Source organism: Nannobrachium achirus (genome assembly GCF_963921795.1).
Source record: "Nannobrachium achirus genome assembly, chromosome: 21".
Lineage (NCBI taxonomy): Eukaryota > Metazoa > Chordata > Actinopteri > Myctophiformes > Myctophidae > Nannobrachium > Nannobrachium achirus.
In genome coordinates, this window is record NC_137828.1 from 16,681,804 (window position 1) to 16,753,892 (window position 72,089).

At 44.1% G+C, this 72,089-nt stretch overlaps 1 protein-coding gene across 1 annotated transcript; it reads right to left on the bottom strand.

Moving 5' to 3' along the window:
• Positions 1-517: 517 nt before the first annotated feature.
• Positions 518-24,893, bottom strand: LOC308307071 (phospholipid scramblase 1-like). Its single transcript, XM_080752186.1, has 7 exons — positions 24,773-24,893; positions 6,391-6,602; positions 6,242-6,284; positions 4,553-4,773; positions 1,925-2,086; positions 1,549-1,710; positions 518-595 (listed from the first exon to the last, which is right to left on the bottom strand). Exons 1-7 carry the CDS (start codon positions 24,783-24,785, stop codon positions 536-538), a joined length of 873 nt encoding a protein of 290 aa, XP_080608312.1. The 5' UTR covers positions 24,786-24,893; the 3' UTR covers positions 518-535.
• Between the last annotated feature and the right edge of the window lie 47,196 nt (positions 24,894-72,089).

The following is a 72,089-nucleotide window of genomic DNA, read 5'->3' on the forward strand; positions in this document are numbered from 1 at the left end:
ATGCACCCTACAAATCCAAATGCATTGTGGGATACTTCAGTACACTATATTAGGGTGCAAAAATGCTCACTATTACATTCGGACACTAGTTCTGAGAAGGCAGACTGTCCAAATGAGTTACTGCAGGTGGGAACAATACAGTCCATTTGTTGAACCATTTGTTGAAGCTTGTGTTGCTCTTCCAGAGCTTCTGTGATGTCTCTGTATCAGTCCAGAGAACAGAGGTGAGACATGATTATGTAGACATTTAAAAAACAGTTTGGTTGTTCAAAAACTCTATTTTCAAACGTAAAATGCTGTGTCTTCTTATAATGCCACAGTGGTGATATCTCATTGGTTTCTGATCCATGATTTGTATAGCTTTAGAAAGGTGTGTATGGTCTGTGGACGATGTAGAGTTTGGCAACATCCAACAGACATTAGACTAAGGAAGTGATCCAGGCAGAAGGACTGATCATTGGACGGAATGGAAATACAGAGTGCATGAACAGAGAAAGTGAGGTAGCAGGATGGGAGACGCTTCCCGGTTTCTTCATTATGAAAAGACGGTGCTGCGCTGGTTTTTGTTCCCGACCTGTTCGAAAAACATGAAGTCCTGCAGGGTGAAGATGAGGAAGAAATAGAAGAACAGGCATCAGAACATTTTGTGCATTTTATTTCACAGATTGTATCCACAAGTTTCCGCGGGAGTTTACTGGAGACTATCAGGACCAAACTTCCGGGTTTAACAGCAGACATACAAGCTCACGTCGCGTCGCAGATGCAACCCGTTGTGAGCTTGTAAATCGGCGGCGGAAGATCGATGCATACGTTTGCGCAATGCACTATGGGGCGTAGGAAACTCGTGGATAGTTCTTGGATAAACAGGTCCAAACGGCAAGATCCCAATATTACAAATATCATTCAAGAGATATTGTTTTACCACTTAAATCTAATAACATGTGTTGACTGGGGTCCCCCAAGGTTCTCTAGTCTACTTGGTACCCTCTTTTTTCACTCCACAACAAATGTCTTTGACAAAAATAGCAAATGTCCACCTATTATAACATTCCCAGAAGTCGTTAAGGTTCATGTGGTTAACACTTGGGATGCCAAAAACGTCCAGGAACGTGATAAGGATTACCGCGGTTCAGCGCCACGGCCCCGTTATCACGCCCAGGGACGTGTTAACTGGTTACCATGGTAAAAAGGTGCTGTGGCGGCAGCTGGTGAGCGAAAAAAACAAAAACAAAAAAACGTTATGATGCATCTTGAAAGCCGTGCCCTGCCGGTTCCACTTCCTCATTCACATCCATTTTATCTGGTTTCGGTAAAATGGCTTTTTCTCCCTTCCCAAATCGCTCGTTTGGTCAAGACGGCACCATGTTCTATGGACTATATCTGAGTCATGGATCGCCGCGGTTGTATTTTTTCTTCTCAAGACGTTGAACGGCCGTGAACGGGGACCGCCGCGTGCAAATCAAGTAAAAACAATAGGAAAGATACATGGCCGTTAATCTACATGAGTTATGGCAAAGCCCAAGTGTTAAAAACAACACACAGACTTACAATGAGGAAGCAGGCTCCCATGAGCACGGCCTTCATTTTGACGTCCATGTCCAGAGGGAACTGGATACCAAAGTTGTCAGTGTCTGTGAAGACCTCTTTCAGAAGGCCGCTCCACTGCTTGCTAATGCGACCAATGGGCTCGCCTCCATCTTTCCCCTTTAGCTGCAGAGGAAGCACAAAGACAATCTCTTCCACAACAAAGTTTGTCACCCACTATCGTAACACTGCAGTGTTATGCAAGTATGAAGACACAGACAATAGGTCTTTTTGTTAGGGTCCAGAGGGAACAAGATTAGTTTAGTTTTATGTCATCTATTCAGACTGAGCAAGTTTGCAAAAGACAGTACATCATACAAAAAAGAGCTATAATCCTCACCTCAAAATTGACATCCCCGCAGCAGCTGCAGGCGAAGCAGGGTCCTTCAAGCTTCATCAGGGTTTTCTTTTCGGCATCCTGGATGGAGAAGTGCGGCTTAAAGGGGTGCCAGTCCTGTTTCACATAGCCTACGGTTGTGCCCGGTGGTGCTTGCACCTCCATCTACAATACACACACACACACACACACACACACACACACACACACACACACACACAGACACAGACACAGACACAGACACAGACACAGACACACACACACACACACACACACACACACACACACACACACACACACAGACATACCGGTACATGCTGAGATCAAACACGAACACATAATACAAAGGGTGCATAATATGTCTGTCAATTGTGGTAACAATGAACTTAGACCCAAAGACCCAAATAAAGGCATTACAAAACATTAACTAACGGTGCTCAAATTTGGATGCCGCAGGGGTTAGGTAGATTCCGTTCATTGTCTTTCCAACAAACACAGTTCCAACGAACACAACTGGCCGTGTATGCAGGTGGGAAGCATGTCAGGGAGTCCAATCTCTGTCGTTGCAAGGGATAGTGGGGGAGCCTAGACTACACGTATACAGATATTTTCGTTCTCCATTTAAAGAAAATCTCTGTCCACACAAGCGTATATCTGAACACACGTACGGGCAGTCTGTGTTAAATTCATGTAAAAAAAAATACAATGTTCAGAAATGGGCAAAAGTAGACCATGTCGTCCAGCCTTCCATTTTGGATGGCAATGATGTCTGTGTAACCCCGGAGCTACAGTGAAAGTAAAACAACCCTATAAATACACATGAATTTACACACGTGTCACATGGAGCAGCTTGGATGAGTGACCAGTGAACCAATGTCCTCTTACTGTCTTCTAGTAAGAGGACTGTGAACTATTGCCACGTTGTCTTTGAACCTCATCTCAGCACCATAACAATCAAGTCAAATATTTGTACTCTGATATCAAGAAGTGTTTGTCAAGGCCTAATGCAGGGGTTCCCAAACTTTTTTGTCTCAGGGCACCCCATAAATATTTTTTTAATCCGAGGCACCCCTACATTATAATTTTCACTCCCAGCACTTATAGCATATCGTCGTTGTCGGGTGGAAACCTTGTATGTCCAAAACCATTCGTTTTGTATTTATCACCTATTTTCAATCATGCACAACTAGCACATATGACCCGCACACCATCTTACACTTAGCCAAAGCACTCCTTTTTATTTAATAATAATGCAACGTTTCGGTCAACGACCTTCTTCAGGCATATCTCAGAGATATGCCTGAAGAAGGTCGTTGACCGAACCCAGGGGTGCCCCGTCACCCACTTTGAAAACCCCTGGCCTAATGAATAGTCAGGGCAGGGTTGGTGCTGAATAAACAATTGAATTATGTATCTCTAGGCATGCTTAATAGATCTATAACTCTCTTAACTCACTTCTCTCTCACACGCTACACTACACACACATATGGGGTGAAACAATTCAATGATCAATGATGACTGGTCAATTCAATGATTACTGGTAAAAAACTAACCTAGCCCAACCCTACCCTCCCCTGCCCCTTCTTTGTATATACTGTTTGTTTAGACTTACTGTTTTCTTTTTTGTTTTTCTTTACATATCTACTGCATAGTACTGTGTTCTATTTGTCTGTCATTCAATGTTATATGAGATACTTCAATGGTTTCCAGTGGAAATAAGCTTAGTCTTTTCATGGATCTCCTTTTAGTAGACCTTTTACCAGTGAACTGTACCGTCATGAAACTGTACCTTTTCCTATGCAAACTTCTAATAAAGTCTTCAATCAATCAATCAATCAAAAGACAGCTAATCAAACAAATCAAATAATTGACGATAAAGGACCCGAGGGTGTATTGTTCCATGTGGGAATTTGGTCCTTATGTCTTTCTGCCTGTGTCTCTTTTATGGCCATATATGGAGAGCCCTGGTGACATCATAGTATTGACGTTATAGACTGGCCACCAAGTACTCTGACAACAGGTATTGTATTGAATAACTGGAGGGGCATGCATTCCCCACAGGCATTGTGCCCAATGAGAATTGTTTCCAACGGGCATCAGCCTAGTTATTAGGGATGGTTATCTTTCACCTTTGAATCGATACGATACCTTTTTCGATACCTGGGAATCGATACGATACCCTTTTCGATACCATTTTCGATACTTTTTATTTAAATTTAACTTCAACACGGAAAGAGTGGTGACTCGCTGGCTGCTGCGGTAGAGCAGAGGTGATGATGATGATGATCACACAGTGTGGCGGAGTGGAGAGTATATGTTGGATAATCATCATAATAATAAACATTATAGGCTATTGTCGGCCATTTTCCACAGTAACGAGTGTAGCCTACTAAAGCAGTCATTAAACTCTCAGTAGCCCAACTGTTACAGATGCGACCAGCCAGGGGTGCGTTCCAGAGTATCGAAACGAGGTATCGTTCGTTTTTACGTGAACCGATACACGATAGTATCAACGTCATGCGATCGATACCATTAAAAGTATCGCAGACGATACCCATCCCTACTTGTTATTGCCTTATTTGACCTTTTATGGCCTAAATTAGTCACAGCACACACCCGCACCTACAGTACCTCTTGCAGGCAGCAGGGGCAGCAGCAGGAGGCGCAGCGGAAGGGTCTTATGAGGCGGATGACCTCTCTGTCCATGTTATCCTTGATCTTCATGTCAAAGCTCCGCAGCGCGCCGCAGCAGTTCCTGGTGCAGCAGTCGTTCTGCTCCTTCGCCTTGTAGATCTTCTGGCCCAAGCTGTTCTTGATCTCATACTTATTGTTCGTCTCAAAGCCGATGAACGCTGAAGACGAGGGAGACAAGAATCAAGCCATTTACCATGAGAGGGAGTGGGTTGTTGGCTGATTTACCACTGTTTCAGGGTTGTACCACGAGCCGCAGCACAGTTTCGGCCGCAAATAGAGGCTGGTCGCTTCCAGAAAAGCATATAGGTTCAGAGAAAGGGGGCTTTAAAGTTGGCGGATTGCATTGGATCCAATGGAATAAATCGGCGAAAAATGACGATAGTACGTTCGCTAGTAAACATAGGACGCCCACGACCATGGACCACCTACGTTTTCAGCTCATGCCTGTTCAGGAAAAAAGCACTCTTTCTCCCCGATTTCTACATGTCTTAGTTTAACTACATTGCGTTCTTCATCTTCTTCTAAACATGAAGTCTGTCATTGTTTTAGTTGGGGAAAGGTGTTCCGACTCTCAAAGTCCCCGGATGCGTTGTGAGGCGCATTGATCTCGGAAACGTGCCTCATTTGCATCACAATGCATCCGGGGATTCCATAGAGTAGAGTTGTCTCATTTACCACTCTTTTAAGCCAATCACAATCCAGTATTTGAACACGTGACTAGAAAAAGTGGTAGAAGGCGTTCTTTATGATGAACTGGCCACTGCTTTCACTGTGTTTTCCCGATCGATGCCAGGTTTTTGGGTCCGATAAGACCAGATCTGCTATCTTGTGCTACATTTTTTAAACCTTATAATGACATGCTATGTTGGTGTGGCAGGGATTGTACCTCTAGGTGTGTCTTTAGCAGGCCAAATCTAACAAAGTTCTAGGAGGACAACATTATTTTATTCTCCTATACTCCCACTAGGTGAGCTACTGAAGCACTGTGTATAGCGCTGGAGTGTTTTACCACCAGGATCTCTGTCTGTCGCCTTTTCTGGCGACAGACACAGTGGACAGTGTGTGCCATCTTTCTCCAATCCATGACTGAATTGCCCTGGGCGTGTTTGTAGCCGCTCAGAGAGAGATTATCCTCAGCCAACCTTTCTTCAAAACTGTCCATAGTTTGTTTCTGACAGACAGTGCTGGGTTAAGAAGGCCTGACTTCAAAGAGGTAGAGCCTGCACACCAAAAACGGTAAACGATACTTCTTTATTACACAATTGACTGATTGTTTTTGATCTGTGTGGATTCTGTGGAATCTGTGGCTGTGGATCTTCTTTTCTTTGTTTTTATTGACCTGCAGAAGCACAAGAACGTTTCTGTTCTGGAGTATGAGTAGGAAGTGGAAGGGAAAAAGGAGACAGCAGAAGGAAATGAAATTGGAACAGATAAGTGGGAGTGGTGGAGAAACCAAAAGGAAGGAAATGTATAAATATCTTAGGATTAGGATGTGTGGTGGCAGCGTCACTTTATCACTCTGATTCATTAACAAGAGGGTTAAAGTTGGGTGCTGTGACCACTGCTATGGAGGAGAGCTGTACGAGACCAAGAGAAAGCCAGAGAGGATGGGCTAACAAGCTTTACCTTCTAGGAGCTCCACTTTTTGGTGGATCAGTATCTGGTCGATCTAGAACACGAGAGAAAGGCAATAAACAAACGAACCACATCACATCCGTCACCCAAAAACACAAGCCAGTTAAATCGAGATACAAGACCTTGTACTTCCAGCCTACCTGTGTGAGGTACTCCAGCCCTGGCGGTACGCCAACAGCGATTGCTGCTGCAGCTGGTGCAGGAGCCGGGGAGATTCCACCCGGGGGCCATCCGTATTCGGACCCTGGCACGGGACTTTGGCCTGGGCCTACAGGGCCTGGCTGATACATTACTGGTTGCTGAAAGCCCACACTTCCAGACGGGGGCATATTCGGGTAGGTGCCTGGGTAGACTGAAGTAAAGACAAGAAATTACTTCAAAACATTATCCACATACCCGCTAAAGATGAACATCAACAACCCTCAGTGGGAACATCGGGAACATCTTTCACTGGAGTTAAGTTGAATATTTTCATAAAACTATTTCATGCACACTGCTCAACCCAATGAATGCAAAGCCATTATTAAGACAAACAATTTATCAAATAGTGTCACACTAGTTGGTTGATGGGCATAGTGTCGTAACTTGACCATTGTTGAAGATACATATTTTACATTACTATTGTTGTGTAATATATTAAAAAAATGTGTGTGTGTGTGTGTGTGTGTGTGTGTGTGTGTGTGTGTGTGTGTGTGTGTGTGTGTGTGTGTGCATGTTCCTGTATCCATGCTTATTTGCAAGGAAACATCTGAAACATTTGCTTGGAAGCACCTCTGAAACTACTTGTTATTCATACCATGTCTGAACTGGCTAGCGAACATTACAGTGCAGAATGTTCCTGCCTACAGTGAGGTACAATAGAAAGGTATCATAAAAGTTATACAAATAACAACATACACTACAGTGCACATGGCTATCAATTCCAACAGCAAGAAGAAAACAACACAAGTCATGAAATCTGATACAGTATATGAATGCATAAATATTAACCGAGCTGACAACAAACAAATAAACACTTCTACGGGGGGAAATATTTTACTTCCTAGATATACTTATCTTTTCACAACATACCACAGTAGTCAGCAATGGGTTTATTTGATAATTTTGACATGAGCTTTAGCTTGAAACATACTGGATATGTATTCTTATTTGCAGCAAAAGCAGTTTGACAGCAAAGAAATGTCATAGTAGTCATGTTGTCAATGACTTGCTCATTTCAGATGCTAAATTGACAGCATCCGCCTTGAGGTTTGACTTGTTCTGTGTTCCTTTCCTCTACAGTAGCCTATATTCTCATTCCAACTCTTCCTGTAACTGTTGAGCTTCCACAAAAAAATATTCCACCCACTACTTACTTACTCCCTGTAATCAAGTGAACCTAAAACTAGGCTGCTGGTTACCATGCAGGGACGTGCTGGCCATTGGGAAAAGCGGGACAACTCCCGAACGGACGGTTCATTCCCGGCCAGTCCAGGCCGGCCATTAGGAAAAAAATAAAATGTCGGCCTTTGTTCCATTTTGGGGGCTGGGCGGCCAACAAAGTAAATCGTCACTGTCGGACAGAAACCTTGTATCTTCAAGTTTCAAATGTATACATTTTTTTGCAAAGCAAAGCCCTGCTTCATTATACAAGGCTGTTTCACAAAAGTAGTGAAAACAGCGGATCTACAAGCACACAACGCCTCGCGGTGCGAGGCGTTGTGTGCTTGTAGATCGGCTGTTTTCACTAGTTTAAATATTTTTTAAAATGATAAATACAAAACAGACGGTTTTGGACATACAAGGTTTCCACCCGACAATGACGAAATATAACTCATGTACAATAATTGTCCCACTGGCTTGTCACTTGTCATGATCTGAAATGGCAAATTTTTGAGTAGCAGCAGCGCTATAGAGAGAGATCTCTCTCTATAGCGCGTAATGAGGGCCTCTCCAACTCTTTTTCCCGGGCTGAATCAGGGGCCCAGCATGTCCCATGCTTGTATCTTGACTATGTATGTGTATCTTCACCCTCCACAGACCAAATATTTGTTTGTCACATGTGGATCGGACAGAACAACAATGGTCTCTAACATCTATCTGCTAACCTACTTTGGAGGTCATTTGACCATTTAGTAATGACAGAATGCAGCCAATAAAATCTCACTGGCGCTTCCTCGCCAGGACTATGAGCACTCGGGGGTGGTTAGCCTAGCCTACAGTTTGAAAGCTCAATGAACAGAATGAAAATGTTGCTAAATGAAACCAAAATCTTCAAATGAAGACTATGTGAGTCTCTCAAGTAATAATAATAATTGAAAAACAAACTGATAACAATAGTTAAGCCGTACACGATAGGGAGTTCCAATAGAAAAATATAAGCCTCGTGTACAATATAGGCTCGAAGTACTTGCGAGCGTACACGCCCCCATAGTTATAATGGGGCGTGTACGCTTGCAACTGGGTGTCGTGTACGGCACCTGTGCCGACTACAATTTCCCAATGGAGGGCAGCAGAGAGCCATATGTACACAGGCCCTAGATGGTGTACACGACCAGTAGTTTTACATGGACCCTCAGAGGGACACTGTGGGCTTATCAAGTGGTCCGTGGTGGTTCTCAAAGTGAGGTCGGGGGACCCTCAGAGGGACACTGTGGGCTTATCAAGTGTTCCGTGGTGGTTCTCAAAGTGAGGTCGGGGGACCCTCAGAGGGACACTTTGGGCTTATCAAGTGGTCCATGGTCGGTTCTCAAAGTGAGGTCGGGGGACCCTCAGAGGGACACTGTGGGCTTATCAAGTGGTCCATGGTCGGTTCTCAAAGTGAGGTCGGGGGACCCTCAGAGGGACACTGTGGGCTTATCAAGTGGTCCGTGGTCGGTTCTCAAAGTGAGGTCGGGGGACCCTCAGAGGGACACTGTGGGCTTATCATGTGGTCCGTGGTGGTTCTCAAAGTGAGGTCGGGGGACCCTCAGAGGGACACTGTGGGCTTATCAAGTGGTCCATGGTCGGTTCTCAAAGTGAGGTCGGGGGACCCTCAGAGGGACACTGTGGGCTTATCAAGTGGTCCATGGTCGGTTCTCAAAGTGAGGTCGGGGGACCCTCAGAGGGACACTGTGGGCTTATCAAGTGGTCCGTGGTGGTTCTCAAAGTGAGGTCGGGGGACCCTCAGAGGGACACTGTGGGTTTATCAAGTGGTCCATGGTCGGTTCTCAAAGTGAGGTCGGGGGACCCTCAGAGGGACACTGTGGGCTTATCAAGTGTTCCGTGGTGGTTCTCAAAGTGAGGTCGGGGGACCCTCAGAGGGACACTGTGGGCTTATCAAGTGGTCCATGGTCGGTTCTCAAAGTGAGGTCGGGGGGCCCACAGTGTTCCTCTGAGGGGACACGGCACAGACCGTGTACACGAAGGGCAGGAGCAAGTGTTCAAGTCCCATAGAATCTATGGGAAATGTACACAGGCGTGTACAAAGTCACCAGTAGTTTTACATGAACCCTCAGAGGGAGACTGTGGGCTTATCAAGTGGTCCATGGTCGGTTCTCAAAGTGAGGTCGGGGGACCCTCAGAGGGACACTGTGGGCTTATCAAGTGGTCCATGGTCGGTTCTCAAAGTGAGGTACATCCTCAAAGTCCCTCCTTCCCAAACAAAGACGAACCAACCAAGGGTGCACAAGGCAGCGGTGTGCGATGGACTAGAAATATCCATTTAAAACTATTGGTCATGTACACACAAACTAAAGGTGCCTCCACACCGAAAATACTACAGGAGACTTGTTCAAACTGTTCATAGACTGCAAAGAACTGCAAAGAACTGCAAAAAACTAAGCACATTGAATTTTCCAGCCGACTGTACGCAGACTGTAATTACTGTACTGTTTTGCGCATGCGCACTGTGTTGCCATATCGGCTCGTTACAAGCGACTTTGATCCTGTTTTCCTATAATGTTGCTAGTTGTGGGTTACTTTTGTTTGGGCATGTTTCTGAATTGTAGTTGCTTATTTGGCCTTGCTTTCAACATTCTTTTAGAAAACAGCTAATGTAATAGAGCTCAATAGGTGAAACTGGACGCTCCTTTAGGCTTTGTTTTCATAGACCTGGTCGCTTGTTTAACTCACAGAATCTGGCAACCGAGGAGCAGAAGCGGAGATGCTTCCTGTCCGGTGATTTTTTCTCCTCACACCAAAACAACACACATCACTATTACTAGCGTTGCCTTGGAGTTGATTAGTATAGGAAATTGAGAGTTGAGATTGTGAATATGCTATTTAGTTAAAATATGCAACGGGAAAATGTATCTGGCTTATTTAGGCTTGGTTTTGCTGCAGCAGTAGCAAACTAATGGTCCATTACAACTCGCTAGAATTCACCGACGTCCAGGGGCGACTCTACAAAACTGAGCAAGTCCAGTTTTCCAGTTCTCCGTCGATAACGCTCCCGACCCGCTGCCGAAAACCTACCGATGAGCTCCCGTTCGGCAACAGACGCTTTCCGCGGCCTTCCGCCGCCGAATCGTCGCCGAATCTGTGCGGTTAAAAGTGGCCTTAAGGCTCCTGTACACAGTGTTTGGTCTCAATTGTGTGAGCAGCTAAAGGGCAGACAATGGCCTAGAACAACCTAATGGTGCCTATTAAGACTCTAGTACACCCTTTGGCCTCGACAAGCCTGATCATCCTACTATAGCTAGTACCCCCCTCACCAACTTTGTGCTCCCACTTGATAAGCCCAGTGTCCCTCTGAGGGTCCCCCGACCTCACTTTGAGAACCGACCATGGACCACTTGATAAGCCCACGGTGTCCCTCTGAGGGTCCCTTGACCTCACTTTGAGAACCGACCATGGACCACTTGATAAGCCCACAGTGTCCCTCTGAGGGTCCCCTGACCTCACTTTGAGAACTGACCATGGACCACTTGATAAGCCCACAGTGTCCCTCTGAGGGTCCCCCGACCTCACTTTGAGAACCGACCATGGACCACTTGATAAGCCCACAGTGTCCCTCTGAGGGTCCCCGACCTCACTTTGAGAACCGACCATGGACCACTTGATAAGCCCACAGTGTCCCTCTGAGGGTTCCTGTAAAACTACTGGTGACTTTGTACACGCCTGTGTACATTTCCCATAGATTCTATGGGACTTGAACACTTGCTCCTGCCCTTCGTGTACAAGGTCTGTGCCGTGTCCCCTCAGAGGGACACTGTGGGCCCCCCGACCTCACTTTGAGAACCGGCCATGGACCACTTGATAAGCCCAAAGTGTCCCTCTGAGGGTCCCCGACCTCACTTTGAGAACCGACCATGGACCACTTGATAAGCCCAAAGTGTCCCTCTGAGGGTCCCCGACCTCACTTTGAGAACCGACCATGGACCACTTGATAAGCCCACAGTGTCCCTCTGAGGGTCCCCCGACCTCACTTTGAGAACTGACCATGGACCACTTGATAAGCCCACAGTGTCCCTCTGAGGGTCCCCCGACCTCACTTTGAGAACCGACCATGGACTACTTGATAAGCCCACAGTGTCCCTCTGAGGGTCCCCGACCTCACTTTGAGAACCGACCATGGACCACTTGATAAGCCCACAGTGTCCCTCTGAGGGTTCATGTAAAACTACTGGTGACTTTGTACACGCCTGTGTACATTTCCCATAGATTCTATGGGACTTGAACACTTGCTCCTGCCTTTCGTGTACACGGTCTGTGCCGTGTCCCCTCAGAGGGACACTGTGGGCCCCCCGACCTCACTTTGAGAACCGGCCATGGACCACTTGATAAGCCCACAGTGTCCCTCTGAGGGTCCCCCGACCTCACTTTGAGAACCGACCATGGACCACTTGATAAGCCCACAGTGTCCCTCTGAGGGTTCATGTAAAACTACTGGTGACTTTGTACACGCCTGTGTACATTTCCCATAGATTCTATGGGACTTGCACACTTGCTCCTGCCCTTCGTGTACACGGTCTGTGCCGTGTCCCCTCAGAGGGACACTGTGGGCCCCCCGACCTCACTTTGAGAATCGGCCATGGACCACTTGATAAGCCCAAAGTGTCCCTCTGAGGGTCCCCGACCTCACTTTGAGAACCGACCATGGACCACTTGATAAGCCCAAAGTGTCCCTCTGAGGGTCCCCGACCTCACTTTGAGAACCGACCATGGACCACTTGATAAGCCCACAGTGTCCCTCTGAGGGTCCCCCGACCTCACTTTGAGAACCGACCATGGACCACTTGATAAGCCCAAAGTGTCCCCCTGAGGGTCCCCGACCTCACTTTGAGAACCGACCGTGGACCACTTGATAAGCCCAAAGTGTCCCTCTGAGGGTCCCCGACCTCACTTTGAGAACCGACCATGGACCACTTGATAAGCCCACAGTGTCCCTCTGAGGGTCCCCCGACCTCACTTTGAGAACCGACCATGGACCACTTGATAAGCCCACAGTGTCCCTCTGAGGGTTCATGTAAAACTTAAAACTATTGCCCGTGTACACAGTGGTTAATCGCATGTGCAAGGATCTACAGAGCTGGCTGGAGCATGGAGCAGCCTGGTGGAGTCTGGTGCAGTCTACCCTGGTCTGGCCTATTCAAGCCAGATCTGGACAGTAATGGCCTGGTGGAGTCATCTAACTACCCCCTTTCCCCGGTCTATACTCCTACTCGGCAGGACTGGGCTGGACTTAGGTTTGCTGGACTCTATTGGGCTCTGGGGGGCTGTATTGGGCTCTGGTGGGCTGTGCTGTTCTGTGCTGGGCTCTGTTGGGCTATACGAGGCAGTACAGTACTAAAGCCTAGACATGTTCATGTAAAACTATTGGCCGTGTACACAAAGTCATGTAAAACTTGCCCGTGTACACAGTGGCTTTTTCCTTGACCTTGCGAGTTAGGAGTGTCGTAGAGACACGAGACCGGGTTTGTTGGATTCAGCGTCAAAAAGTAAGTCAGAATATGTGTCTTTTATCCGAAAGAATCCCACTGAGCATTTTGAGGTATATTAGTTGCCTAATAGTGGTGTTTTTATCTTCAACACCACGTGTTGAAAATCAGTGTTGTAAAGGTCTAGATTTGATATTTTTTGCTAGTTGTTTAGTCGGCTATATTTACACGGGTTGCTACACTAGACCACTATTAGTCGGTTACAAAAAGTCTACATTTCGCCGTTAGCGGCCGTCGAAAGTAGTGAAAAGAAGGGCGACGGTGGGATTCGATCCAGCGATCTCTGACACTCAAGTCGGCGACGCTATCCACTCAGCCATCAATGCTGATATGATAGTGAAGACTTTCTGGCCGAATTAAAAGGTGACATTGCCCACCTGTGTTCATTTTAGGGTAGTGCGCATTGTTGAGGAAACTACATGTATTGGGCGCCTAATAATTATTTTGTTTAATCAATACGTATTGAATGATTTGGCGGAGGCGGCGCCGCGGCTGTGTTTGACTGTGTGTGTTGCTGTCAGAAATGTAATTCAGAGTAGCACGCTGTCTGGACGTTTCCACTTTACAGTGAGTGACCACACACAATCACGGTAATTAATTAACACTCTACCGGCTTACCGCGCCTTACCAAGGATAACTTTTACATGGTCTAAAGATAGTCGTTGAAAAGCTGTATTTACAGGGGGCACGGTGACGCCTGCTGTGACTTCTCTGTCGAGGTTGGGCCGCCAATCCCTGTCCCCGTTTCCCTGAGATGTCTTAGAAAAAGGACCAAACAAATCTCTCGCGCCTCTGACAAAACGGCCAATCTCGGCGGCGCGATCGTTGTTTCCCTGGACTTTACTGGAAAACGGACCAGCTGCGGGAATACCAGCAATCAAGCAAGCCCCTCCACCTCCAGAATCAACAGACACTCAGCCATTCTTCCGCGTTCAGACGCAGAAGCCAGCCAAGGAATAAATACAAGATAACGTTTGATTTTGATAGATTTTGACACTTTGTCAGCTTGTTCTTTTGTCATTCTATGGTCTAGTTGCTGTGGCTGTTAATGTGACCCTATTTGGAAATCATTTAGCTGTTCATTGCAACGAGGAAATGTTTGGCTATTTACCTTTCTCATTTGGTTGTCATGGCCTGCTGTATGTGATGCACCGGACTCCTTCCGAAATACACAGACTGTGTGGGCATCATTTTAATATCCAATTTGATTGACTGATCATCATTATGTTACATGCTTGCTTTGATTATTTATGGACCGCTGGTCCGCTGCTGCTGCTGCATGCATCTTTGCAAAAAAAAAAAAAAAAAGAAAGACACTGGTTTTGGTTACACCCCGCACATCACCCCTGGAATTAATAATCCCTGCTGCATAGCTAAACTCAAATTATTGTATTTGTGTAGTCTATTTGAGAAGCATGAGCACTTTATTTATAGCATTCTAATAAAACCGCAGGTGGGGTTTCCTTGCGCAAATTTGGGTCGGCTGTCTTCGCACGATTAAATAATGAATGACTGCTTGTTTCTGCCTTCAATTCAATTATAAATAAAATCAAACCAACCACTCATTCAGTTAATACTAATACCTAGTCCTAGAATACCTATATAATTAGCAGAAGTGATAGAGTGTCAGTTCATTGTGTCAATTCTGTAAATAAGATGAGTCTATTCAAATAAATGATTTGTGTGGCATGCCATTTTGCTCCATCAGTTTCATTCATTAATTGCACAGCAAATAAAGACATGATTACTAACGGGACACGGTCATTGTCATGCTGGGATTTCCAAAGAATGAGAAGACCTTTTTTTATAGCTTAAACCAAACCATTGTTGAATCAAACGGTGGAGTCTTTCTTTTTCTCCGTGATCGTGCGCGATGCGCGGTGCGCCACACCAAAAAAACAGAGTTGCAAGATACCAACGCATTGCGTCATGGCCTGTCGACAGTTTATACATCTGTTATTTTGGACACATGGAGAGATTGGAGACGGCAGCGCATCAACCCGACATTTCATTGAATGACTCCAGAACGCAAGTAGGCTAGATTACGGTTAATAATAGGCTATCTATAGAATAAGGCTACAAAACACTTAATAGACTAATTGATTTATTTCTGAGCTAGTAAAACACTTCATAGGTGTTTCCTGAATCTAAAGAACAATCAATGACAACAGCTTCTAACAGAAATAGTGTTTTTATTGGTATAATACAACGCACCAAATGCAAATGATCACGCCATGGTTTAACCATATCATAATAAATAGCCAAACATTTCATTATGAAATGTAACAGTATAGGCCTATTTAAACCAAACAAAATATAGTCTGACAGCAATAAAAAGCTATAGTAAAGCCGGGTGCAGGATAATGTTGATCGCCCCATAGCTGCTTCAGTTCCCAGACCCTGGTCATTTCTCAAGCAATTGCTCTTATTCAAATTTGTATTTATTCTGTGAACTCTCTATTTATTTTTTGTATGACATGTGATGTTGTTGTTTATCTCCCTTTCTATTCATGCTATCAATCAAAAATCACGCCTGTGGCTGTGGCGCTCTGGCGCGCCATGGACATAATAGGCTACCCGTTGTCTTTATAAAGAAATATATAGCCTATAACCCCGATTGTAATAACAGTGGTCAGTAGGCCTACATGCAGGCTATAGTTTTGTCTGTTAAATTATGTTTTATTTCAAGACTATAACAAGCTACAGTAGGCTATATGGGTCCAGTGTATAGGCCTATATTATGCCTCCTCCTTGCGTCATTTCACCCGACCGCATAGCCTATCCATACATGATTATGTATTCATATTGTTTTAAAACAAGCGAACACATTTAAGAAATTACATATAAAAAGAATAAGAAGAGGCCTCGTGAAAATATCCAATCTACAAGCTCACAGCAAGTGAAGAGCGTTGTGAGCTTGTAGATCTGCTGTTTTCCCGGCAGGGAAAACTTCTAATCAATTTGTGTCGGATATAAATTGCGTCTGCTACGGTAATTGGACAATATTTAGGTGGTTGTCAGAAAGAAACATTCATGCATGCACCGTGGCGCACGCACTGTAAGTCACCCAGATAAATCTCTCGTTCTTTTGATTGATTACTTTATTAGCAGTTTGCATATTAAAATCACAGGGACAGGGCAGTAACATTACTTCAGATAGTAACATGTCATGTTAATGTTAATGCATTATGGTTACGTTATGGTATAGGCTACAAAGGCTCTGTCTGGATTCGATCTTGTTGACTTGTTATCCAGTGTGTGTGCGGTTTACTCTGATTGGCGGATCGTTTCATTTTCTGTTGCCGCAACCTCGACAAACACGCGATGGCCTTGGCGCAGTGGTTAGCGCTTCGCCTCACAGCTAGAAGGTCCTGGGTTCGATTCCCGCCGGGGGACGCTGTGGGCACTGGCGGCGTGTTCCTCCTCCGCGTCATCAGCGCCCACACCCTAGGTGGGGTTGGCGATAGGGCCTTTCTGTGTGGAGTTTGCATGTTCTCCCCGTGTCTCCTAGGGTTGATACCCTCACAAAAACATGCACGTAATCCTGGTCTCAATAATGCCTCCCCCTGGCCAGCCGGGGCGCCTGATGGAGGGGAAAGGAACTGGTTGGAATAACGTGTTCCTTCCACGCGCTACGTCCAAACCAGGGAAATCTCCACTGTCAGGTGAAAAGAAGCAACTTGGACTCCTCATGCATAGAAGGAAGCATGAGGTCAGTCCGTTGCCTCCCCAGGTTGGCAGAGGGAGAGCAGAGCCCAGGATTACATAGGCAATTGGCACTGGGTGAAAAAATGGGTTACAAAATTGTGGGATAAAAAAAGAGAAAAGAAAAAAAGAAAAGCTGTATTTAAAACGACTACACCCAGACCGTCCAGACGTATACCTTATAGTGATGAATGGCTATTAAAATAATTTTACACCAATATTTGGCTATCAGTTCTGCAACGTGAAGTTGTTTTTTTAAAGAATGTTTATTGAAATATGGATTAAATCTAATTGTCTAAATTCGGTGTAAATATAAACGTTGATAAGGCGACTATAATTAGTTGGCTAAATCTCGGCTAGATCTAAACTATACTTAATAATGATCAACGGATATTATAATTATGTTAGTCCAATATTAGGAGATCAGTTAAGCACCTTACTGTTGTTTTTTTTAATAAATTGTTATCGAATCATGGAATAAATTGCAAAGTATATTTTCGGTGTGAATATAACCGGAATCTAGCCGGGTGAAATTAAGGCTAAAAAAAAACTAGTCGTGTGTAAAAAACGACTATTGCTCAGTGGGATGTGTAATCGTGTTGGTGGCGTGCAAATTTCGTGTCTTTTTCGCAATCATAAAGGGTTAAAATTGTCGGAGAGACACGAAACCCATTCCATCGGATCAGGCATCCTTCAAATATGAAAAGTGTTTCCTGCGTAAAACAAACGGATTTCTTTAGATTTTTTTATTGATTTTAAGGACAAAAATCCGGGTTTCGGTGTCTTTTTCGCAATCATAAAGGGTTCAAAGTGTCGGAGAGACACGAAACCCATTCCATCAGATCGGGCATGCTTCAAATATGAAATGTGTGTCCTGCCTGAAACAAAACATATTTTTTTGATTTTTTTATTCATTTTAAAGGAGTAGTTCACCCCCAAAATGACTTTTTTTCTATTGATTACTCATGCCATGGAGAGTAGAGTTCAATAATATTTTTAGTTTTTTGTCACATTCCTAAGACATAAATGTGATAACAATAAATTTACCCCCATTCATTTCGGATGGTGACCCGTTTCGAAACGGGTCACCATCCGGAATCAATGGGGGTAAATTTACTCAAATCAATTTTTTGTCTTAGGAATGTGACAAAAACCAAAAAATATTATTGAACTCTACTCTCCAAGGTGTGACTAATCAATAGAAAAAAATCACACCGGTGTGAAGTGGAGCTGTGTGTGTGTGTGTGTGTGTGTGTGTGTGTGTGTGTGTGTGTGTGTGTGTGTGTGTGTGTGGATCATGTGTACCGATTTTTGTGACATTTGAAGAAAATATGTAGGAAAAGGAGCAAAAAGTGTGTTTTGGAGAAAATTCAAGATGGCGGAAAATCTATCTTGGCGCAAATGGGCGTGGCCTATATGGGGAGATGCGTCATGACCCAAGGAATCCAGGGAATTTTTTTTTTTAATTTTCCGACCTACGGTTCAAGAGTTACAGGCCAAAACGTAAAGTGGGGTGTTATGGCGCCACCATGCGGCCAAATGACACAATTATTTTTTATTTAATCCTTGAAATCATTATGAACCTCCTCTCCAAGTCTTGAAACTCTAGCCCCTATGGTTTGCGAGAGACAAATAATTGAATGTGAGTTTTTGCGATTCCCATTATAAGTCAATGGGGAAAATTAATTCACTAATAAATTAATATCAATTAAACTATAGAACCTTTCTCTTAGAAAAGTAATAGCCCACGATTCCCGAGTAAGCCGTTCGATTTGACATATGGCGCGAGTGTGTGGTGGCAAAACTGTGGGACTAGTGGCGTGCCGAAGTTTAGGAAGTTCAGGCTACATACAGACAGACAGACAGACACACAGACAGACAGACACACCCACACGGCCACGTATAGGGAGCCTGTGCTTCACACAGCTCCAAAAAGTCATTTTGGGGGTGAACTACTCCTTTAAGGACAAAGGGCCTGTTTTGACGCCTAAAACGACCCTTTTCCTTGACCTTTCGAGTTAGGAGTGCCGTGTACACAGGATCTACAGAGCTGGCTGGAGCATGGAGCAGCCTGGTGGAGTCTGGTGCAGTCCTGTCTACCCTGGTCTGCCATTACAGTCACTGTAATGGCCTGGTGGAGTCATCTAACTACCCCCCTTCCCTGGTCTATACTCCTATTGGGCAGGACTGGGCTGGACTTAGGTTTGCTGGAGTCTATTGGGCTCTGGTAGGCTGTATTGGGCTCTGGTGGGCCGTGTTGTGCTGTGATGGGCTCTGTTGGGCTACACGAGACAGTACAGTACTAAAGCCTGAACATGTTCATGTAAAACTATTGGCTGTGTACACAAAGTCATGTAAAACTATTGCCCGTATACACAGGGGTTAATTATTATAAACACAACTGTTCAAGTGTGGAGAGCTACAGAGCTGGCGAGAGCCTAGTGCAGTGTTCCAGACGGATCCAGCCTCATATACTCCCCTTATAAGTCAGTGGTTCAACTATGGGACCCCTAGAGGGGTCTCCATACTCCCCTTATAAGTCAGTGGTTCAACTATGGGACCCCTAGAGGGGTCTCCAAATGATCTTGGGTGGTCCCAAATGTTTAGCTTAATGTGAAACATTGTTTTTCCACTCAACAGTGTACAGAGGCTATCTGCACATTTCTAAAGAGACAATTTAAGGACTTTTTAATACTTTTAAAATGATAAATTAAATATTAGGGGCAGAAATTGTGAAAATATCAGATCTACATGCTCACGCCGCCCTGCGTTGTGAGGTGTTGTGAGCATGTAGATCTGCTATTTTCACAAGGCCGTGTTTTACAAAATGTAACGCCTCAACTCTTTGTCCAAACAGTGAGGCATTGTGAGCTTGAAGATTAGCTATTTTCGCCATCTGTTGGAACCAAGTCAAATAAATGCAAGGCCTACAATTCTCTGTCTGTCTGTCTGTCTGTCTGTCTGTCTGTCTGTCTGTCTGTCTATCTATCTGGCAATATCCTCAGGGTGTCCAGTCAAAACACCACAAAACTGACATTCAAGGAGTAGTTCACCCACAAAATGACTTATTTTTTCAATGTATTACTCACGCCATGGAGACTTGAGTTCAATAGAAAAAAAGTCACTTTGGGGGTGAACTACTCCTTTAATTAAATGTTTTTCTTCTCTTCACCCACACCAAATGATCACCACTCTGTTTTGTTACACACGTGTGGTTCTAAAGATGAAAGAAAAATGCAGGGCATTCACAATCCGGCTAATTAAACAACAAACAAATTGGAATTATCAGAAATATGTTAGTCGCACGCATACTGTACCAACAAAACACAGTAAGTCCAAATGGAAAACAAATACTCTTGCACTGATCTGAAACATATTCTCTCCCAGTGAACTTGACTGACCAGTGAACAAAGACAGACTGGTGCCACTCATCAAGCAGAAGCCACTGATCAAAAGAAGGCACTAATTGACCACACCTGGCTTGGTGGCCTGAGTGGTGTAGTATAGTGTGTTGACAGCAAGGCTTATGCAGGCCAACCTAACTCTGTCCCTGGCATGTGCGAGGTGCTTGTAGATCTGTGAGGTGCTTGTAGATCTGCTGTATTGGGTTTTTTAACTAGTTTGAAGTGTTGGTGCCGTGCTGTGACAGCTTGAAGCAGGGATGGCTCCCCACAAACCCAATTGTGATGAAAAATATTTATGAAATAAATAAATGGAATCCATGGAGGGGTGGAGGTTGTGGATTGGCAGGCAAGGAGTGTGTGTGCAAAGTTTGGCATTGAGTAATATGCTGGCTGTGTACACATGTTCACAGCGGTGTCAGTTCAGGAAAGGCTAAGGTATGGCAACATGACTGGTGTCTTGCAAGACACCAATCATGTTGCCATACCTTAGCAACAGGCACGATGAAAAGTACATTTAATTATTTCCCCCCTGTAGCCAAGGTATGGCAGCTGCCATAGCTTGCCATACCCAATTGACGCCCCTGCATGTTCACCTCCAGTAGGTTGGGAAAGTAGCCTGCCACCCTGTGGAAATAGGCTTGAACTGCAAGATAGGACCCTAAAACAAATAAAATGGAATAAAAAAGCATCCGTAAGACGGATGGGCGAACAAGTGGTGTCCATACGTAGATGGGGTCCCAGAGGACATGTAGAGGCCACCCCCTTATTTTTCACGCCCACAGGATCCATATGGTGGGCCATGGAAATTTGGTGCCGTACACCAGCAATAGCACTGGTTGTCGTGTACGCAAATAACGATAGGGGTAACAACACCAATAATAATAATAATAATAAACTTTATTTATGCATCATTTTACTTAAAAAAAATGATTTAAAAGAATACACTGAGGTAGCTTGTCTGATCCCAATGGAAGTTTATTCCACAACTGCGGAGCTCTTAAAGGACAACTTTAGTTTTTTACAACAAGGGTTCATATTTTAGATTATAATTAAAGAATATAAAAAGATGAGCGTTAAAATTATTTCATTTACTTCTTTCTATTGTTTTAGAGATTCTTATTTCATTGGTTGGGGGCATGCGTACACGTGCCTAAATATGTCATATGTCATGAAAAGTGATGACTCATCACTTTTCATCAGTAAACCATCATTTTCTGGGGCCATTTTTAGCTCCTAGTTTTTTGCGCAAAACAAATGCTTGCAATGGATTCAGCATCATGACAAACCCCTAGCTAGACCCCTCACATCCTACTTTTTTCTGGGTATTTTCCTCCTGTATAGAAAGTCGATGGGAGCCCAACTTGATTTGCAGTGAGCAGATCATGGTAGATTTTTTATCCTGGCTGGTAGACCTAATTTCCTGTCAGAATCAGTTGAAAAACTAAATAATACAATTTTGTCCAACCTGAGTGTATTTTTTCCCTAGATTTACTAAACTAACTGGAATTCCTTTCATATTTCATTACGTTGGGAAGGGGAGGGGGCCCTCCAACGGCTTCAAGGAGGGACTAGGCAGGAAAAAGTACAGGTCATTCAGGGAGGCTGTTCATTCACTATAAATGAAAACGTAAACTGGAAACTTGCGGTGAAAGCAATCGTCACAGAACCTATACTTAGGTAATTGCGACCGTAGGTCGCAGTTACTTGCACTCCTATACTATCCAAACCTCCACCGGCTGTCAGTCCGTCCGTCCTTCCGTCCCTCAGTCTGTCACACGTCACACGTCACACTTTTGCCCTGCTCATATCTCCGCAACCATTGCCCCGATCCATGCCAAATTTTGCACACACACTCCTTACCTGCCAAAGTACAACCTCCAAGGACCCCCGGAGCTCCAGGGACCCCCAGGTCCCTCGGGGACCCCCAGATGTAAAAAATGACCAAATGTGCAAAAATTACCAAATGACCACCCCAACGGGGCTGCTCACGGGGAATTCCCAGGGACCACCGACTCTTGGTGCTCCAGAACGGATGCAAATGTGGTGACGCCCCCAGTGGAGGACCCCCTCCACTGCAGCTCACATAAAATGCCGTAACTCGGGCTAGGAGCGTCCGGGAGAGCCAGGGCCGGTACCTCTTCGTCCGCCAAGGCGGCGCGGAGACCCCACCCCTCATTTCTCACATGGCCCTCTTCTAGCGCCACCATGAGGCCGATTCTTGCAAAACACATTTTTGGACACTGCTCCTACAGATTTTGCCCTAAAATCACGAAAATCACTACACAGTATGTCTACACTCATCTCATCAACATGGCTCTGTCCCATTTAGCGCCACCTGCAGGCCGATTTTTTAAAAGACATTTTTGGACACTGCTCCTACAGATTTTGCCCTAAAGTCACGCAAATCGCACAGTATCTCTACAGTCATGTAATCAAAACGCATCTGTCCCATCTAACGCCACCATCAGGAAGATTTTGGAAAAACAATTTTTTGCCCTATTTGTGGAGATAAGCGACCTTATCTCCCGATTAGGGAGTCTTACTGGTATAATCTGTCAATTATGTGAATTATGAATTCTGCAAGCATAACATCATCACTGAGATAAATATCCTCATTCTTCAGCATTTCCGTGGCTGAATTGTGGATAAGCATGTGATTACATTGATTTTTCTTGTATTGCAACCGTCAGGTCGCAGTTACTATCAAAACCTCCACCGCCTTTCTGTCAGTCCGTCAGTCAGTCTGTCATGTCACGTCACGTCACACTTTTGCCCTACTCATATCTCCGCCATCGTTGCCCCTATCCATGTGAAATTTTCCACACACACTCCTTGTCTGCCAATCCACAACCTCCACCCTTCCAGGGACCCCCGCAGCTCCAGGGACCCCCAGGGACCCCCGCCAAAAAGCTAAAAAACAACTAAATGACATCATTATCCCCATCCATGTGAAGTTTTCCACACACAATCCTTGTCTGCCAATACACAAGCTCCACCCTTCCAGGGACCCCCGCAGCTCCAGGGACCCCCAGGGACCCACGCTAAAAAGCAAAAAAAACAACCAAATGACGCCCCCAAATCGGCTGCTCACCGTGTTGCTCTGCCACAGACAAAGAGATGTCTACACACACATCTCATCAACATGGATCTCCTCTTTTCTCACATGCCCCTCTTGGTTACACCCCGCCACTCCGACATGTCTCCTTTCCGACATGTCTCCATTCCGACCGACACTAACCCTATCTCTAACCCTAACCCTAAACTTAACCCCTATGGGAGTGTCACTGTCGCCACTCCGACAATAAGAAGTCAATTTCGGAGTGGCGACATGTCGGAATGGAGAGCGACTCCCGCCCCTCTTCTAGCGCCACCATGAGGCCGGTTCTTGCAAAACACATTTTTGAACACTGCTCCTACAGTTTGTTTCCCTAAAATCACACAAATCGCTACACAATATGTCTACACTCATCTCATCAACATGGATCTGTCCCATATAGCGCCACCATCAGGCCGATTTCTTTAACACACTTTTGGACCTAAAATCACGCTGCGACCTGACGGTCGCTTATCTCCCGATTAGGGAGTCTTACTGGTTATTACATACTTTTAACTGAAACCTTTTTGCTTTTAGTACAGGAAATAAATCCAAGATCTCAATATTCCACTAACCTCATAAGTCTTGTCAAAAATCCATGATGTGATATTAATGTTTAAACCCTCTAATTTTTCTCATGAGATTCTCATACACTGCACACCAGCACAATTTAGCTGGATGGAAAATTAAGGTGCTGTTAAACACATCCATCAACAAGTTTCAACCCTTCAACAAGATAAGCTGTTCTCTGTGCCTTACGGGTACACATTATTGTGTATCATTATTTTATGCTTTAACTATTGAAAAATAGCAGATCTACAAGCTCACAGCGCAGCACCGAGTGCCGCGCTGCGAGCTTGTAGATCTGCTATTTTTGAAAAATCGTGAAAATTAGAATTTTGACCCGATTCTATAAGTGTCTTTTGAATTCTTCTAAGGTTTTTTGAAAAACCTATGTTTCTATGTGAGCAATCTGGCCAGCCATCGTCAAAGAATATGTCCTTTTCACTTTACTGGAGCTCAGTTAGTCTGTTTTTGAGAGACTGCTATGTCAGTGGTTCTCAAACCTTTTCATGTGAAGGACCCCCAAAATTATATTTATTTGGCCACAGACCCCCATCTCAAAATATTTAGTTGCAGGGACCACCCAGAAGCAAAATTTGAGTTACAAACGTTCGATTTGAAAATACATATATTCAAAGATTTGCACACATTTTCACGACTTTTTCAAAAATAGCAGATCTACAAGCTCGCAGCGCGGCACCGAGTGCCGCGCTGTGAACTTGTATATCTGCTATTTTTCACTGGTTAAAGCATTCAATAATTCTATGCCTAAATGGCTTAATGGATTCTATCTAGTTCTATCTAGCTTTCAATCATTTCTGAAATCTAGTAGCTGTACTGTGTAGACGTTGCTTACCAGGGGCAGACATGATGAAGTTAGGTGGAACTTTTCAGCAAAACAAATGGAAAAGAGGTCGCAATTCCTCCCTTGTTCCCTCCAATGGTCCAACCTCCCCACCGGCTCTCTTTGGAAACCTGGAGGAATGGGAGGAGGGGCCTTGTGAAAAGCTATAAGCAACAAATAAGAGGAATAAAACATCAAAAGAACCAATGATTTATAGCAGCCATCATAGCCTACATGTGGGTCAACACACCCGATGCAATAAAATACTCAAGGATAAATTACACTTTGGTCCTCATAAAACCATAAACGTTTACAAGTTTATCAACATAATATTCAAGCCAAGCAAGTCCATAAGTCCGGTTTGTCTTGTTATAGGTGTGTAGCTAAAGTATGACGGTAATGATGACACAGTAACTAAACTACTGTGCCTAGAGTGTAGTGAGTAGGAGTGAAAGGGCACATATTTGTTCTTACAAATGTTCATGTTTCATTCATGTGGAAAGTGGGTGTGGTGTGGTGTGGAGGGAAGCCAGTAGGCCTACTTTTACTTTACTGGTGTATTTCAACATTTCTGTACTTTTACTTCTATTTCACGACACCTCAGATGCAAATATTAAACATTTACTCCACCACAATTGTTTGACAAATTTAGTTACTAGTTACTTTGTAGATTCTGATTATTATTACAAAACACACTGAAAACCACTTCAGCCTTATATAGCCTATATTTTGGCCATTTGAAAATAGCAGATCTTTTGATCATTCTCCACAATGAGTACTTTTACTTTTAGTCTTTAAGTATATATTGATGCCGATACTTTTACTCAAATACATTTTGAATTCTGGACTACTTACTTTACTTGTAAAACAGAGTATTTCTGCATTGCAGTATTGATACTTTTACTTAGGCCAAGTACAAAATATTACTTTTTCCACCACTGCTTATTCCACTATCTTTGATCTACTTTCCTCCAGCACATGCAAACCTCAAGAGTCAGACATAAACTACTGTAAACAAAATATAAAAGCGATTAAGTTAACACCATTCTGGACGTTTATGCACGCATATGCAGCCTCGAAGAGTGACATAAATAAAATAACTGTGTCCAAAATATGAAATAATTTATTTTCAACGGATTCAGAAGGAATATTGTTTACACAGACATTTGCGCCCGCCCATTTCCCTTTAACCATGTTTACAGTATAGATAAGATACACGACGGGCTTAAAAGCTTACCTCTGACGTAGTTGTGGGCTCGCCTGAAAGGCGAGCACACTTTAGATATTGTCATTATTTATCTATAAGGCAGGCAGTCTAGTGGCACCTTTCTACTCCTACATACTTACACCGGAAATCGATATTCAAACATCAATGTGTTCAGCTTACTGTGGCGACGTGTGCTATTACTTTTTACAACAATCGGCCAAAGGGTGGCGCTGTAGGAAGCCTTCGAAAGTGCACATTTTGAACAGGTATAGCTCATGCTCTGTTTGACGTACAGCCACCTGGACACACATATGCGTCTCCTCATGCTGAACAACTTTGACACTCTGACTTTTGACCTCTGACCTTTAGATCTCCCACCATTTTGAATTATATGAAAAACAGTAAAAATCTATCTCCTCCTGGGATTTTCGCGTTACGCGCACAAAACTTTTTTCACATGAACTTTGGACCAATATGGTCAAACTGTGTGGTCGGATTTCTTTTAAAGTGAAACATAATGTTTTAATAATTCAATGAATATTGCAGTTATATGCAAATTATTCTTCTGCCTCTAAATCACACATACAAAGTCACACGTTCATGGCATTTGGCAAAGATGTAGAGGGTTAGTCCAAATATCACTGAAACCAATCTTATTCCAATCGGCCAAAGGGGGGCACTATACGAAACGTTTGAAAATTCAAACTTTAAACTTAAATAAGTCATGCCTCGTTTCGTTTGAAGACATGCAACTTGCTTACACGCGTGCCTTGACTCAAGTGGAAGACATCTGTGTCTTTGTTAAGCAAGCTCCGCCCTTAGATTTTCCTTCATTTTGAGACGTTTTTATCCTGGGATTTTTGCGTCACGTGCACGGAACTTTTTTTACAACTTTGGACCGATATCTAAAGATCTGTCAGATCGATTTCTTTTTAAATTGAAACATTCTTTTTGAATAATTCAATGAATAATGCAGTTTTATGCAAATTATTCTTCTGCCTCTAAAACATACACGCAAAGTCAAATTTTCATGACGAAATAGTGTAGAGGGTTGGTTCAAATATCACTGAAACCAATCTTACCCCAAATGGCCAAAGGGGGGCGCTATATAATTTTGAGCAATTTGTAAAACGCTTAAACCCATTTCTAGCCTGGGATTTTTGAGCAATTTGCATGAAACATTCTACACGCAATCTAAGGACCTTTATCTAACATGCCTATGAAGTGCACACTTTCTTTTTAAATAATATTAATAATAATAAATATAGCTGCAAGCAGCGATTAAAGTGGCCAAAAACACCTCAAATCATGAACACAGCCTGCTTGAAATCTTGCAAGCACTTTCCCACTAGGTCAAGGTACAGATGCCACCCTTCTCACATTGGCCTGTTATAGCGCCACCAGCGGGTCAACTTTTTTATAACACATTTTTGGAACAAGATGCCTCAAATCATGCATGCAGCGTCCGATTGCGTCAGTAACGCCAAAGAGAGCACTGCCTGCGATCTTGACATTTTGTACTTTTATAGCCATTGTTTTTTGGCTTGAAGCGAGCACACAATTGTTTCGAAGGAACAATATTTTCTAGTTTGTCTCAAATTGTTGCTGAGTTGGACAAGAAAAGAAAACCCCGAACTGAATCCGTCACAGTCGAAGTGTAGTGTACATTAATGTAACCACATTTTTGCCTGCAGCGGTCATGTCACTCGATCCTTCCTACTAAGATACTGGGATGCCCCTCCCCCGGCAGCCATTTTGAGAGGGTCGGGGGATATATACTAGCTATAGTAGCAGGGCTTGACATTAACTTTTTGAGGCACAGTGTCATCTGGACAAGTACATTTCCCATTCACTTGTCCAGGCACAAAAGTAACTGGTCAATTTGCCATTTCAGTCACTTTTTTCCCCTTTTTTTTGGGACAAATAAATAAGACCTCCTTGGCCCCCTCCACTCCACAGTCCTGCTAGGAGCATCACAGAAAAAGTGAAACCAAAAGCCACAAGTATATTTAATTATATTTAAATCTTTATCCCACGATTTTGTAACCCATTTTTCACCCAGGGTCAAGTACATGTTAATTAACTTGTTCATAAGGATTTATAGTTGTCCCGGACAACAGGCCAAGCCTAATGTCTATGAGCCTTTCTGCAGTGCAAAAAAATCAAATAAAAAATAAAGTTGAGCCTCAATGCAAGCGTAGTAGCTATAAGGAACATTTTTAAATGTACTTGTGGCTTTTGGTTTCACTTTTTCTGTGATGCTCCTAGCAGCTTTGTGCTGTATAGACTATGGACTGTGGAGTGGAGGGGGCAAAGGGGGTCTTATTTTGTCCAAAGAAATAAAATACAAAATACTGTGAAATTGCAAATTAACAAAGTGACTTTTGTGCCTGGACAAGTGAAAGGGAAATGTACTTGTCCAGAGGACACTCTGCCTCAAAAAGTTAATGTCAATCCCTGCTACTATAGCTGTGGCTTTTGGTTTCACTTTTTCTGTGATGCTCCTCGCAGCTTTGTGCTGTATGCAGACTATGGACTGTGGAGAGGAGGGGGCCAATTTATTTGTAAAAAAAAAAAAAAAAAAAAAAGAATAAAAGAAGACTGTCCAGATGACACTGTGCCTCAAAAAGTTAACTTCAAGCCCTGCTACTATAGCCAGTATATATCCCCCGACCCTCTCAAAATGGCTGCCGGGGGAGGGGCATCCCAGTATGACACCAGCTTTGCAAGCCCAATTGTAACCGCCAGAGGGCGACAATTACTAAACTAGAAGAAATGCTCTTCCGAGCACAGGTCTCCACCAGGCCACGCGTCCTGGTGGTGCTATAATAGGCAAATGTAAAAAGGGTGGCATGTGTTCTTTACCAATCTTAGACCTTTCATGGTGCCACCATGAGGCTGATTTGAACATTTTGTAGTGTAATTTCTTCCTTGGCCTTTTGCGAATGCGCGTGCACAATTTCATTACAATTGCACGCTGTGTTTGATTTGAGGCATTTTGTTCGAAACGGATCAATCCTGCAAAGTTTGGAGGCCAATCTTAGCCAATCAGGATTGAATATTTAATATGGGACAGATCCGTCTTGATCATATGACTGTAGAGGTGGCCCTCATTTATCAATGGAGTGTAAAAAATGGTCTATTTTTTTCACCAAATTTTGCGTAGGGCAATGTGTGCACGGCATTTATCAATGCTTTCTAAACAGACACACATGGCGTACATTTGATCCCAGCGTTGATAAATGCGCAGGCTGAAATTTAAATAACACGCCCTTAATTATTCTCGAAACGCCCCGATTTTACGACTAGAACGACCTGAATACGACCTAACAACGAAAGGAAAGCCAATAGAAGAGTGTCCACGTCCCACACTGACCACGCACACATGCACGCATGCACGGACGCACGCACACAACACGGTTCACTGTGGAACCATTATTACCATTTATTTTGTATAGTAGCCTAAGCTTGCAGCCTACATGAGTGACACCACACACCAGTCATTGTCACAAATGGAATATATTAATTTAACCCAATATCGGCGACGCTGCAGTGCGCGTTTGAGTGGTTACAAAAAAAAGAAGAAAAAAAAGAAGCAAAATCATGTATTCCCGAAACCACAGGATGCCGTGCATGCGATGTTACTGAGAGATACTGACAAGGAGGCAGTTATAATCTGAAGGTTTGAAGCGTCGGGTGGGTTTTATCCTTAATACATAACTCCATAAGAGGACACACTTGTATAATAGTCTACCTCACGGTCCACGAAAAGAATGTCACGGTCTCACTCTCACCACGTCGGGTTTCATCATTAACTCCAGCATAGTGTAAGCCTACTACAGTACTGTAGCGACTGTATAAATTGAGAGACCCCACAGTTACGTTTTGGATATAAATTAAACCCAATTTCGGCGACGAGCACAATGCGCGTTTGAGTGTTTGAACTCGCAATCATGCACCGTTCCCGCACGGGCGGGTCTTCTCCCCGCAGCGTGCGTGTGTTGGGCTGGGCACAGCCAGGTTTGGACCTTCGGGTTTTATCCATATTTAAAAGGACTCGCGTCACTGTATAAATTGGAGGCTCACGCCTCACGGTAAATCACAGCGGCGCCGCGCTGGACCCGAAAATGCTCTCGCATGCGTTCGTAGGCTATATCTGTGCTTGTTCTGAGCCAGGTCTGCAATCTTAAGATTTAGACTGTTAAAGCACTTAACAGTAGATTGCTTCTATATTGCTAGATTTTAATTGCTTGTCATTGTAACTTGGAAATAAAATCGGCGTGCATGTCTATGATGTAGCTGGCTATAATAGGCTATGCTTTTATAAAATGTAATATTTTCACAGGATTATTTATTATTGTGTTGGATATACATTTTCGAGTGGATACATGTGTCCATTGCCTGTCAGATAGTTAGACAATGCTGCTCCGCACGTCTACAATGGAACAAAGTGGTGTAGGATGATTCCTACACCACCTCAGGACTTGACGTGAGATTTGATCCTACCCTGGACCAAAGTCAAAGTCAAGTTGAAATGATAAATGTCGAGACTTCCCTAAATTTCGGTGTACACCCAAATTTTGATCTGCACCACGTTGATAAATGAGGGCGCATATACTGTGTACTGATTTGTGTTAATTGTGGGTAAAATCTGAAGGAGTAATATCCAAAAATGTGTCCAAAAAGGCAGACAGAGCTCTCTTTGTCCCCAACCTCACTCTCCTTTGTCTCAATACAGACTGACCTAAATACTACTACAACCTGAGCTACTAATTGGTGGCGCCACCCAACTAAAGCCATACAGTAGGTTACCTGAATGAACTCACTTACTAACTAGTGAAACATCAACATAGAAAACTCTTCAAAAAAAACCACAGAAATCATGGACATGTTTAAGGTAAGCATAAACCATGTTTCGTGGCATCACAATTCTTTTCACACAAGCACAACTTTAAACTGCAAAAGGCACACACCCCTGGCCAGTGGCATGACCCAATTACCTCCTCCACCCTATATAAAGAGCAGAGCAGACAGGTGTGAATCTTTTAGTAGACCAGAGCTGTAACAGGTGGTGGTAAGGAAGGTGTGTTTGTTTGGAGCTATTGTTCAGAGATTAAAGGAGTATTTTAATTCCAACAATTGTACTGTGTGTTCTTTGTAACTTGACTGAATATTTAAGTTATGTTGATACGTAATGAACTAATGACCAATAGCAAATGCTACAAACATTCACGTGACCAGGCAGTGCACATACCTAGTATGCAAATGTTTGTTTTAGTGTTTATGCAACATACAATGGGTATGAATAAAAAAAAAAAGAAAAGAAAAAAAAGATCAGAAAATAATAAATATATTCAAGAAACACATTTGAACAGTTATGGCTGAAAATAGTGGGAAAGATTGTCTTTATCACAACTTCACAAGATGTATGAACAGTATGTTAAGTAAAGCAATATGAGAATAGAAAGAAGCATTGTAGTAATGCAGGCTTATTGAATGAACTTCAGACTGTGTGTGTGTATGCTTGCATACAGTGTGTGTATGCTTGCATACAGGGTGTGTGTGATGCGTCAGTGCAGTAATACTGTGTAAAAGTGCTTGTAGTTAGTGCATGTTGCATGCTGCTCCTGCTTGCTACTTTCTGCTTTCAGCTACTGTCACTGGCTATAGCCCTCCTTGCGGGGGGTGAACAGAGGAGCCGAGTGCATAAGCCTCCTCCTGCCGGTACACAGCCTCTCCACCGCCAAGACTCCTGCAGTTCCTCCTCGTGGCCATACACGGACACTAAACCAAACTGCAGGGGGACCGGGGAGCAGCAGTGGGCCCCATAGGTGAGGCGCGCAGGCCCACCGGTGTGTGGACACGCCCTGGCGCCTTGCCAACCACTGTCCTAGCTATGGGTAAATAGCAGGGGGGGCGGGTGGGGCTCATAGCCATGGTAGGCAAACCATCTAGGAGAAGGACACTCAGAACAAAAACCACAGGCGTTGCTCGCGCCTGGCTCCGCACCGTATACCATCTGAAGGTGTGCAGCAAGGGCGGATGAAGGCTTCAAGCCTGAAACGGCCAGAGTATGGCTGTGAGGAGCTGTGCCCCACAGTCATTATTAATGCGCAATGTATAGCTTTTCATGGAGACACAATAATCCTATACTTCCAGCGGCGGGATTCCGCAGGAACCACGCAGCGGACGGTGGTGCTGGTCCTCCCTCGGGAGGGCACTATGACGACTGGACCCCAAACCCTCTCCTCCGGGGAGGGAGGGTTCAGTCTGACCACAGCCCACTGTCCAATGCACTCTTGTGCTGTAGGAGGCCATGTATTATGGAAACCTACAACGCAAACAAAGTGAGGGAAGAGGCAAGGTTGGAAGAGCTGGCACACTGTGCAGAGGAAAGGGGAGTGGAGATCCTGGCAGTTGCCCCCAAATTTCTCATAGACTCAGCTGCCACCATTGCCCCAATCATTACCCACATTATTAATCTATCTATCAAGCAGGGTTATGTCCCCCAGGACTTCAAATTAGCTAAGGTAACCCCCCTGCTCAGAAAAGGCAGTAAACTTGACCCTGGCAACTACAGGCCAATCTCAATCCTTAGTTCCATCCCTAAGGTAATGGAAAAAATTGTCTATGAACAGGTGGCTAAATATCTTGAAGAGAATAAACTGATCTACGAGTTCCAGTCTAGCTTCAGAGAGTCCCATTCCACAGATACATGCCTCATCTATTTGAATGATTACATCAAACGTGAAATTCATGATGGCAAATATTGCGGCATGGTCATGCTGGACCTCCAGAAGGCATTTGACACCGTCGATCCTTCTATTCTAATTGAAAAACTCAAAGCTATTGGTCTTGACAGCACAGCAGTGAGATGGATGCACTCTTACTTGGTGGGGAGGGAACAGATGGTGGAAGTCAACGGAACCCTGCCCCCCCCCCCCCTCCCAGTAAACTGTGGAGTACCTCAAGGGAGTATACTAGGACCACTGTTGTTCTTAATATATGTAAACGACATGTCATCTGCTTGTGACTGCAATCTGTTTCTGTTCGCGGATGACTCGGCTCTCCTAGTCTCAGGCAGAGACATATTGCAGGTTGAAAAGGCCCTTAACTGTGAACTAAACATGATCTGCACCTGGCTCAATGAAAACAGACTCTCAATTCACCTAGGTAAAACTGAATGTATCCTCTTTGGATCTAGTCAGAAACTTAGCCTAGTTGAGAACTTCACAATTAAAGTAGGTGACACTGTGATAGAAAGAAAAAAACACATCTGCTACCTGGGTTACATTCTGGAGGCTAACCTATCCAGTGAAAAAATGACTACCAAGGTAATCAAAAAAGTCAACCAACTAATTCGTTTCTTGCAAAGGGTTGCCCCGCTGATCAATATTAAATCTCGAAAGACACTAGGAGGTGCTCTTATTGGGCCCCTCATTGATTACGGAGTCCTTGTCTGGTATCGCGACGCCCCAGCTGCCTTAAAGTTAAAGCTCCAAACAGCCCAGAACAAACTAATTAGGGTTGTGCTTGGTCTTCCACCTCAGACCCACCTTACCGATCATCACCACGAAAGCGTGGGGTGGCTCAAAGTAGCTGACAGAGTACAGCATCTTGCAATGGGCCTGGTGTACAAGATTCACTACACCTCCAAGATACCCATGTACCTGGCAAACTACTTCTTAAAGGTCAAGGATGTTCACGATCACAACACCAGAGGCAGCTCCACTAATCATCATCAACGTAGATTTAACACTAAACAAGGCTCTAACTCGTTCTCCTGCTATACCATCAACATGTGGAACGCCCTTCCACAAGCCTTAAAGGAGAGCAAATCCCTAGCGTCCTTCAAAATTGGTATGAAAAGTCACCTTCAGACTGCTGCTACCCGTGACTTGTAAATAGACTAAGCCCCCATGCCCCCCCCCCCTTTTTATTTTTTTCTGCCTTTGTATTTGATGTTATGTTTTTGAAACTGATATTATCCTAGATAAAGTACTATGTTCTATCCGTCTGTCTTTCAATGTTATATGAGATACTTAAAGTGTGGTTCCTGTGGAAATAAGCCTCGGCTTTCTAGGATCTCCTTTTAGTTGACCCTGTACTAGTGATTTGTACTGTCATGAAACTGTACTTTTTTCTATTGCAAACTTCTAATAAATTATGCAATCAATCAATCAGTCCAGGAGCATAGGAGAGTGCACACGGATCAGCCAATTATCTATCGCAGATTGGGGGGGTGCACGTTCATCACATCATCCGCATGGCGTAATGATGCCCAGGCAGCAACAGGTGGCGTGGGACTCATGGTGAGCCCCCAAGCACGAAAGGCCCTCCGCAGGGTGTATCGACACACCAGCAGGATCCTTAGTGCTGATTTCGAGGGAAACCCAGTAACAACGGCCATGAGTGTGTACTCTCCCACCAACGTAGCACCGATTGAGGAAGTGGAAAGGTTCTACGATGACCTAAGAACAGCGATCCACTTCACAGCTCACAACTTCCTAATAATCCTGGGGGACTTCAATGCGAGACTTGGACCGGAAGACGCACCCTTTACGTACCACGACAATACCAACTGTAATGGAGAACATCTAGCTGCCCTCCTCACGCCCCAAGGACCGGGCCCGACTGGGAGGCCTTTGCGGGAAGCCCTGAACTCCAGGCCAACTACACAGCGGAGGTGAGAGCCCGCCTACATCTGCTGGCCGAGAAGGGGGTGCCAACAACCTATGAGCGGTTCATCTCTGCTAACGAAGAGGCGACCAGGAAATGGGTGCCGATAAAGGGGAGACTCAGAGCCTCCCCTGGATCTAAACACCCAGAAGTTGTCCGAGCGCGGGCACAGGTGGCAGAGGCACGCAGAAGCTATGAGAGAGACGGGACCGCAGAGAGTCGGGAGGAGCTGAACAATGCCAAGCAACAGCTGTTCAGCACATGACAGGATCAAAGGGGAGGAGATGTTGGAGAAAGTGAAGAGGGTGGAGGCAGAACATGGCGAACAAAGATACAAGGAGTCATGGAAGGTCATAAACGAGATGAGTTGGCGCAAGAGGGTGAGAGAGGGACAGCTGGCAGGCTGCAGCCCAGAAGAGAGTGACCACCTGGTTCACCCACTTCCGGGATCTCCTGGGCACCCACCCAACAGTGGACAGAGCTGAGGAAGAGATACCTGCAGTCCTCACAAATCTTGGAATTGACAATGGCCCCTTTACAGCTTCTGAGTTTGCCACAGGGAAGTCCACCGTGAAGCAAGGAAAAAGTGCTGGTCCGGATGGTATCCCCCCAGAGGTCCCTAAAAACTGCGATCTCGACAACATCATACTGGAGATCTGCAACCAGGCTCTGATAGATAACATCAAGCCCGACATATGGTCCTTAGCTAACATCATCCCGGTTCCCAAATCTGGAGATCTGTCTAAGCCAGACAATTATCGTGGCATTAGCCTGACCTGTGTCATAGCGAAGATGTACAACCGCATGATACTAAACCGGATTAGGGGACGCCATTGACCCACACCTGAGGGACAACCAAAATGGCTTCAGAAAGGGAAGGACCACCGTAGGCCAGATCCTGGCCTTAAGGAGAATCATTGAGGAGGTGAAGAAGAACAACTTGACAGCAGTGCTATGTTTCATTGACTTCAAAAAGGCATTTGATTCAATAGACAGAGGCATAATGCTGAAAATCCTCAAGGCTTACGGAGTCCCCCCGAATCTACTTCGGGCCATAGAGGCCATGTACAAGGGCACAAGAGCCAAGGTGGTAACCCCAGATGGCATCAGCGAGGAATTCGAAATCCTAGCAGGGGTGCAGCAGGGAGACACTCTTGCCCCCTTCCTCTTTATCATAGCTCTGGACTACTCGCTCAGGAAAGCCATCAACGGGCGGGAGCAGGAGCTTGGCTTCACAATTACACCAAGGAAGTCTAGTAGAAACCCTGCTGTAGCCCTGGCAGACCTAGACAACGCAGATGACATCTGCCTGGTGTCTGACCAAGTGGAGCAGGCGCAGGAACTTCTGAACAGAGTGGAGGTGGAATGTGCTAAGGTTGGCCTCAGACTGAATGCAAAGAAGACTGAGGTAATCACCTATAACATCCACATGGACCATCCGCCGATTACAACATCAGATGGCAATGCTCTGCGGGAGGTCAATGACTTCAAATACTTGGGTTCCTGGATGAACTCCACAGCAGCGCCAGACTTATGAACGGGCTGAAGGTGCTGCAGCACGGGGCAACAACCACAAGGGGGCACCCTTTTTTTTTGCTCGGTCAGCGAGGATCTACTATCGAAGTGTGTGTGTGTGTGTGTGTGTGTGTGTGTGTGTATGTGTGTGTGTGTGTGTGTGTGTGTGTGTGTGTGTGTGTGTGTGTGTGTGTGTGTGTGTGTGTGTGTGCCCTTTGATTTGTCCGGGCCTGATCATGTGACATGTCCCAGGCTCCCAGCAGTCCGTTTCCATGTTCCTTCGCGCGAAATCGCTCAAACTTCCGTATTTACCCCACTTCACCTGTGTGTAATTGTCCCCCGCTCGGCTCTTCAGACTCAGAGAATGATTCCCCATCCCAAATATGTTTAGAAAACAGGCAAGTGGGAGTCAAAAAAGAAAAGAATACGAAAAGAAACGTAAGAGACAAGCTGGAATCCTAAGCAAGATACCGAAATTGAGTGTTTTTTTACGGCCAAGTTCGAGCTCCACTGCCTCCACGAGCAGCGACGCAGATGGCCACACAGCTCCGGGAGACACGCACACCCAAGCCGGGTGTCATCCCCAAGACACCGCTGCAGCCGCCAGGCAGTCTCGAACACAAGACACAACCACCAGATGATGATGATGGTAATTAATACAAATGTATACATTAAACATAATGTTTTTTGGGCAGTCTCTCGCCTGTATAAGGGTGTGTGGTTACATGGAGTTTATAAAAAAGCAATGTCTGTGAGGTCTGCACTGCTCAAAGGACGACATAAGACTTTCTTGGGTTTAAAATCATCTTAGCAGACCTTGTATGCAACAGTGCTGTGCTTTTTTTTGCTGCTAAAGTATTCAAATCAACAGTTATTTTATATTGATATCCTATCCCATATGTGCCACAGACTACAAGTGAGTGTTATATGTTGCAATGTAAACCTACTGTATGGTTTCATGTGAAAGATCCTTTGAATTGTGTTTACCTGTTAAACATAGATATGGGAAATATAGTTTGTATTTTACAATAACAAATGTGTATTGTTGAGGAGTCAGCAGTGTTGGGCAAGTTACTGAAATATAGTAACTAGTTACGTTACTAGTTACTTCATTTCAAAAGTAACTCAGTTACTTTACTGATTACTCACACCAGAAAGTAATGCGTTACTGTGAAAAGTTACTTTTTAGTTACTTTTTAGTTTTTAGCTTAGTAGCTAATTTTTAGTAATGACCTTATAGCCTGGTTAAACTTTATAGCTTGTAACCCAAAAGAGAAATTAGACATTTGCCCGTGACCCAAACTAGTGAAAACAGCAGATCTACAAGCTCACAACGCATTGCTTTGCGCTGTGTTGTGAGCTTGTAGATCAGCTATTTTCACTATTTTTTTTTTTATATTTGTGTTCTAATGTATGGAATTTCTTTGATTTTATTCATAATGTATTCATAGAATTACTTACAAAATAACTTTTACATTTATTTTTTATTTGCAAGTAATGTAGGCTAAAAATAAATAATCATATTTTCCATTTATGAAATAATGTGCAATGCCTTACAAGCAAAAAACATGAGGGAAAATGAATTACCTTAAGACCACAGGAAGTTTATAAGCTTTCTTTCTCTATAAAAATATCATGGTTTGATGAGCCTTAATGAAATAGACCCGACAACAGATTTGACCACGAGTCGGGACCATAGAGTTATATTTAGCCTAATAGCCTAGGTCGACGGGACACATGCATGGATTTACAAGACGTTGTCAATCATCTCATCAATAACGCACAGCTGTCCACCGCTCGCAGCGGAGACGGGATAAGTCAGCACTAGTGGCGTTTCCATAAACTTAAGCGCATTAGGGAAGCGAATTATCAGAAATACGCATTAAGACAAAGCAAATTTAGCCCGTTTCCATTAAACTAGTGAAATGCGATTCTTGGGAGATTCTGCCTGGGTCCGTCTGACCAACGTGCTGTAAACACTTCCCACGGGCTTGCACACAGTGCACAGAGCTGGGATGGGATCATGAGGCTGATTTTTTCAGACCGAGAGACGTGAGGGCACTGCTGTGACTCGCTGCACACGCATCCCGACCCAGAGCCGGTCGCGACGCACCACCGCGGAGAAAGTGCGGCCGGCGGGAGCACAGAGACCCGGCCGGGGCGTCCCCGAGCCGAGGCGGCCGCCCTGCCGCCCGGTTGAGTCCTCCGGGCAGACTGCATCCTGCAGCATCGCGGCACGGAGACGTGGATGCGTGCTGCTGTGAACTTGTAGATTGGGCACTTCAGGCACGCAACACCGTGTGATGAGGAAGGGTTCGCCACCGATGGCTTGACTCCAGGAGGTGAAAACGTGAGGAATTTACACACGGTCCGTGTCACTCCGTGTGTAACAAACAACCGGTTTGTTTTGTGGGCTAACGCTATACCGTGGACGTAAAGCGGCAGGGGAAATGGACATAGAACGTCATAATCTATTCGCATTTATTGTCTGACCCGTTTCCATTCACTTTTGCGCATTTAGTTTATTCGATTAAGCCTCAAAATCCTCCTCCTCCAAGCGGATAATCTTTTTTGCGGATAATGAAAGTTTATTCGCATTTTGAAGTGTTTCCATAAAAACATTTTGCGAATAAGCCGTTAATGCGCAAAAAGTAGCTTTATGGAAACGCCACTACTGTCAGCTACTGTAAGTGATCGCATTCTATCATATTGTACCTAGTAGCCTACCTATCTGTAGGGCTAAATCTCGATATTCCGACGGCCTGAAAATCCGATGGCACAGAGATCCAAATCCAATGTCCCAGAGAGAGAGAGAGAGAGAGAGAGAGAGAGAGAGAGAGAGAGAGAGAGAGAGAGAGAGAGAGAGAGAGAGAGAGAGAGAGAGAGAGAGGTCCTGTCGGATCCATTTGAAGAACTATAATCCAGCATTTTGAGGTGGAAACATGCAGAACACAGGCTTAATCATAAATTTGCTGAGAGAACCATAAGTTTAATGAAACTTGGAGTTGGAGGAGAGCAGAGCTGGAACGTTATTAGCGAGTCCAGGCCAGCTGTATGGCTCTTAATTGGTTTGGCCTACTTTTACGGCTTTTTTTGATTGATTGATTGATTTCATCAATTGTGTGTGTGTGTGTGTGTCTGTCTGTCTGTCTGTCTGTCTGTCTGTCTGTCTGTCTGTCTGTCTGTCTGCACTAGTCTGTTGGTAAAGCACAAACATGGCCAGTGCGCGTCTCAGTGCGGCTCTGTCTGTGTTAAGGTTGGAAAGGTGAGGTTCTCAATTGCAAGACTCAACTATGAGTTGAGAGGGGATTCTGAGCTGCAAGGCTCTTCCTCGATTGTTAATGGATATTAACTCTCCTACTGCCATATTTTTTATTTATTTATTGGGTCTGGTGCCATCAAATTACCTTTGCGACGTTATAGTAGATAGACAGACAGACATTTTTTTATTTTTTTTGATTTTTTTTGATTGTGCAATAGTGCACTTTGGTCTGCCAGGCAGCAGAGGGCGGCCTCATGCGAGAATGAATGTGAATTGTCCTGCTATGTGTTGCCGTACATTCAGAGCAGTCACTGGCTACAGAGCCTCCGGGCCAGAGGAAATCAACAAGGAAGTGAATTGTTCTCCGTTGATGTTAACGCATAATGGATTTTTTACACCATCACCGCGGAAAATGTGTTTACAGTACACGGCCGCGCGACCCCTCATCAGCTTACAGTCATCAGACGAACGAACCGAACGAGCGCCGTATTGGCATCGAGGTTCTGTAAAAAATGGGGCGAACGTTAACGTTCAAAGCGTGGGGAGAGTTAAGGAGTTATTCTCTACTTTGAGAGAGAATGGTTCAGATGGGAAGGAATAGCTACAGATTACAATCTATTGCTAGTAATCTTAAATTAATCAACGATCAAAGTAATTATGGTTTTGGATGAATTTATAGTATTCAAGTTGGGGAAGAAATGACGTAAGTAAGATTATGAAAGCGATACGTCATCCTAACAGTCTGGCATTTGTGTCGGTGTCTCCCCTCCCCTCTGCTTGCTTGTGAGTGACAGAGGAAGATTCAGCTCAGCTCTAGGTGCATAAAATAACGCAAAAGAACCGAGGAACGCACCGTGTAGTAACGGTAACTGAGTTACTGAATGTAATAAAGAACGCGTTAGAGTACTCGTTACTGAAAAAAAGAACGACGTTACAGTAACTAATTACTTTGTAACGCGTCAGTCCCAACACTGGGAGTCAGTCAACAGATAATTGATCTACATATTACAACCCTTAGGTAAACGTCCTGCCAGCAGCACTGGGGATGATGTGATGCCAGTCATGCCACTGCCACCATGCCCACACGTGCCACAGACTACAAGTGAGTGTTATAGTGTTGGCAATGTAAACTTATGTTTTCTAATGCCAATAAAGCTCACACATTGAATTGTGTTCTATACAATGTACGTACTGTACTGTACATTGGAGAGCAGTCAGTCAGTCAACTGCTATTTATATTCCAACCCCCAGGTAAACCTGCCAACAATGGTGATAGCAGCACAGATGATGTGGTTCCACCGACACCACACCAAGAACGAGTGCCACAAGCAAGTGAGTGTTGAAATGTTGCAATGTGAAAGCTCCTTTGAATTGGGTTGACCTGGGGGGACCCTGATGGGTAAATCTGGCCCTGCTCCACAGAACAGGACCTTAAGGTCAGGAAGGCACTAGCGTGGAGGGCCCTGAACGGCATGTCAAGAGTATGGGGCTCGAATCTCCCCCGACACATAAAGCTGAGCCTATTCCACGGCACTGTGGAGTCTGTCCTCCTGTATGGCTGCGAAAGCTGGACCCTGACACCCACCCTGCAGAAGTCCCTGGATGGGTGCTACACCAGAATGCTACGAGCTGTTCTGAATGTGGACCAGAACATCCACATTACCAACAAGGACCTGTACAGGCAACTGCCGAGGCTCAGCAAGAAGGTAGCAGCAAGGAGGATGAAGCTGGCCGGCCACTGCCACAGACATCGGGAGCTCCTGGCCAGCAGGCTGATCCTGTGGGAACCAGCGCGAGGGCATCGATCGCGAGGACGTTCCGCGTTAATGTATGTGGACGTCCTGAAGAAGGATGCGGGAGCTGAAAGCTCTTCGGAGCTGGCCGGGTGTATGGAGAACCGGAAAGATTGGAGACTCCGATGGAAGCTCGTCTGAGGACGACCGAGAGAGAGACTCTACCTCAGCCTAGTGTAGCACTTGACCAGTGACCACCATGCAGGCTTATACAAGGTTAATGAAGAAATTAAGCCACAAGAGGCCTTTCGTTACCTGGCATTTTATTACGGCTGAGAGGTGTGGTGAGACACAAGGCGAAGCCAAGTGTCTCCAACCCTCTCAACCGTTATAAAATACAAGTAACCAGAGGCCTTGCATGGCTTATTGCTTTTCTAAAACGGTTACAATATGGCAACAGGTCTGCAAGAAAGTAATTCCCGGCCAGGCTGCAGAACTTGAAATCAGAATGGGGAATGGGGGCGCTTGCTGTTTTTACAAGCCCCACCCGGAGTCACTCCTATGTGCGCGGGCGGTGCTTAGAAGACCCGCACGGAAGGATTTGAGAGAAAGCACTCCATTCTCTAGTTCAGCTTCACAACACTGGAAAGAAATAACGTGCCTGGGTTTGATATAAACTGATTCAAGGTGTGGATTATCATGTGATTTAGACACTGGTCTAATCAGAAACAAGTATTGGAACTAACCGTTTTAGAAAATGTAATTTAGACAGCATGTTATTTATGGCAGGTTAATTTGTTGACCTGGCATCCTATAGTTTTTATTAGGTTCAATGTACATCATTATTTCTATCATATTTTTATTGTTTAGAGCAGGGGTCTTCAACGTTTTCAGGCCAAGGACCCCTTATTTGAGAAAGAGTCGAAGCAGGGACCCTGCAACCTTTTAATCATTTGACAGCACAATCATCAGTGTATTTTGGATTCATGTCAATTTGTGTTTTCAGATTTAACCACTTGAACCGTCAATAATAAACCTGACCTTTACTTAGTGTTTTCCTCTGTACACTAAACTTGACTTGTAGATCTGCTATTTGTTGTCTAAAGTTCTCAGAATATGGACGTTAGGGTTCAAGTGGTTAATATAAAAAAGGAGAAAAAAAATCTCACGCAAAGATTTGGCAGCCCCCCCTGTAGTAACTCTGAGGACCCTCTAGGGGTCCCGGACCCCCTGTTGAGGACCCCTGGTTTAGACGGATGATAGGTTCTTGGTTTACCTGTGGTCCTATAGATTACTGAGGCACTGCACTGTCTCTATGCATTTGATGTATTACCTTGTGTTTGCCTGGCTTACTGTAAATCACCCTGGATTAAGAGTGTCTGCTAAATTGTAAATTGTAAAGTCAACATCACTCTAATGCAATCTAGGCATCAAGCTTAATACAACCCTAATGACCAGTGTCACTCTGCTGATCTGCTTGAGCCATCATTTATAATGGAGTTATGGTGCCACCTAGTGGGGGATCCACATTATTTGGCAGTCCTCAGCTCAAATGGGAGCCAGGCTTTTGATCCACTCTTCAGTCATGGCCGCAGCTTGATTTCCCCTCAAGAGAATATGTGTCGGCCTCAATTGATACGGAGGCTTAAGGCCCATTCCCACTGGGCCAGATAACAGATAAAAAAATCTCTTTCTCCAGATATTTTTCCATTCAAAGTGGATGGTAGATACAGATAAAACAAATATTTGCCACAGATAAAAGTATCCGTGGCAAATATCTGTGGTAGATATTTTTTTTATCTGTATCTACCATCCACTTTGAATGGAAAAATATCTGGAGAAAGAGATTTTTTTATCTGTTATCTGGCCCAGTGGGAATGGGCCTTTAGCCTGATAGATCTGAGGCAGAAGACTCAGTGAGCCAGGCCACACATACAAGCCTGCATAGGCCTGGGGCCAATTCTGAAATTGGCCCAAATTGGTACCACCCAAGGTGACCGTAGGTTTTTTGCATTTTCGTCTTCGTACATGTCTCTAGTTTACATTTTGGTATGATAACTCTTCCAATCGCCCAGCTTATTGACAGTTATCACTCCCTAAACAAACCAATATCCATATGAAACAGTGATGAGTATAGTGTGGTACGATGTGTACTTCCGTAGGATTTTTGTGCTAAATTTTTTTATTTTTTTGCAGATCCTGGTTCTATAGAGTCCAAACTATGAGAAAATGATGGGTGCCAACTTTTCCGGACCCCCACCCCCTATCTGGGGTCATCTAGTTTGGGGCCTCCCAGAACAGTACGCCAGCCAGTTAATGTCCAATTTTCTTAATATTAGGGTTGTTTTGTAGGTTTTAAAACATTCTGAGTTCATTTATTACAATTTTGAAGCAGCCAGAATAACCTTTCTGACATTTGGTTGGGGTCTTTCCTCACCTGGGACCTCCCAGACGCCAGACCCCTGTGCCTATCTCAGTACTCGCTCTGCTCCTGCTCCAGAACAATGTCATATGTTTTTGTTGCTGGACTCTGAAAACAAAAATGAGTAGTAAATACCAGGGGTCTTGCACAGGGGCTTCGGGACCCCTAGGGGGTCCTCAGAGTTATTTACTACATAGTGTACTTCTAATGATTTTTTTGCGTAACTTTATTTTTTTACTGCTTTGGCTTTTATAGGGACCAAACTGTCAGAAAATGCTCCTGCTCCAGAACAGTGTCAAATTAGATCATAATTGAAGCATAAAAGCTTTTGTAGCTGGGCTCTGACAACAAAAATGAGTAGCTAATACCAGGGGTCTTCCACAGGGGGTCTGGGACCCCCAGGTGTCCTCAGAGTTACTACAGGGGGCATTTTCTTCAATTGGTGGAAGCTCAGGGCAATTTGTAAAGTATCATTTATACTGCATTGTGATGTAGCTGGCATGGAGGATATGTGGTACCAAATGTCAGAAAGGTTATTCTGGCTGCTTTAAAATTGTAATAAATGAACTCAGAATGTTTTAAAACCTACAAAACAACCCTAATATTAAGAAAATTGGACATTAACTGGCTGGCATACTGTTCTGGGAGGCCCCAAACTAGATGACCCCCAGATAGGGTGTGGGGGTCCGGAAAAGTTGGCACCCATCATTTTCTCATAGTTTGGACTCTATAGAACCAGGATCTGCCAAAAAAAAACAATTTTAGCACAAAAATCCTACGGAAGTACACATCGTACCACACTATACTCATCACTGTTTCATATGGATATTGGTTTGTTTAGGGAGTGATAACTGTCAATAAGCTGGGCGATTGGAAGAGTTATCATACCAAAATGTAAACTAGAGACATGTACGAAGACGAAAATGTAAAAAACGTACGGTCACCTTGGGTGGTACCAATTTGGGCCAATTTCAGAATTGGCCCCAGGCCTAATGTGATTGAATGGCTTGCATCAAACACACTGCTGCTGCTGCTGTGAAGTCAGATAAAAGTCAGCAGCAGAGTATAGAGGGACTTTTCTTGTGAAGTTGAAATGGAAAGCTTCGAACTCCATGATGTTATCTTTTGTTCTTGGCTTGAGAGATACGGTGAGAGCAGCCAGACAGACAGACAGACAGACAGACAGACAGACAGACAGACAGACAGACAGACAGACAGACAGACAGACAGACAGACAGACAGACAGACAGACAGACAGACAGAGTCAGGAATGTCGATAGAAATGGTGAGACAAGATATATTAGAGCAGTGGTTCTCAAACTTGGGGTCCCCAAATCATTTTGTGGGGTCTCCAGATGATTAGATTAATGTAAAAAATGACTATCTCAACGGTAAACAAACCTACAATACATGTGTACAGGGTATCTGCACATTTATAAAGTGACAATTTAAGGACTTTCAAGACTGTTTTAATACCAACCTGGCCAAACTGTCAAATATTCAGAAAGCAAGAGCCGAACATTGTGATAATAGCTCGTAACATTGGAGAAACGCAGGCTGTGTGTACTGTAGATCCAACACCCAGGAAGATGCGCAGGCTGCTATTAACTCTGTGGTAAACGTGTGTGTGTGTGTGTGTGTGTGTGTGTGTGTGTGTGTGTGTGTGTGTGTGTGTGTGTGTGTGTGTGTGTGTGTGTTTGTGTTTGTGTGTGTGTGTGTGTGTGTGTGTGTGTGCGTGCGTGCGTAGTACATGTACTATGTAAGTGTTGTGGCTGCATCCATTCAACCCCAGCTGGCTTCAGCCACTAAACGGGGTCTTTGGAAGTAGACACTCTGGAGCCAGCAGGCAAGTCACCAAGGCTCACATTAAATACTATAGTTCATGCTTTGACACACACGCTCACACAAACCTGTTGATGAATGCAGGCCTGCATGAGGTGTAAAAAACTAACTCTGATTGTTGAAGCTCTTATAATCAGGTTGGAGGACGAAAAGCAGTGGTAGCAGTGACAGCAGCAGGGGTTCCTCCTCATCACCATCATGACTGAGACTGAGAGGACGGCAGCTCCCTTCGGGTCTCCTCAGTAAACAGTCATGATGGAGAGCTGCTTCCCTTGTGGCATGTCCTCACCATGGTGATAACAGACAACACTCTGTGTAACGCTTACGCACCCATGGGTGAGAGAGGACGATATGGGCCAGGGGACTTGTTATCGTCCGCAAGAGCAGTGGGTGAGGTATTTATTCATGCACCGCAGCTCTTAAGGGGATTTGCCAAAAAAAGGGGAAAAAAAGAGGAATATATGATAATGATATGGGGCAATAGGTAAAGTGTGATTCATAACGTTATGATGGTTTGGTCTCCAAATGTGTGTGATTATTATTAGAGCAGCACATACAGTAATGAGTGCTAATCATAGAGCAGCACTAATGGATGTTCACCTTTACACAACACTGCATCAGAATAGGCGCGCTACTCGCCTGCCAAGGGTTGTAATTATTAAGTATAAGAGCCATGTGCCATGTGTCGTTCAACAACAGTCACCTACATAAGGCTTGGGGGCCCAGGCCTTGGAATTCCTTGAACTCTCTGATCCAATCTCTAATATGGTTTAATCCAAAACTCATCTGGTCTGAGGTCTTGAATAAGGGATCTGTCAGTCCATCTGTCATCTGTTTTAAAGTCCACTCTCTTCTTCCTTATGGTAACTGGAATTAGATTTACGGTGACTGGGAGAGACCTCCTTCAGTGGTAATGTCAATGTACCTGTAGGGAGGCTGGTGGATTGTAGCGATGTTGTGATGGGAAAGAAAGATCTTCAGAGTGATGAGAGCTACGGTGATACTCAAATCCCCTGGTTCTAATGCCTGATGCCATTCCGGCTTAGGTCTTCGTCGGTTTCATCGACGTCTTGAGTCTTGAATGATCTCTTGAATGAGATCTTTAGATTTGAAGGCTTTTGACAGGCTTCTATCTTTGCAATAACAAAGTTTCCACTTTGCACTTTGTTCAGCTAGGTGATTTGATCACGTCTAGCTGGGATCCAGATGGGAAAATCCCACACAATAGCTACGGTAGCTATGAGGCTACTCCAACTGAGGTTACCATTGGCCACTGGTAGTTAAGCGATGTGTGCACTGCGGATACGCTGTGAATGCAGGAGGAAGACTCACTGCTATATGCGTCGAGCAAGCTTACTAAAAGCTTGTGGTCGAGGCTATGCGTCGAGCAAGCTTACTTAAAGCTTGTGGTTGAGGCTCACTGAGGTGGATTTACTAAAAATCTGCAACAACAACGATGAAGGCTCACTGAGTTAGACTTACTTATCTCGGTGGCAAGATACTGAGTGATTTTCTTTTGCACCACCTATCTTCTTAGTGGTTGTGGTAGGTAAGACCTATAGTGACTTGGGGTATAGATGGCTAGATTACTGAAATCTCGCTTAATCTTTGAATCACAAACACTTACTTATCAGACCTAGTAGGTAAGACGTATAGTGACTTGGGGTATAGAATAGCTATTGATTACTAAAATCTCACTTTCTTTCTTCTCAAGCACTTACCTATCAGAACTAGTAGGTAAGACGTATAGTGATTTGGGATATAGAATAGCTGTTGATTACTAAAATCTCACTTAATCTTTCTTCTCAAACACTTACTTATCAGACACCTAGTAGGTGAGACGTATAGTGATTTGAGGTATAATTCTTCTCAAACACTTACTTATCAGACACCTAGTAGGTGAGACGTATAGTGATTCGAGGTACATTCTTCTCGAACACTTACCTATCAGACACCTAGTAGGGAGACGTATAGTGATTTGAGGTATATTCTTCTCAAACACTTACCTATCAGCACCTATAGGGAGACGTATAGTGATTTGAGGTATATTCTTCTCAAACACTTACTTGTCAGACCTAGTATATGGCCATACAAGGCCTTGAAGATAGGCTTTTTAAGCTTCTATCTGAGTTTTGGCAATTCTCCTTTGAATGCCGTCTTTGAGATTCCAGGTCATCTGGAATGCTGTCTCCGATGGTAGGCAGTTCTTGATAACAGCTCTACTTCTTGATTGGTTCGGCCACGTCCGGCTGAAGTTCAGTTTAGGAAGGGTAATGTTTGGACAAGGAAATTGGCTATGGCTGACCCTCGAGATTAATGGCCGCCGTCTCTCCCCCTATATCGAGGTTAGCCATCGATGTGTGGGGCATTTCCATGGTCCAGCCGATTACCACAACGCGGTTGAGGGCCTTATTATCATGAGGGCCTGCTGCGGGAGTGATGCAATATTCTACCATCTCTTCGGAGATGGTACTGGTCTTGCAGATCGGTAGCAAGGGGAAGCTGGTCACAGCCGGCTACAAAGTATCGTTGTGACCAGCTTTGTCCGACACAAAGTCAGGCAGATCGGCTAAGGTAGGTTGCCGACGAGGTCCGCGCAATTAGCGTCGGTGGAGTTGGGAGGCTCGGCGTGCTAGAGCTTGATCATGGTTCATCACATGGCGCTCCTGAGCAAGGACGGATGTGAGTACTGATTGAAGGGTTGTGGTGTCCAGGTGCAGGATGGAACCACGTCTAGCATGGTCTGCTCAAACCTTAGGAGGTCGTTGTGCGTGACCAGGCTGTGTTGGAAGGCCTCTATCCTTTGGGTGTACTGTTGTTGTCGTTCGGTCATGGCGATCGGATGGCTCGTCGCGATTTGTAATGGCCACCAAATGTAGCGAAGAATCCAATATGTAGGGTTTATTATATTGGATATAGGCGCGCTACTCGCCTGCCAAGGTTGTTGTAATTATTAAGAATGAGCCATGTGCCATGTGTCGTTCAACAACAGTCACCTACATAAGGCTTGGGGGCCCAGGCCTGGTTCCTTGAGCTCTCTTTGATCCGATCTCTAATATGGTTTAATCCAAACTCATCTGGTCTGAGAGAGTAGGCCCTTCTTATAGTCAATTGTGATGTCATGTATGACATCATGATGTCATATCGCATTGTCTCCGAATAAGGTCGTATATTCTTTTCTACATTACTCATGTAAATCAAATCAAATCAAATCAAATCAAATCAAATCAAATTTTATTTATAGAGCACATTTACAACAGTAAAATTGCCCAAAGTGCTGAACAAGTATGCATCAATGCACAACAAAAGAAAAACAAACCTGTGTCACACTCACAGGCCAGAACATAAGAGCAGCAGATAAAAATTAAACAACATTAAAAGCAACAGAGAAAAGATGTGTCTTTAAAAGAGATTTAAAAACACCAATTGACTGGGCACATCGAATATTTAAAGGGAGGTTATTCCAAAGAGTAGGGGCAGCCGCAGCGAAAGCCCGGTCGCCCCTGGACCTAAGGTTTGTTGGGCGAACCTCCAGGAGCGATTGGTCTGCAGACCTCAGAGCCCTCGCTGGGGAGTAGCGACTAATCAATTCGGCTATGTAGGGAGGGGCCAATCCGTGTACAGATTTAAAAGCAAATAAAATAATTTTAAAATGAATTCTGAACTGAACAGGGAGCCAGTGGAGAGCAGCCAGGACCGGCGTAATGTGCTCCCTCTTTTTTGTGCCTGTGAGGAGGCGGGCAGCCGCATTTTGCACTAACTGCAGGCGTCTGAGAGCTGATTGATCAATACCTATGTATAATGAATTGCAGTAATCGAGTCTTGATGATATGAATGCGTGTATGGCCATTTCCAGTTGTTTGGGGGGGAGGTATGGTTTAACTTTGGCTAGTAGTCTGAGCTGGAAAAAACTGGTTTTAACTACAGAGCTGATTTGTTTATTAAGTGAGAAATTGCTATCCAGAAAAACACCTAGATTTTTGACTGACGGACAGATGTTGGCATTGAGGGAACCGAGGACGTTAGTGTTTGGGACTGCGTTTTGACCAAAGAATATTATTTCTGTTTTACTGTCATTGAGATTTAAGAAGTTGGTAGCCATCCAGGTTTTAACTTCACTAAGACAGTTGAGTAGTGGGAGAAGAGAGTCATTTGCGTTGGTTGTGAGGGGAAGGTAGATTTGGACATCATCTGCATAGCAATGGAATGAAATATTGTACTTGGCAAAAATGGCACCCAGGGGAAGCATATACAGCAGAAAGAGGATCGGACCCAAGATTGAGCCTTGGGGAACTCCAGACGTGAGGGGGGCTGGGGCTGATGTGAAAACACCTAGCTGGACGGAGAAAGATCTATCAGCGAGGTAGGACTGGAGCCAGGCTAATGCGAGGCCTGTGATTCCTACATGATGTTCCAAACGGGACAGGAGAGTTTCATGGTGGACAGTATCAAAAGCGGCCGATAGGTCAAGAAGAACCAGTACGGAGGATTTGCCAATGTCAGCTGCTAAAAGTAAATCATTAAAAACACGCAGGAGGGCTGATTCTGTACTATGCCCTGGTTTAAATCCTGACTGAAACTTTTCATGAAGGTCGTATTTGACAAAAAATGATTGTAATTGTGTGTAGATAACTTTCTCCAGAATTTTGGACAGAAACGGAAGTAGTGATATGGGTCTGAAGTTAGATAGGGTGGCAGCATCTAGGTTTTTCTTTTTAAGGAGAGGATGAACAATGGCATGCTTGAGAGTGACTGGGACTGAGCCGGAGAGAAGGGATGAATTGATTATTTGGAGGACACTAGGGCCTATTATATCAAAAACGTCTTTAAAGAGCTGGGAGGGAATGGAATCTAACTGGCAATTTGTGGGCCGCAGGTGCATAGCCACTTCAGTAAGAGCGGGCAGAGTGACCGGTTTGAAGTGAGAGAAAGTGGTGGTGGGCAGGGGCAGAGGAGCGTCTGAGACTGGGGGGGTAGTTCTAATGGGGTGCCCTGTCCTGAGATCAGAGATTTTATTAATAAAAAATGCTTGAAACTTAGTGCAGAGTGAGAGTGATGGGGTAACAGGGGGGGCTTCACGAGGATTAGTGAGTGAATTAAAAATGTTGAAAAGGACCTGGGGTTTATTACTATTTTGCGTGACCAGATTGGAGATGTATTCTGTTTTAGCGGCTTTTACTCCTCTGTGATATGCAGTAAGCGAGGAGCGTAGAATATCCAAAGAAACATGGAGTTTATCTTTGCGCCATCTTCTCTCTGCGCGTCTACACGTGCATCTTAGGGCCCGAGTCGCGTCATTCAGCCACGGCTCATAGAGTTTCTTTGTGCGTTTCAATCTAAGAGGGGCAACTAAGTCCAGAATATTAGTACATCTTGTATTAAAAGTAGATAAAAGAGCCTCTGTACTGAGAGCACTAGGTGTGTCCAGGGCAGGAGGGGATTGAATAAATGACATGGAGAACTGAGAAGCAGTTAATGGGGTTATGGCACGTGAGAGACGAGTTGGGGGGGCGGCCTGTGACAAGGCACCGGGAGTTGTAGTATTAAAAACAATAGGGAAGTGGTCAGAGATATGGGGAATGGCAAAGACATCAAGAACGGATACTGGTGAAACCGAGGTCATAACAAGGTCAAGTATATGACCCTTGTTATGGGTTGGGCCGGTTGAGGACAGGGAAAGGTTAAAGGATTCCAAAAGGCTTAGGAAATCCTTAACCATGGGGCGTGTTTTACAGCAGATATGAATATTTAGATCGCCACAGAGCAATATGTTTTCGTATTTAAGCATGATACTTGATAAAAAATCACCAAAATCAGAAATGAAGTTCTTGGTTTTGGGTGGCCGATAAATCAAAGCACAAAGTAAGGGAGTACTAGACAAATTAACTTCAAAAAGCTGCAATTCAAAGCTTAAGTAGTTAGCCTCAGGTGGGATCAGACGACATGAAATAGAAGATTTAAAAACAGTTGCTACACCGCCCCCCCCACTAATGGACCGGGGGGAGCTGAAAAAGTTATATTCAGGTGGGAGGAGTTCAGAAAAAATAACGCAGTCTCCAGGATGGGTCCAGGTTTCTGTGAGGAACAGAAAGTCCAAATCACGTTCAATTATGAAGTCTTTGAGCCAGGACGTTTTGTCAGTTAAGGAGCGTATGTTTAGCAGGGCCATCTGAAGCTTAGTGTCAGGGATAGATGAGGATGCGGCCCGCCTTAGAGAGCGTAGGTGGGCAGGCACACTGCCACGCCTGGAACACTGGCCAGACACTGACAGCAGCTTATAATTTAATTGTCTTGGTTTTATTAAAATTGGGATAGAGGAAGGAGGGGATAAGATAACAGGATTTAAAAAATTAGAGGTGGTTGTGTTCAATCTAATGGGGACTGGTCGGGGAGGGGTTAAAATAACATGATTTAAAGTAACCATATCGGAGGGGGAGACGGCCACTGGGGGACTGGGGGGGTCACTAAAAGCATTAACAATAATAGTGGGGTCATTAGAAACATTAATAGCAGAAAGTGCATTTTTTGGTCCAAGCCCAATGGAAAAAGGACTAGGGTGCAGGGTGGAACTAATGGGGTGAGAACTAGGACCAGACGGACGTCATTTACCGACGGACGTGTGTGTACAGCAGTGGACAGTGTGGAGTATATTATCTGCTAAAACTTGCGAGCCCGGAAGATTTGGGTGCAAACCGTCATTCTTAAAAAGAGAGACGCGATTCCAAAAAAGATTAAAATTATCGATGTAATCTAGTTTGTGTACTTTACAAGCCGAAAGCAGCCAGGTGTGGAGAGATAGAGTTCTACTGAAGCGGCCACCCGAACCGCGGGGCAGTGGGGGGATGGGACCAGAGATCAGGGCTGGCAACCCGGACTGCTTAATTACTTTGAAAAGAGCTTCAAAGTCTTGTTTCGTCAGTTCTGATTCCTGCCGTGATGTATCATTACAACCAATGTGGATTATCATGCGTTTAATAGTGGATGGGAGAGATGGTAACAGGTTCTGGAGTGAGTTTGAGAGGATGTTTACCGTGGCACCGGGAATACAAACAGTGGTTGCATTGAAAAAACGCACATTCCTAATTATACTATCTCCTATGATAAGAGTTGAGGGAGTGAATAGTGGACCGGGGACAGAGGATGGCTGAGCAGAACCAGTGGACGTGGAGGGGGCAGGCGGTGGCTGAGCGGAGCCCGTGGACTTGGACGGGACACTGAGAGGCTGAGTGGATCCAACGGACGGAACGGGGACTGTTTTTTTGGGCCCGGTAGACTTGGATGGAGCCGCGGGACCTGCCGCCTTATTTTTTACAGCTGATAATATCATCCTACGTCGAGCCTTTGCCTGTGCATCAGCTGAGGCCGGCACGGAACCAGGCTGGGGAGACGGAATATGCTCCTGAGAGCAGTGGACAGCAACCGTGGCAAGCGGCATAGCCATTTCTGCGGGTTCAGAGGGTTTATGGGGAGACTCCGGCACCGCTGAGAGACCATTTCTCCCCTGGAGTGTGGGGAAATTGTCTTCAATCAACAGGGAGTACCTATTTCTGGTAGGAATCAGTGGGGCCTGATTGGAGGTATTATGACATAAATGCAATGATTTTTTCTTTTCATTGCGCCCGGCTGTTAACCCGGGGAGTAAAGGGGCAGGAGTGGAGCACGACTGTGGTTGTAGCCGGACTTTGGGCTTAGCCCCGACACGGACCCAGCAGTCGGACTCGGACAGAGTCATTGGGACAGTGAGGTCCAGGTCGCGGGTCGTCTTGGCCGAGACGAGAGCGGGACCTGTGCAGAGTACCATCGGGACCGTGTCGTCCAGATCAGCCGCTGCTTGGGATGATGCGACGGGGCTTGTGGATATTTCAGAGTCGGATGACAAGACTGTTGCCGGGGCTGAGGTGACGATATCAGGACAGAGGAAATCAAGCAGCGTCTCATCATCTTTGATTTGGTGCAATATGGAGATCCTTTCTTGAAGTTCGTTCACTATGTGAGACAGACGGAGGCAGCTGTTGCAGTCCGGAGGCAGGGTAAGTGAAGTCATCGTGGTGCTGGGGAGAGAAAAATATCTATGGCCAGTAAAAGTGTAACACTGATGTATTGGATGCAGTAGCAGGCTAGGTGAAAATTCGGCAGACAGGCAGCTCAGGACACATACCCGCACGGGCTACACAAGTAGCCCACAGCGAGAAGTAGACACAAACACACAGCACTGGACAGCACACAGCATTGGGGGTCCAATTGGAACGAGACTCACCGGCAAAGGCCCAGAGACTGGGCCTATTGCGTTGAATCCGCTTGTAGTATGGTTTGGTGGTTTCCTCTCGGTGGTTGAAGGTTGATGTACTCCGAGCTGTTGAATATGTCAAACTAGCCCCGGAGCTAACGCCGGTGTTCCCGGTATCAGACGGCATAAAAGTATAGAGAGCACAAGCGCTGTGGATCCAGTCACTTAGCTCTTACTCGGATATTAATATATACAGATAAAAACAACTTGTAACTGGCATGATTGATATAAAAAGTAACTAAAAGTTGTTTTAAAAAGCCAAGTGCTAAAATAGCTGCCGACAGAGCTGCTGAGCAACGTGCGCCAGCAGAGCGTCACAGACAGGAAGTGATAGCATTTGGTGTCATGTAAGGCTTCAATTTGTACGCACGCACACACACACGCAGACAAAAAACAAACAAACCTCATAAAAGACCTGTACTCAAAGCATGATACAAATAATGAATAAAAACAAAACTATATGATTTTCCAGACTGGTTGCGCGTATGCTCGCACATGCATCCACACCCTATATTTTCCAATATGATTTGGGATAGCGCCACGGCCCTGAGAGACCTTGATCCAGTACTGCTAGGGGTGTAACGATGCATTTTAACAGCGATACGATACGCATCACGATACATGGTTAACGATACGATACATGGACGATATTGGTTCATCCATGGCGATACGATACGATTCAATGATTCAACGATTCAAAATCGATATAGTAATTATTTAGCAAAGAAATTAAATCTCTGTGAAACATGTAAAAAAATATTATAATGGAAGTAAACACTGTGATTATCTAGCAAATACTTGGACATTATATTTCAACACAAACCCACCTTGACATGAACACAGACATTACACACATTTATCGATAGACCGTGAGTAGCTATATGGAATGGAAACATAATTAGACCCCTCTTTTTCATTTTCCCTCTTAAAGGAGTAGTTCACCCCCAAAATGACTTTTTTTTCTATTGATTAGTCATGCCATGGAGAGTAGAGTTCAATAATATTTTTTGGTTTTTGTCACATTCCTAAGACAAAAATTTGATTCGAGTAAATTTACCCCCATTGATTCCGGATGGTGACCCGTTTCGAAATGGGTCACCATCCGGAATGAATGGGGGTAAATTTATTGTTATAAAATGTTTGTCTTAGGAATGCGACAAAAAACAAAAAAAATGATTGAACTCTAGTCTCCATGGCATGACTAATCAATAGAAAAAAAGTCATTTTGGGGGTGAACTACTCCTTTAAATTGCCAACTACATCGTTACACCCCTAAGTACTGCATATTGCTGTGTTTTAGATTGAAAATGTCAGTAAATATTTTCAAATTGATAGGAGCGGAAATTATAAACTGATAAGTAGCTATTAAACATGACTAAGCTACCCACAATTTGCAGGCAGGAAGCGTATGGGGAATAGATGAACAACAAAAAGCTGGCCTGTTATAAGACAGCAGCAGATGCAGTTGCAGGGCTCCAGACTAACCTTTTCACAGGTAGCACTGGTGCCATGCACCTACCTTTTCATTAGGTAGCACCACCAGAAATTAGGTAGCACCATCTTTTTCTTTTTATAGCGTGGTATTAATACATAGCCTTAATACCTAGGACTTACAACGTAAAAAAGACAGTAAACGGATTTATTTGGGATGTTCCTTTTAGGCAGGGTGTTTAACTGTACTTGTACTATACTACATTTCTATTGTATTGACTATACTTGTACTGTTCTCCATTTTTGTCTAATAAAATGTTCAATCAATCAATCAATCAATCAATCAATCAATCAAAAGCCTTATCATGCTGATGATAGTTGTGTTAATTTCTATACCATAGGTTTGCCTTGATGTAAAGATTGACAATGACCCAAACTCGATATTTGCAAAATATTTTAATCTGAACTTTAGGTTTCTCTGCATGAGCAGCAGTAGTTGACAAAATAGGTCAGCATTAAGGCTGTGTGGTATTAGGAAAGCCTTCGATATTCAATATAATGTTGATGATGCTCATGATATTTTTGCTTCAAGTTAATATTTTCAAACTAACAACATTAATTCAAGAAAAAATAACAAATATCTAGGCTAACAAAGGCAATATAGTACGTAGAACTTTGACTTTCAGCTGCATGATTGCACTACGTAGACAGACTATATGCCATAATAGGCCTGCTGCCATTCAGGATAGAAAAATAAAATTGTTCTTATGGTTTTGGAGTGAAGTAAAAGTCAGTTTCAAGAGGAGATACTGGGATTGGAAGTAGGTTGCTTGATCCAGTATCAACAGAAAACGTTCACTTGGGCACGCACGCACGCGCACACACAGACACACACACACAGACACACACACACACACACACACACACACACACACACACACACATACACACACACACACTGTTTTGTTGTGTAATTGTTGTGAGTGTCCACAATTATTCTCGATGGCCAAAACGCAAAACCTCATATCTGAAAAATTCACTTTGTTGTGAAAAAGAAAATGTGTGTTAATCACCAAAACCTCCTATCAACGATTTTCTGCAAAAAAACATGTTTCTATATCAGTGATTCTCAAAACGTTTTAATGCCAAGGACCGCTAGAATTATATGTGACCGCAGACCCCCATCTCAAAAATGGTTTGTTCCATTTCTAGGTAAAAATCTGCAGTCGACAACATGCAGATAGAAGGATTTTATTTTGTTAAATAACACTTTTTACAGCACTTAATCAAGACATTCTACAGGTCTGTTACAAGTATTACCATTAACATTGTTATCAAAAGTTTCACCACCTGACACCAATCATTAGCAATCAACAAGGCAATGCAGACAGGAGGTTTTGAGCTTCATCATTTTTGCCATTTCTGTGTGTCTCCAACCCTCTCAGCCATAGTAAAATACAGGTAACCACATGCCTCGCGTGGCTTATTGCTTTTCTAAAACGGTTACAACATGGCAACATGAGAAATCATAGACATGTACCAATTAAAACTGTTCTATTTCACTAATAATTCACTACAAGATCTGCAAGAAAGTTCCTAGCTACAAGAAAGTAGTTCCAAGCGTTTTTGCCAACAACACAGGTGCAGATAATTGGTGCACTGTGGAACACTGTGGAAAGAAATAACGCACTTGGGTTTGATATAAACTGATTCAAGGTGTGGGTTATAGTCTCATATACCACAGCAATTAAGGGAAACCAGACAATCAGAATCAAGGAATGGAACTAGCTGTTTTAGAAATATATATATGGGGGGACATTTGTTATGGCTGTTTAGCTATTCTTTACACCTACCCCAATCTATGAAAAAAGGCAAATCCGAATAAGGCAAAGGAACCTAAAACTTGATAATGTTCACTCGTATCTTCATCAAACTTGCTGAGTTATGAATCAGGTGGCTACCCTAGATCACCAAAGAGTCAGAATACAATTTACCTAAAGAAGTACTGAAGTATTTACTGATGATACGTCCCAATTGCATCCTTGTGATGTTTTTTATTTTTTTTATTATTAGTTATATTTATAGTGACCCATAGGAATAGACTGTGTGGCAACCAGGAATAGTTTGGTGACAACCAGGCCTAGAATTTCATCGTTTTAGGGGCATGGCCATTTGGCCTTTGGTGGTGTCAATTCTTTTAGGGCACAAAGGCCAAATGCTAGGGCAGGAAGGCCATCAAATAAAACAAAGTTTAGTCCATTGAACAAATTCATTGCATTTAACCTTTTGAGTGCCGATTCCGAACAAGTTCGGCTTTTCTTCGGCAAGAGACAATATTTTTTTTGCTATTTTACTTACCCTGAGCTGCTTGTAAAGACGTTGGTGGTCCTGGCTCGTCCTACGCTTTCCAAGGAGCCGAGCTATGTGCTCCGACGATTTATTCCATTGAAAATGGCCAGGTGGGAGGCACGGTGGCGCAATGGTTAGCGCTTCGCCTCACAGCTAGACGGTACTGGGTTCGATTCCCGCCGGGGGGCGCAGTGGGCGCTGGGGGCGTGTTCCTCCCTCCGCGTCATCAGCTCCCACACCCTAGATGGGGTTGGCGATAGGGCCTTTCTGTGTGGAGTTTGCATGTTCTCCCCGTGTCTACTAGGGTAGATGCCCTCACAAAAACATGCAGTAGTCCTGGTTTCTATACTACCTCCCCCTAGCCAGCCAGGTGCTCCCCAATTCTCCCAGCACGGCAGGGGGAGAGCGGAAACCAGGACTACAGGTTAGGTAGTTGGCACTGGGTGGGAAAATGGGTTGCAAAAACCGTGGAATAAAAATTATATATATAAAAAAAAAGAAAATGGGCAGATGCCAAGTTTACAGCCCCTCAATTTTTACTGAATCTATGCTGTCGGCGGCGCGACGTTTCACGGGGTGCCGATCCCGAACTAGTTCGGCTTTTTATATAAAATGAATTAAATAATCGGAGGCCTCACCGAAGCCTGAGGCTAAATTTTCATCCAGGCCGCCGGCCGCGATCTGTTTACATCAGCCCGCGAGAGCGTCTCGCCGTCGAATCGCGCCGCCGAATCCAATGCATTCTCACATCTTTGAAGCTCATTTTCTCTGAACTGTGTTCTTATGGAAGCGGAAAAGGTTTATTTACAGCTAAATCGCCGAAAATCGGGCTTCTAACATGAGTGATAGCCTATGGCTATCTTGTAGCTGACTTCATCTGTGTCTTTTTCATGACACGCACAAACGTGAACACGCACTTCACTGCTACGTGGGTCCACAGCGCTGGTCTATAGGAGTGACTCTGGCAAGGCTTACAGACTTGGGCGCCCTCAAGTGGCTGTGGCACATAAAGCATTAAGGGTGAAGGATGATTTTGAAATGTAGAAGTGAAAAGAATCTCAGCCCTGCACAAATCAAACTTACTGCATTGATCAGGGGTCATCAACCCCTGGGCTTGTGATGAACATTTTCCTCAAAATATATTTTTGCTGCAGACAAAAGGAGTGGTCAATAATATTCCCATAAAATAGAGGGAGAGTGTTTTGTCCTCATTCCTTTGAACTTTTTTTTTCAAAATGGTAAGTACGAAAGCTGAGAGGGAGAAGGCGTAGATGGAGCAATTCATAACCCATTTTCCAAAATTGCTTTAAAAGTCAACTGTAATTATTGTTATTATTTCCATGGCCATTTCTGAACTTTTGTCTACTTTTGTCCCCCATTCTGAATAAACAAATGATCTCAGCGGTTTGACTCATATGGATATGAAGAAACAACTGATGGTGAGAAAACGCTAATGTTACTGAATTAGTTACATTTTTGCCAGAGATATACTGTATCAAATATTAGTGACTGACTACAGAGCCCATTGCGGAAACGACGAGTCGCTCCATGTCAACAGACAAACAGCGAAACACAAACAGCGTGGATTACACTGACTGACACATTGTAACTAGTACACTTGTGTATGTTAATCTGACTTTAGTGTAGATTGTTTACTTCTTGGACGTGCGTTTGTGGCAGGTAATTAATATGAGATTTTGACAGCTTGCTTCTCCTCCTCTTAACAGAACAGCGGGTCCGGCCCCGAATGTTTTAACGGAACGGCGTTCCGTCCCGTTCCGGCTCACTTTCACCCCTGGTAACAGGTCATGTGAAAAAAAAAATGAAAAAAAAGAAGCTGGACTAGAAGCAAGACATTGATCAAGAGGAAGTTGTGGTGGCCGACGGCATCACAGAGCAGAGATAGTATCAGCAACAGGCTGTTGACTTCCTTTCCAACGCCTGCGTTGTCGAATGAAAGCTGTAAATGGTGTGCACTGCACACGTGTGGTGCATTATCCGTGCATGACCTGTGCACCATTGTGCACATTAAAAGGTAAGAAAATGGTGGCATGTAATATTAAACTCGCTTTTTAATCCTGGCAACTGGTGTGTTAACAGAAAGAGTATTAAAGTGAGTTTACAGAAGTAGAAATCTCAGTCCTTTTATACATGGATAGAAAAAAGAAAGAAAGAAAGAAAGAAAGAAAGAAAGAAAGAAAGAAAGAAAGAAAGAAAGTTCAATGATATAGAAATACTTCACTATCCTCAATCCTAATGCAGGCTTGTCAACTCTCCTGGATTTCCCAGGAGTCTCCTGGATTTTGACCCCATCTCCTGGCATGCTCCTGGATTGGCAAATCTCCTGGATTTCTCCTGGATTCGGTATCAAACTCCCAAAATTCACCAGAACACAGGAAATTAAATCTACTATGTACATTTTTTTCTGGGGGAGGACCCCCAGACCCCCGCTTTTGGAGTGGGGCAATGAATGCAAGAAAGATCAGACACTATTCACTTAAGTAATGACTTAAAAATTAGAAGTCAATATTAAAGATGTCCTTTGGTTCAGTCATCAAATCTGTACACCTACATTTGACATTTTAAGGCTGAAATTGTACCCATGCTAGTAAAGCAAGCCTGATAAAAATATAAAACATGCACAAAATTCACCAGAGCACAGGAAATTACATCTACTATGTTACATTTTTTCGGGGGGAGGACCCCCAGACCCCCCGCTTTAGGGTTGGGGGCAATGCATGCAAGAAAGATCACATACATGTAATGACTTAAAGATGAGAAGTCATTATTATTCACCTACATTTGGCATTTTAAGGCTGAAATTGTACCAGTGCTAGTAAAGCAAGCCTGATAAAAGTATCAAACATGCACACAATTCAACAGAACACGGGACAATATATATCTGTTAAGATGTTTTGGGGAGAGGACCCCCAGGGGGTCCATGGTAGGGGAGTTCCGCGCACCCCCCAAAAAATAAATCTCCTGGATTTTGACCGTCCAATGTTGACAACCCTGTCCTAATGTGTAACAGCGACATCTCTGATTGGTGGAGCTTGTGTGATATGGCAATGTGTATTATCAACTACAGTATTTCACAAATCACAACACAACAATATTATAATGAATACAACAACGCGAGGTGTTGTGAGCTTGTAAATCGGCTATTCTTGGCAAATGGTGCCCCCCTAATAGTGAAGCTAGGTTTCAAGTGGTTAATACTACTACTACTACTACTACTACTAGTAAGACGCCTCAGGCGAGGTCGCGCCAATTTCTTGGCCATCTGGTCAGTGATGTATATCGGATCAGTTACCCATATATGGAGTCCCCTGGTGAAATGTCAAGGGGCCACGGGCCAGTTGATAAAATGGCATTACTTGATAACTTCTCTCTTTTATTTGCTTTAATTCCACATAACTTAAGACAAGTGCAATGTGCATTATTTTATGGCTTAGAATTGCATTTAGATTCTGGCAATGACAATTTGAAATCAAAGTAATTTGCTACATTTTCTCTCTTTTTAATAACTCTGTTCAATTAGCATATTCCACACAAACACTAAAACAAACTAATGTACATTTGTCTGCTATTTGTCTGGGTTGATATCTTTAATAACATTAACGATAGCTGAGCACATCTCTCTTTCAATTGCTTCAATGTTATTTGTGACTTGGCCCACATTCAACACAAATGGCTTTTTACAGAAAATAGACTTGTGAAAATAGATAGTTATGGCTAAGGATGATACAATACAAATTAACAATCTACTGTTTAGATTAGATACAGTTCTTAAGTAGAGCTACAGTACATCTCTCTTTCATTTGATTTGCATTAGGCCAACTATTAACGTTTAGGTGTGCTAATAATTAGTCGAGCAGAGCCACTGGTAAAAACAAAGACAGGGCATAAATCCCTGTCTGAACCAGCCACACATATATGGGCTGTTCCTCCATATATGGGCATTCCCATATGAAGTCCAGTTACTGTACACTGTCCTGTCCTGTCCTGTCCTGTCCTGTCCTGTCCTGTCCTGTCTTTTCATTAACACCTGTTACACTGTCCTGTCTTTTCCACTCAGGTCATCACAGAGTCTAACCCATTATAGCTCTCATGGATTAAAGCATAAAACATAAAATCTCACGACTGAAAATGTTTGTACAGTCTAGTATCTCCCCCGGTCCACAGGGATCTCCCTTTGGTCTGGTGGTTAAGATGTTGGACTTATGAGTCCTAATTATTTGTGAAACAGCATGAAATGAGCTTTGCAGGCGCATTGAGAGCTTGTTCTGGGGTTCTGAGCTGGTGTGACTTGCTCAACGGATCATTGGTCAGATTATGTAGACTCTCTCTAAGGCAGGGGGTCCCCAGGCCTTGCCTGGCGGTGCAAGCCTCTATCACACACTTCGTTTTGGGAAGACTACCTCCAGGGGGTGGTTTTTGGAGCTGTGTGGAACACAGGCTCTCCTATACGTGGCCGTGTGTGTAGGTATGTGGGTGGGTATGTGGGTGGGTGGGTGGGTCTGTATGTAGCCTGTATGTAGTAACCCTGGGTGACCAGAGAGGTGCTGTTGAGTCTAGCCTGCCCTGAGCATCAACTGCAATACACACACACACACACACACACACACACACACACACTCACACACACACACACAGCTCCACTTCGAACAGAGGTTCGATTTTTTTTTGTTCGGTCTGGTTTATTAACCAGGCAACCCCAGGCCAGCACAAGTAGTTAATATAGTGTCACACCAATTTTAACCACTTCATCCGTTTATTGTGTTGGCTAAAATAGCTGTGAGCTTGTACATCTGCTATTTTTATTTATTTGAGAGCCTGTTCCCCAAAGCCTCCCCATATTGGCAGCATGCATGTGGTGTGTGTGTGTGTGTGTGTGTGTGTGTGTGTGTGTGTGTGTGTGTGTGTGTGTGTGTGTGTGTGTGCGTGTGCGTGCTTGTAATGGGTTGTAATGTTGTGGCTGCATCCATTCAACCCCAGCTGGCTCCAGCCACTAAACAGGGTCTTTGGAAGTAGAAGCTTTGGAGCCAGCAGGCAAGTCACCTCCCTGAAGCACATTTCATTTTTAATTAACCCTAAACCTAACCTCGGTAAAACTAACACTGGAGAATGCTAACCTGGTGAAAGACCTGCAAAAAACACTCTCCCTACATCGGCTTGGCTTAATTGCAACACAAGATCAATGTATTGTATTATTAGTTAGTATACGTTCCAGACACTTTCAAACGAGATGGAACCAAGCCCTCAGAACGGCTTGTAAATATTGAAGCTACTGCCCTACTGGCCAAAGCTGGAAGTGCAGGAAAAATACATGCACAAGCAAAAGAGCGCACCGCTGAGGTCTGCCATGGGTTTCAATGGACGTTGTTTGACGTTTGTGACGGCCATGACGCAAGACGTTTGTCGACGTAAGAAAAATTGGATCATCCACATGAACCAATTCCCCTGCAATGCACCTGGATTCAGCTTCTTCCGGGTGCTTCAAAACGCCACTGAACAACTTGCATTGAAATGAACAGAGTTGGGATCCGTTACTCAATAAAGTAGTGCACTACATATTACATATTATTACCTTTGAAAAAAGTAGTGCCTTACACTACTTCATTACTCCCCGGAGAAAGTAACTAGTTACACTACTCGTTACACTACTTTTGAGTTACTCCATAAAAAAGCCTGAGATGCATTGCCATATATTAGATGTATTAAATATTTGAAGGGCGGCCCAGCGTCTAGTCGGCGACCTGGCCAACTCGGAACAATGTAAATAGGGAATGAATGCCCCGCCCTTTAATGCAAACCCCATTATACCTGTTTTCATAGGACCCGTTTTGACCATCTGTCTGCCTGTGTCCATTTATGCCCATATATGGAGATATCTGTATCTGTCTGTCTGTCTGTCGGCGTCCATTTTATGTCCATATATGGAGATCACTGCAGTTATAGTTCTGGGTCCATTTTATGCCCATATATGGAGATATCTGTCTATCTGCGTCCATTTTATGCCCATATATGGAGTATCTGTCTGTGCCTCCAACTGTGTTGCAGACACAGTGCCGGTTCCCCCTTTAATGCAAACCTCATTATACCTGTTGTCATAGGACCCGTTTTGAACATCTGTTTGCCTGTGTCCATTTATGCCCATATATGGAGATATCTGTATCTGTCTGTCTGCGTCCATTTTATGCCCATATATGGAGATCTTTGACCATCTGTTTGCCTCTGTCCATTTATGTCCATATATGGAGATATCTGTATCTGTCTGTCTGCAATCCATTTTATGCCCATATATGGGGGCATTCATTTTATGCCCATATATGGAGAACGCGCGTGCCCGTGGGACGAACGGTTCTCGAGATACGCGGATTACATACATACATACACAATCACAGAGATTTTTTGTTGACTCATGTGGCGTACGTGATGTCAGAGCCTTTTATGAAGTGATGTCACAATGAGTCAGAGCTTTCGCCGATTTCCTCCGGAACAGCCTGATGTCAACAATCAACCCCGCATAAGGAGATTCCGAACGTTTCGCGCCGGTTCGGGAAAACCGCGCGTCGGGTCGGGTCGAGACCCGGCACTGAAAGGAATACGGAGATATGCCATATGCCCATATATGGAGATCTGTCTGTGTCCCTTTTATGCCCAGTGCTTGCGATATCTGTAATACGGAGATATGCCATATGCCCATATATGGAGATCTGTCTGTGTCCCTTTTATGCCCAGTGCTTGCGATATCTGTCAGGTCGAGGCAAGGCCCGGCACTGCAGTGATGCCATATGCCCATATATGGAGATCTCAGTCTGTGTCCCTTTTATGCCCATATATCTGCCTGTGTCCCTTTTATGCCCATATACGGAGATATGCCATATGCCCATATATGGAGATCTGTCTGTGTCCCTTTTATGCCCAGTGCTTGCGATATCTGTAATACGGAGATATGCCATATGCCCATATATGGAGATCTGTCTGTGTCCCTTTTATGCCCAGTGCTTGCGATATCTGTCAGGTCGAGGCAAGGCCCAGCACTGCAGTGATGTCACAATGGCAATGTGTATTATCAACTACAGTATTTCACAACCAGTGTTGGGCAATATTACTTAGGAGAGTAATCGTTACATATTACTTATTACTCCTTGGAAAAAGTAATAATATTATATTACTTATTACTTGGAATCAAGAGTAATATATAATATATTAAGTTATATTACTTTTTTCTTTTTTTTACCCCGCAAAAGAAAAGAGATGTAGGGTACAATGACACAATCTGTTTAGCCAGCTCCTTTTAGAACAGAATCCAATTTATTGGAAAAATAAGTCTCCAATCAGCCAAACAAGCTTTATTTGACAGCTGTGATCAGTGCATTTACCAGACATTTAAAACTGTCAGTAATTTTGACCCTAGGCTCTGTATGGTCTTTAACTCAGAATAAAGGATATAGGCCTAATCAGAAAGCAGCCTACTTTATTAGGAGTATCTGTAAGTTGAAAAACAATCCAGCACCACAGAGATGAAGAGAAACTACTTCTCCCTGTGTGTCGTCGTGTGTAAATGAGAAGAGGAGGGGCTCACTGACCGTCTCTCTCTCTCTCTCTCTCTCTCTCTCTCTCTCTCCAGTGTGTGTGTCTGTCTCTCTCTCTCTCTCTCTCTCTCTCTCTCTCTCTCTCTCTCTCTCTCTCTCTCTCTCTCTTCAGTGTGTGTGTGTGTGTGTGTGTGTGTGTGTGTGTGTGTGTGTGTGTGTTGCGACGCAATCTACAACTCGCTGCGCAACTCTGTGTCAAGTTGACCTAAGCTCTCAGAGAACATCAAAAGAAGTTAACGACCGTCAATTAAGCAGCTGCATGCGCTGCTCTGAGTGCTCTCCTCTCCTGCCAGCGAGGCACGAGTAATATAGTAACGAGGCGTTTTTTGGGCGGAGTAAAGCGTTATATATTACCGTTTTTGACAGAGTAATACCTTACACTACTCGTTACTGGATAAAGTAATAATATTACAGTAATATATTATTAGTAATTCGTTACTGCCCAACACTGTTCACAACACAACAATATTATAATGAATACAACAACGCGAGGTGTTGTGAGCTTGTAAATCGGCTATTCTTGGCAAATGGTGCCCCCCTAATAGTGAAGCTAGGTTTCAAGTGGTTAATACTACTACTACTACTACTACTACTAGTAAGACGCCTCAGGCGAGGTCGCGCCAATTTCTTGGCCATCTGGTCAGTGATGTATATCGGATCAGTTACCCATATATGGAGTCCCCTGGTGAAATGTCAAGGGGCCACGGGCCAGTTGATAAAATGGCATTACTTGATAACTTCTCTCTTTTATTTGCTTTAATTCCACATAACTTAAGACAAGTGCAATGTGCATTATTTTATGGCTTAGAATTGCATTTAGATTCTGGCAATGACAATTTGAAATCAAAGTAATTTGCTACATTTTCTCTCTTTTTAATAACTCTGTTCAATTGCATATTCCACACAAACACTAAAACAAACTAATGTACATTTGTCTGCTATTTGTCTGGGTTGATATCTTTAATAACATTAACGATAGCTGAGCACATCTCTCTTTCAATTGCTTCAATGTTATTTGTGACTTGGCCCACATTAAACACAAATGGCTTTTTACAGAAAATAGACTTGTGAAAATAGATAGTTATGGCTAAGGATGATACAATACAAATTAACAATCTACTGTTTAGATTAGATACAGTTCTTAAGTAGAGCTACAGTACATCTCTCTTTCATTTGATTTGCATTAGGCCAACTATTAACGTTTAGGTGTGCTAATAATTAGTCGAGCAGAGCCACTGGTAAAAAAAAAGACAGGGCATAAATCCCTGTCTGAACCAGCCACACATATATGGGCTGTTCCTCCATATATGGGCATTCCCATATGAAGTCCAGTTACTGTACACTGTCCTGTCCTGTCCTGTCCTGTCCTGTCCTGTCCTGTCCTGTCTTTTCATTAACACCTGTTACACTGTCCTGTCTTTTCCACTCAGGTCATCACAGAGTCTAACCCATTATAGCTCTCATGGATTAAAGCATAAAACATAAAATCTCACGACTGAAAATGTTTGTACAGTCTAGTATCTCCCCCGGTCCACAGGGATCTCCCTTTGGTCTGGTGGTTAAGATGTTGGACTTATGAGTCCTAATTATTTGTGAAACAGCATGAAATGAGCTTTGCAGGCGCATTGAGAGCTTGTTCTGGGGTTCTGAGCTGGTGTGACTTGCTCAACGGATCATTGGTCAGATTATGTAGACTCTCTCTAAGGCAGGGGGTCCCCAGGCCTTGCCTGGCGGTGCAAGCCTCTATCACACACTTCGTTTTGGGAAGACTACCTCCAGGGGGTGGTTTTTTTGTTCGGTCTGGTTTATTAACCAGGCAACCCCAGGCCAGCACAAGTAGTTAATATAGTGTCACACCAATTTTAACCACTTCATCCGTTTATTGTGTTGGCTAAAATAGCTGTGAGCTTGTACATCTGCTATTTTTATTTATTTGAGAGCCTGTTCCCCAAAGCCTCCCCATATTGGCAGCATGCATGTGGTGTGTGTGTGTGTGTGTGTGTGTGTGTGTGTGTGTGTGTGTGTGTGTGTGTGTGTGTGTGTGTGTGCGTGTGCGTGTGCGTGTGCGTGCTTGTAATGGGTTGTAATGTTGTGGCTGCATCCATTCAACCCCAGCTGGCTCCAGCCACTAAACAGGGTCTTTGGAAGTAGAAGCTTTGGAGCCAGAAGGCAAGTCACCTCCCTGAAGCACATTTAATTTTTAATTAACCCTAAACCTAACCTCGGTAAAACTAACACTGGAGAATGCTAACCTGGTGAAAGACCTGCAAAAAACACTCTCCCTACATCGGCTTGGCTTAATTGAAACACAAGATCAATGTATTGTATTATTAGTTAGTATACGTTCCAGACACTTTCAAACGAGATGGAACCAAGCCCTCAGAACGGCTTGTAAATATTGAAGCTACTGCCCTACTGGCCAAAGCTGGAAGTGCAGGAAAAATACATGCACAAGCAAAAGAGCGCACCGCTGAGGTCTGCCATGGGTTTCAATGGACGTTGTTTGACGTTTGTGACGGCCATGACGCAAGACGTTTGTCGACGTAAGAAAAATTGGATCATCCACATGAACCAATTCCCCTGCAATGCACCTGGATTCAGCTTCTTCCGGGTGCTTCAAAACGCCACTGAACAACTTGCATTGAAATGAACAGAGTTGGGATCCGTTACTCAATAAAGTAGTGCACTACATATTACATATTATTACCTTTGAAAAAAGTAGTGCCTTACACTACTTCATTACTCCCCGGAGAAAGTAACTAGTTACACTACTCGTTACACTACTTTTGAGTTACTCCATAAAAAAGCCTGAGATGCATTGTCATATATTAGATGTATTAAATATTTGAAGGGCGGCCCAGCGTCTAGTCGGCGACCTGGCCAACTCGGAACAATGTAAATAGGGAATGAATGCCCCGCCCTTTAATGCAAACCCCATTATACCTGTTTTCATAGGACCCGTTTTGACCATCTGTCTGCCTGTGTCCATTTATGCCCATATATGGAGATATCTGTATCTGTCTGTCTGTCTGTCGGCGTCCATTTTATGTCCATATATGGAGATCACTGCAGTTATAGTTCTGGGTCCATTTTATGCCCATATATGGAGATATCTGTCTATCTGCGTCCATTTTATGCCCATATATGGAGTATCTGTCTGTGCCTCCAACTGTGTTGCAGACACAGTGCCGGTTCCCCCTTTAATGCAAACCTCATTATACCTGTTGTCATAGGACCCGTTTTGAACATCTGTTTGCCTGTGTCCATTTATGCCCATATATGGAGATATCTGTATCTGTCTGTCTGCGTCCATTTTATGCCCATATATGGAGATCTTTGACCATCTGTTTGCCTCTGTCCATTTATGTCCATATATGGAGATATCTGTATCTGTCTGTCTGCAATCCATTTTATGCCCATATATGGGGGCATTCATTTTATGCCCATATATGGAGAACGCGCGTGCCCGTGGGACGAACGGTTCTCGAGATACGCGGATTACATACATACACAATCACAGAGATTTTTTGTTGACTCATGTGGCGTACGTGATGTCAGAGCCTTTTATGAAGTGATGTCACAATGAGTCAGAGCTTTCGCCGATTTCCTCCGGAACAGCCTGATGTCAACAATCAACCCCGCATAAGGAGATTCCGAACGTTTCGCGCCGGTTCGGGAAAACCGCGCGTCGGGTCGGGTCGAGACCCGGCACTGCACTCCGTGCCGCGGCGGGGAACGCAATACGGAGATATGCCATATGCTCATATATGGAGATCTGTCTGTGTCCCTTTTATGCCCAGTGCTTGCGATATCTGTAATACGGAGATATGCCATATGCCCATATATGGAGATCTGTCTGTGTCCCTTTTATGCCCAGTGCTTGCGATATCTGTCAGGTCGAGGCAAGGCCCGGCACTGCAGTGATGCCATATGCCCATATATGGAGATCTCAGTCTGTGTCCCTTTTATGCCCATATATCTGCCTGTGTCCCTTTTATGCCCATATACGGAGATATGCCATATGCCCATATATGGAGATCTGTCTGTGTCCCTTTTATGCCCAGTGCTTGCGATATCTGTAATACGGAGATATGCCATATGCCCATATATGGAGATCTGTCTGTGTCCCTTTTATGCCCAGTGCTTGCGATATCTGTCAGGTCGAGGCAAGGCCCAGCACTGCAGTGATGTCACAATGAGTCAGCGGCGATTTCCTCTGGAACAGCCTGATGTCAACAATCAACCCCGCATAAGGAGATTCCGAACGTTTCGCGCCGGTTCGGGAAAACCGCGCGTCGGGTCGGGTCGAGACCCGGCACTGCACTCCGTGCCGAGGCGGGGAACGCGCGTGCCGAATCTGAAGCCGGTGGGACGAACGGTTCTCGAGATACGCGGATTACAGACACACACACAGACAGACAGACAGACACGCAGAGACTTCTCGCATTTATAGATAGATATCTAATACAATACTTGAACCCCATTGCCCCCGCCGGCGGGGGCAAAAGGTGTTGACCTCTGAACAGCTGTCAATAAATGTCAATAAATCAATAGAGACCAAATCAAACTACAATTTATTTGTTGATTATTGTTACAGTGGTCCTACAGCATAGTAATCAGCTGCCATTGTACTTTTCATCCATACATTACTCATATTACAGTATTATTACTACTTATTGTTACTCGTTTTGATCATTTTTCACCCTATACTTTAACATTACTAATATTACAGCACTACTCTCACTAAAACATCTGTAGAGTTTACATAGTTTGGAATATATTCATACAATTCTGCCTATCAATTGCCGACACCTTGGTGAACAATTTCTCTATTCACTATATATGTTTTCAATGAGGTCTTGAGGCTCATTCACTATTCAGAAGGCAAATTTTCCATAGGCGGAGGTCTTTTTCAATCATATTTTCCTAGCTAAATTATCACAGCAGGACAATTTGGTAAGAGAAATGTGATGTTTTACACTGCATTTGTGAATTTTCAGGGGTTAGCTGACATTTGGTGGGTCAAGAGTAGCCACAATCATTGTAGTTTTGTGTCCACAACTGTTCCAAATTGGGCCTACATTTTAGGCGGATTTTTCCCCTGGACCCCCCTGGGGCTTTAGATGTTATGTTGTTCAATGAAATGAGTCCCAGGGCTCACTGGTGGTCATTTGAATGAGTCTAATAATAATAATAATATTAATAAGAAGAAGAAGAACAATAAATAAAAATGATAATAATGTAATTATTTCTGAGCCCCTGTGGCCTTGTTGTAATTTACATACATTCATGAGTTTATTCATTTATTTATGGACATACAAGGTTTCCACCTGACATTTTATAGCCTATAGATCTGTATCCGTATGTCAGTCAGTTTAAGCAGATTTCATTCCATTTGGCTCCTCTGAATTTTACAGTCCAGACTAGGTGGACATGACCTGGTGGAGCTTTCCCCCCCACAGAGCGCAGCAGGTCATACTGTAGCAGGCGGAAGTGATGGAACTAAGGAGATGACTCCAGACTCCAGCAGAAGCACTAAAACAATGTCAAACTGATTCTAGCAGCGGAAAACTTCCCATTTGCTTAAAAAAGCAACATAACAGCGATGTTTTTGCATGAGGAATCATTAATTGTCCGTCATCATGAGCGTCATGTCAGAGTCTCAGAGCTAGGTGAGGTGCTCTTTTTCCCTCTCTCCCTCAGCCTACCGTGCATTGATTTCCAGTAGGCTAATTCATTCCTGTGGCTCGCAGTCGCTGGATATTTAATAGGGTGTTTTTATTTATCTTGTCACATCTAGGCTGTGATTCAAACGTCGGCTTTGCGCACCTCGTGATGCGCTGCAGTGCCACTCTTTTTTTCTCTTTTCTCTCTCTCTTTCTCTCTCTTGAAACACAGGCAAAAGGTAATTCATTTCTTTGCTTGATATTATAAATCTCCTTATGCTTTTTATGGTTTTGCTGTTTTTAGTCCCTTGTATTAATCTATATGCGACGGTTATCAAATGTCGGGTGGCTGCTGCTTGATTGCTACAGTGTCACCATGACCTGCTGCTGCGCTGATAATCAAATGTGTAATCAAATATGTTTGATTACCTCTTCTTTGGTTAGTTATTTTAGGGAAATGGCAGTTCCAATGTTCTAAAAGACATGTGATGATGTTTACAATCGGTTCCTGCTGAAGGCAGAAGCAGGAACTGCAGGCACGAAAGTAGCGAGTAGCGAGTAACGCGACCAGGCAGTATTTGCCCTGTCACGACTGGCTCAGGTCATGGCAAAAGATTGGGGAGAGGAGACGTGGCAAAAGTGTAACAAATAGTAATTTATTAAATAAAAGCCTAACAGAACAAACTAAATAAGGTTGTCAGCAACAGAAAATAATGACAAAAGGATCCTATGTAGTGTGGGAGTCAGTAATCAGTGGTGTAAATGTGGATGAGTGGAACATGGTGTAGTGCAAGGGGTTGGATGGAAAGTAAAACTAAACTAAACATAACTATAACATAACAGGACAGGACAGGACAGGACAGGACAGGACAGGACAGGACAGGACAGGACAGGACAGGACAGGGGCATGGCGCAGAGGCTGGTGGACACATCTGCCTCCTCTGGATCTCATCTTCTGAATGGCATGGACAGGCTTCTTATAGACTCCTGGAGGCACCGGGCCCAAGGTGCTCTCCATCAGACCAATGAGCCAATGAGGCCCCACCCTGCTCAAGGAGAGAGTTAGGCCAGGCAATATGCACCCTTCACCACCCAGACTAGTGTGGGGCATCACAGCCCGCATGAAAACCACATCATCGAGCTCATGTCACTCCAGGCAGAAGAAATTTGTTTTTAATAAAGATTGAAAAAATACCTGTAAGACTCCCTAATCGGGAGATAAGCGACCGTCAGGTCACATGTATACACACATAGGCAAATGGATTGTTGCGAAATTATATTTTGGACTGAAATTAGTTTTTTTTGGGCTATTCTTTACACCTGTCAAAATCTCTG

Bases quoted from the DNA above. Each gene is read 5' to 3' on its own strand.
- LOC308307071 (XM_080752186.1), bottom strand. The intron at 6,285-6,390 runs GTAGGCTGGAAG...CTCGTGTTCTAG, and splicing joins GGCTGGAGTACCTCACACAG to ATCGACCAGATACTGATCCA. The intron at 4,774-6,241 runs GTAAAGCTTGTT...CCTCGTCTTCAG, and splicing joins AAAAGTGGAGCTCCTAGAAG to CGTTCATCGGCTTTGAGACG.